Source organism: Typha latifolia, chromosome 5, assembly GCF_019914945.1.
Source record: "Typha latifolia isolate L0001 chromosome 5, TyphaL0001v2, whole genome shotgun sequence".
NCBI lineage: Eukaryota > Viridiplantae > Streptophyta > Magnoliopsida > Poales > Typhaceae > Typha > Typha latifolia.
The window spans coordinates 4443881-4511389 of record NC_133090.1 but is presented as its reverse complement, the minus strand read 5'-3'; the positions used below and the strand labels follow the sequence as shown (position 1 = coordinate 4511389).

Below are 67509 nucleotides of genomic sequence, written 5' to 3'. Positions count from 1 at the left end.
TTAGAAAAATAATAATAATATATAAAAATAGAAATTATTCATATATAAAGTCTAAAAACTAAAAAATAAATACTATTTTCTCAATTTCTATTTCTCCCCTTTTTACTACTCACACTCTCTCTCCCACACAAATTAAAAAAAATTCTTACCTTCTCTCCATTAATTCTTTTTTTATCAAACTCTCTCTCTCACTAACTCTTTCTTATCAAACTTTCTCCCACCAACTCTCTCTTATCAAACTCTCTCTAATTAACTCTCTTAAAAACTCTCCCTCTCCCTCACCGACTACCACCTCTTTCCCTCTTTAACATAGTTTTTTAATTTTTGTTTTCTCTCCATGTCTCTCTCTATCCTCTTCCCCTCTCTCTCTTCTTCCCTCTCCCTCTTACTGCTACAATCTACAAACTCTATCTCTTTCTCCTTCTCTCTCTCTTTCCCCCTCTCTCTTTTTCCCTCTCTTTCCCTCTCTCGCTCCATCTCTCTCTTTCTCTCTATTTCCCTCTCTCTTGCTCTATATCTCTCTCTCTTTCTCTCTCTTTCCCTCTCTCTCTTCCTCCCTCTCTTTCTCTCTCTTGCTCCCTCTCTTTCTCTCTCCTTTTCCCCTTTCTTTCTCTCTTACCCATGCTCGTCTCGGGCGGGATCGGCCGATATGGTCGATCCCGACCCAAAACGAATCGGGTATCGGCCGTTCCGGTCGGTACCTGACCAAAACCAATCAAGGCCGATCCCGATCTGTTTCGGCCGATCCCACTCGGGATCGGCCGAAACTAGGAACCATGATATTAACCATATTGGCTATGAACACAATTTTGATTTTTCTTTTGTGGAGACTGTGTATAAATTGGATCTAACCTGAATATAACCTGGGACACTATAATGATGCCCTATTGTCCTTAGCGCTATATTTCACATTCTATTCCCATTTTCATCTCTCTTTTTTCTTTTTGTTTCTCTTTGGTTTCTTCACTTGATCATTTTTTTATCTTTCCTTCACCTTTGTTGCAAAGGTGGTTGTTAACCTCCTCTACAGGTGGCTTCCTTCCACCTTTGTTCTAAAGGTGATGACAGCAATGATCACATGTATTTACTTAATCTATCGTTCTTAGTATTTTCAGTCTTACTATTATATTATTGTTATCTTATGTGGGTAATCTAAATTTTCTTGTCCTTGTCATTTTTTATGAACTTTATGATTTGTCTATTTGTATGTGTGATATTATTTTTTAGAATTTAAGAAAATAATCTGAAACTGAAATGGTTGATATCGAAATGGATGATACAGCTGGTGCATATTGTTTTTTCGAATGTCCGACACAAACATTGATACCGACATTCAGAACTTTAATAGATCACCCTCTAGAGGATAGATAATGTTTATATACACTGATTATTGTTTTTGAGCTTTCTTCAGAGTTGAGTTTATGGGATCTACTCTTTCAATTTGTTCTTTTGAGTTAAGTGCTTACAAAATGCAAAATGGTTAACAAAATTGCCAAAATAGGATTGCTGTCTTTATGAAAGGAGAATGAGCAAATTGTTGGTAGAGAACAGGTGTCTCTATTGTTTTTCTCCTAATTACTGAAGTTTTCTAAGAATAATGACTTTGACTTAGACAACTAACATAATATTTTAACAACTAATATGATATTTTATTTTGAATTGTTTGCAATGCCTTCAATATTCAAATTTACTGAAAGTAAATCTGATAGGCTTAGAAGAAAGAACTAAAACTAGATTAAGAGATGTGTCTTGTTACCTTTTCTAAAAATTGGTCGAATGTCATAACAGTAGGATAATAGTTGTTTCACATCAATTTGTGGTAACCGCCAACTTGGCTTGGTCAAGCTTATTTTATCATCCATTCTAGTAGATTTTATCATTTGAAATTACATTAGTTAGATAATTTGATATATCATGTGCATAGAAAATATTTCTTGAAGTTGTTTTTTCTTTAATAATGGCCGTATTTGTTGTCATAGAAAGTAGCAGATTGCAGTTTTTATAACTATCATTAACCTATAATCTATTGGGAATATAGTATAGTAGTGGCCAATCATGATCGGTCAAGTGGAAAGACCCAGTTTTTGCGGGTTACATTCTGCTGTATGATTGTTCTTCTTCCTTCCATCACGTTGAATCTCATATTCAATATTAAGGCATGGGACTCTAGGTTCACATATAGGTAAAAGGAACCAAAATTGGAAAGGTATAAGAACCAAAATTTGTGATTCTTAAATGTCTTTAAAAGGAACTTTCTTGATTATTAATGAAGATCTTATGTCATATCATAATAATAGGCAATATGGCTTGCTTTTGGAATAAATTGGATTGTGGTGATCCTAGATATTATTATGTTACATATATGACAACAAATTATAGTCTACCTTGAATTAGAAATGCTGCTATCCTTTCTTTTCTTCCAAAACATGATATAGGATTGTGAAATTTCAGGGTTAGGGGTTGTTAAGTAAGAAGGCAATCTAGATATGGAAAGCAGTAAGAAACCAAGGTCATTAATTTCTTTTATTGTGAAAAAATTACCCTCATGGTAGAGAGAAAAAAAATGGATCCAAACGGATCAATTTATTGCAATAAAATTACAATTACAAGAAAACTTCCCTAAGGCTAGACACCGTTGCTAATTGATTTAAAGGAACAATTAGTGATATGCTTTGACCATTTATTCATGATCCTAGATTGTACAATTCGATATAAGTGGATTTGCCCACGAATTTTCAATTAACACAAAATTGCATTAACAAATTGGTTGAACCAGACCTGCAGAAGGTTAAGATATCATGTTAACATTCTAGCAGAAACAATATTGGAAACCATTTAGTGCCATCTAAATAGATAGCAAGTTACTCAGTTTTGCAATCTTTTCCTGATATGAAGTTTGGAAAGGTGCCCAATACAATGGTTATCCTTGTACAGTTTAAAGAGGTTTGTCATATTTTCTCATTTCTGGCTTACATGCAGGGACATTTGCAGGATTTTGGATTCCCGAAGGATCAGAATGTTTAAACTTGCTGACTACGTAAATCGAGAAAGATTTCTTGTACATTAGGGGTTGCCAGCAGAACTATCAAGAATTCTCATTTGTCTGGCGTATATCTTATATCTGGTGGCGTCCTGCATGAACTTGCCTATTGCATTTTATAGTACGTATGGCAACTCAATGCATTTTACTTCTCAGTGTTTTGATCTTTCGTTGTGTGGTAAACTAGTCTGCTGGACCAGTTTAATATAATTCTGGAGAATAACAAGACTAGATTGAGCAACCTATTGAACTTGCCTGTAACAACTATAGCAAGTATGCTCAGGTTACTGAGCGGAAGGAATAGTGCGGGTGAATTTAATATGATGACTGATTTTGAGTATTCTGAAATTGCAATTGAATACTTCATAATATTTGATATCTGTAATCGTAAAAATGTGTACGCTTAATATAGGAAACGAAGTAACACGCGCAGAATTCTGATTAGTTGTCCAAAAATGGCTTCTTTCAGCTTAAGGGTCAACTTATGGAAGAATTCCAGACTATTCCTGCATCTGTTCCATTAATACTCGCCTCCGAGTGCAGTTGGGTGTATAGAAAGTAATAACTCAACTTGTTGCTATAATTGTTGAATGATGGTACATTTATAATCAAGCATTGGTTTGTTGCCAAGGCTTCTCGAGTCACCAGAATTTGTTATTCTAACAACTGAGCTATTAGTGGTTTGTTATCCTACCAAACAATTGTTAAGGAAACAACCTACAGTTGTTGTACAAGACACATGGTGAGGTAAACAGCTGTTAAGCTACGTGGATTGGTGTACCATCTGCTGCACCAATTTTGGAGCACAGAAGTGTAAACCAGTTGCAAGAGAGTGATTTGGTAAGGATGTCAGCCAATTGGTCCTGCGTGCTAACATGAGAGACGTGACGAATTCCTTTGCGCACTAGATCTCTAACAAAGTGGAGATCAATAGCAATGTGTTTTATGCGACAGTGAAACACAGGATTAAAACTGAGTTGAGTGGCACCAATGTTGTCACAGAGAATTTTTTAGCCGAAATTGAGAGCCCGAGTTCTTGCAAAACAGAGAATCTAAACTATCTCAGAAGAGGTTGTAGCTAGAGCTCTATATTCAGCTTCCGTAGAGGAGTGAGCAACACCACGTTGCTTTCAAGTACTCCACGAGATATGGCTATCACCGAAGAAGATGATGTAGGCAGAGGTGGAAGTCCGATCATCTGGGTTGAGCATCAGTGAAGCCTCGTAGAGAAAGGGATTTGGACTTGGCAAGTAAGACCCCATGGTTGATCGTGCTCTTAAGGCATCGGAGAACACATTTGGTAGCTGTCCAATGAAGTTGAGATGGTTGATGCATGAACTATGCTAGTTTGTTGACTACGAAGGCAACATCTGGTCGTGTTAGTGCAAGGTATTGGAGAGCCCCAATAACTCGACAGTACTCAGTAGTGTCAATTGATGGTGAGCCATCATGAAGTGTGAGAGAGTTCTTAGAGCCCAGTGGAGTGGAGACAGTCTTCACACCACTCATTTGAGTGCGATGAAGAAGATCCCGGATGTATTTGTGTTGGGAAAGGAATAGACCACGCGAAGTAGGTATCACCTCAACACCAAGAGAATAGTGAAGTTGGCCAAGATCTTTTAAAGAGAACCGGTCTCCAAGCTTCTTGACGATGGTGTTAATGGCTGCACTGTCATTGGTAGTGAGGATGCAATCATCCACATACACTAGAAAATAGATGATAGTGTCTTCATGCCGAAGAATGAAGAGAGAGGAATCGGATTTTGAGTTGATGAAACTAAGATGACTGAGATATAAACTTAGTTCGTGATACAATGCAATGCACGTCGCGCTTGCTTTAATCCATAGATGAATTTGCAAAGCCTGCATACATAATAGGGATTAGCAGTATCACGAAAGCCTGGAGGTTGCATTAGAAAGACATCCTCGGTTAGATTGCCATGGAGAAATGCATAGTCAACGTCAAGTTGCCGGAGAGGCCAGCCATTACTCACAACAATGACAAGGATAGTTCAAACTATGATAGGCCTGATGACTGGACTGAATGTCTCTGTATAGTCAAGCCATTGATGAAAGCCGTTGGCTACGAGACGAGCCTTGTACCAGTGAATACTACCATCGGGGCTGTGTTTGATACGAAAAACCCATTTGTAGTTTACCAAATTTTGCTTGGGAGTCTGAGGAACTAGTTCCAAAGTACCATGCTGTTACGAACCGGACTAATGAGAGAGTTAAATTGGGTATTTAGATTTGAAGGGAGTTCTTGATGTGATAGAAGGGATGGAAGAGGGATGATATAAAGATAGGGATACTTGCGATTAGATAAGAGAATAGGACGAAGGGAAAAGAATGGGTCACTCCTAGAAGAAGTAGGGCCATGATAGATGAGGAGAATGATCTAACCAATGTAGGCTAGGAGATGATATGAAGTTAGGGAAAGAAGAAGAAGAAGAAGAAGAAAGAGAAAGAGAGGGAGATAAGGAGAAAGAAGATGGATTCATAACATAACCCAACTAGGGTGCACTCCACAATACTTAGAGGCTACCCTTTGGACCCAAACAACAAAAATAAAGCCCTAAAAACTAAGTGTTCTCACCGCGGCGCGTTCGAATGCGCCAGAGGCAGTTCAAACGTGTAAATCTTGTTCTCTGTCTTTGCAAATGCATGCAGGTGTTCGAATGGACTCGAGGTTGTTTGAATGCACAAATCATGTTCTCTGTTTTTGTGAATGCGTGTAGGCGTTCGCATAGTGCATTCGAACGCAGTCCTAGGTGTTCGAACACCCCCCGGCAAAAAGCCTTATTGTCGAAAGCAAATTTATTTCTTCCGTGATACGATCTCCCCTTAGGCCAAGGCTCGATCTATCCCGATTTTTAGATCTAAACAGGATTTGGTATGGAACTTTGAAAATAGATCCTGAAAGATGCAGCCATCAGATAGACGCGAAATTTTGATGAAGCCTTAAAAACGAGCTTTCCAGCAAATCTAGTTTTAGGCGAATCGGACGGTGGGATCTCTAGATATCGTCCGATTAGTAGACGGACATTAGGAATTCCTTCTTTGGATCCATGGATGGAGGCATGAGATCCTAGGTGATGATAGATGGAGGTTGACCGGCGGTAATGGGGTGGCACCGGTGAATACGTGGAGGTGGAAGAGTTATGGGTGATGGTAGGGGTTAGGGCAAGGTGATAGATAGATTGGAAGAATGGAGAAGGGTAGGCCGCCCCTAAGGGACTAGGGTGATTGGCCGGTCGAGGGAGGCTAAAAGGGGCGATGCCGAGGAACGAGAGAACGAGAGAGAAGAAGATGAAGGAGGCTAGGGCAAAACTTAATTCATTTAATAATCATTTCATGGTTGCCATCCATACCTTTAGAGGCTAATCAAACAATTCAAAATTGGCAATTATTAATCCTAAAATAGTAGAGTTTTGTTGATCGCGTTCAAACGCGCCTTATCGCGTTCAAATACACATTTTGCATTCTCTGTATGTGCGAACACGATCGTGTTCGAACGCACATTTCACACTCTCTGTATGTGCGAACCTAATGCGGGCGTTTACAAGCGCGTTCGAATGCACTCCACCCGTGTTCGAACGTGACATACCGAAAACTTATTTTTCTATGAATTAAACACTAAAGCAAGAATAAAAGACACCTCTAAAGTGTATCTATGCTCGAGACGACATCGGTGAAGTCCGAATCATATCAATCCACCACGCTTCTGCAACCTTGTCCTCAAGGTGTGGAATTAGGGAAGCGATCATTGAACTCTGACCCAAGCTCCTCCATGATTTGATCCTCTGCACGGGTTCCCCACATATCTAAAAATAGAGGAAGGGTTGGTGTTGAAAAGGATGCGAACTCACTTGTATCCGGCTAGCGAGAAAGGGCATCGGCTGCTCGGGTTCTCGATTCCCTTTTTATAGACTAGCTTGTAGTCATACCCAAGGAGTTTCGTGACCCATCGTTGTTGTGCTGGGGTGTGCACACGTTGCTCCATGAAGTAGGGTCACCATTTGGTGACGGCGTGTAGAATTGCTAGCATTTCACGCTCGTAGGTGGATAGCTGTCGCGACTAGTTCGACAATGCCTTGCTCATATAAGCTACGGGCTTGCCATCTTGCATCAATACAGCTCCAATGCCTTCACCCGAAGCATGGCATTCCACCACGAAGGGCTTGTTGAAATCTGCCAGAGCCAAAACCGGTGCGGTAGACATAGCTATCTTTAATGCTTCAAAAGCCTTCATCACCTTGCTCGTCCATTAAAACCCTCCTTTTATGAGTAAGGAGGTCAGCAGGGCAGCAATCTTGCTGTAGTTGGTAACGAATCACTAATAGTACCCCGTCAACCCAAGGAATCCTCTCAATTCCCGCTGATTAGTGGGAGTTGGCCAATCCACCATATTTTTGATCTTGCTTGGATTGGCTTCCACTCCTCTCGCTGAGATTATATGACCCAAGTACTCCACTCGTAGCTCACTCGATAGGCACTTACTCATCTTGACTTTTAACTAGTTTTGTCGCAAGATATTTAACACCTCATGCACATGCCTCAAGTGCTCGCTCCAATTCCTGCTATACACTAGAATATCGTCAAAGAAGATGAGCATGTACAAACACAAGAGTGGGCAAAAAAGGTCATTCATCAACACTTGGAAGGTAGCCGGTGCATTGGTGAGCCCAAACGGCATGACTCGACGCGGATTTGATGGTATCCTGCTCTTAAGTCAAGTTTGCTGAAGTAGGCCGACCCTGTAAGTTCATCCAGCAACTCCTCGATTATCAGTATTGGGTACCGGTCTTTGACGGTGATCGCATTTAAGGCTCGGTAGTCGACGCAAAACTGCCAACTCCCGTCTTTCTTCCGAACCAGTAGCACCGGCGATGAGTAGGCACTTATACTCGGTTGAATAATTCCTTGCTCTAGCATTTCCATCACCAATTTGTTGATCTCCTCCTTCTGGACATGTGGGTACTGATATGGCCGAACATTTGCCGATTCAGCCCCTGGAATGATTTGAATGAGATGGTCATGCCAACGGGTCAATAGTAGTCCTTGGGGCTCCTAAAAGAGATCCTTGAATTCCTACAGCAGCTCTTGCATCTCAGTGGGTATTTTCCTTGATGGTGGATGTTCTGGTTCAATAACAATCATTTGCAAGCTTTGAAGTCATTGGGTCCCCAAGACAATGTCGGCACCTTGCTAGGCCAACGGATAAAGATCCAATATAAAAGTTTGGCCTTACACCTTCAATTCCACACCTCCATAAATGAAATTTGCTCGCAAGGTGGTGCCATCTCCAATCGTCACATCAAACCCGTCCGTGGGTTTCGACTCGAGCCCAATCTTCCTAAAAAGCCTCTTGTCCATGAAGTTGTGGGTGGACTCGGTGTCGATCAAGATCCTCACTATGGTTGTCTTGATTACACTATTCACCTGCAAAGTCTTTGGCGCGACTGTCCCTAAATAGGCATGGAGGGAGATTTTGGCTATTATGTCCTCCACGGGTTGCTCCTCAGCTACTCCTCCTTGATGTCTAGCCACACCTTCATCTTCAGTTACAATCTCATCCTCTACCTCCTCTAATCCATCTATTAGCATCACCGATCCCATTGGTTTAGCGCAGCGATGTTCGGGTACAAATTTAACAACGAAAACATAGGCCTTTGGCTCTTCGTTCCTCCACTTGAGCAGGTGTGAGTGCTCGTACCGGACCTCTAGGGGCGTACTTCACATCTTAGGATGGCTTCATGGGTGCTCGAGGAGGCACCATTGCAGTAGTGTTTCTTGGTACGCCGATAATATTTCCTACAGCTGTGGTTGGTTGAACTAGATTGCAGCAGTGTTTCTTGGTATTATCGGCGTACTTCACATCTTAGGATGGCTTCATGGGTGCTCGAGGAGGCACCATTGCAGCAGTGTTTCTTGGTACGCCGATAATATTTCCTACAGCTATGGTTGGTTGAACTGGATTGCAACTTCCTTGGCTTGTCCAGTTCTGTTTGAGGTGTAACTTCATGGCTCGATGTTTGTCTTCCATGAGTACTGCATCTTCGAATGCCTCCTTTAAGGTTCTAGGCCTTAAACTCCTCACGTCGGCTTGTATGTCTCCCCACAGCTCGGAGATGAAGGTGTGCGCGAAGTTGCTGATCCATCCATAGGGGTTGGCATCAGCTACTTATCCTCTCAAATTCTTCTTGGTATGCCCCAACTGTGGTCCTTTGCATCGTCTTTGAGAGGAGAGCATCGAACTCTTCATACCCTGATGCTCCAAATCGCTGCGTGATATCGGCACAAAAGTCAGCCTAAGTTTCAATCGTCTCATGGGCATTGGCTGCTCGAAACCAATGAAGCACTACATCTTCAAGGTGGAAGCTCACAAGCGTCACCTTATATTCTTCCGCTATATCTTGGTACATGAAGAATTGTTCCACCCTATACAACCAATCGATCGAATCACCATCTTTGAACTTTGGAAATTCGAGATGCACGATTTGCCCATGGATACCGTTGTCTCAATCTAGATCACATCCCATTCCTTGTCTAACCGGAGGAGGATGCACCATGAATGGCTGATGATCCCTCCTTCGATTTTGGTTAACTCGACGCGGTTCCAGTTCGTATTGTCCCGCCCACGGATCTATATCTCCAAGACGATCTCCATAGTGGTTCACTCGTCGGATGGGCGCACCGGCAACTAGGCTTGGTGGAATCATCCTTGCTTGTCTCTGCCCATATGGTGGTGGCAGCAGAGGCTCTTGTGGTTGCAAATTTTGAACCGATGGCGGCGGGTTCATGGCGGTGGACTTGCGTCGTGGGGTCAATGGTGCATTTCCGTTCACCATGTCTTCCCTTGTCGCCCGTAATTCCCACATTATCTCCATCATCATCTAGTTGTTGATGGCCATTTTTTTGAAAAGAGACCCCAATATGGCTTGAACGCTAGGCTCTTGTGTATTCAGATTTGGTCGGGCAGTTGCGGGTGGAAATTCCCGCAACCGTTTCCCCCTCCTCTATTAGGGAAATCTCATCTTCCTCATCTCGCCGTGCAGCCATAGCCTTAGTTGTTGTCATAGGAAGCATGTGTCCAAGGAACGGTGGCTCTGATACCAACTTGATATGATCTCCCCGTAGGATAAGGCTCGATCTATCCCGATTTTCAGATCTGGATAGGATTTGGCACAAAACTTTGAAAATAGATCTCGAAAGATATAGCCATCGGATTGATATGAAATTTTGATATGTGGAAGTTCTTGAAATAAGCTTTCTAAAAAATCTAGTTTCAGGCGAATCGGACGGTGGGATATCTAGATATTGTCTCATTAGTAGACGGACGTTAGGAAGTCCTTCTTTGGATCCGTGGATGGAGGCACGAGATCCTAGGTGATGATGGATGGAGGTGGATCGGTGGTAATGGGGTGGCACCGGTGAATACGTGGAGGTGGAAGGGTTATGGGTGATGGTAGGAGTTAGGGCAAGGTGATAGATAGATTAGAAGAAGGGAGAGGGGTGGGCCGCCTTATGGGACTAGGGTGATTGGCTGGTTGAAGGAGGCTAGAAGCGGCGACGCTGGAGAACGAGAGAATGAGAGAGCAGAAGATGAAGGAGGCTAGGGCAAAACTCAATTCATTCAATAATTATTCCATGGTTGCCATCCATACCTTTATAGGCTAACCAAACAATTCAAATTTGACAATTATTAACCCTAAAATAGTAGATTTTCATCGACCACGTTCGAACAAGCCCGATCGCGTTGGAATGCATATTTTTTGTTCTCTGTATGTGCGAACGCAATGCAGGCATTCGCAGGCGCATTCAAACGCAATATTCAGACGCACATTTTGCACTCTCTGTATGTGCGAACCTAATGCAGGCGTTCATAAGCGCGTTCGAACGTACTCCACCTGTGTTCACAAGCGCGTTCGAACGCACTCCACCTGCGTTTGAACGCGACATACCGAAAACTTATTTTTCTATAAATTAAACACTAAAATAAGAATAAAAGATTCCCCTAAAGTGTATTTATGTTCGAGACAACATCGGTGAAGTCTGAATCGTATCATTCCGATTCAACTTGATCCAGCTCTAGTTGTATCAATCCACCACGCTTCTGTCACCTTGACCTCAAGCTGAGAAATTTGGAAAGCTATGTCCCCGCTAGGGGTGAAAACGAGTCAGATTAACTCCGACCCGACCTGCTATCTGACCCGATTCGGATCGGATTCGGATAAAAAATTTCTATCCAATTAGGATACGGATTCAGATACGGGTTGGATATATTTTTCGGATTCGGATACGGATATCGGATATCCGTTTATCCGCATATTTTTTTAAATAATTTACAGTTTTTAGTTTGCTTATTTAAATAGTAAATATTAATATTATTACTAATAATACATTATATATTATTTATAGAGATTAATTTCTCTAATTTTATAAATTTGACATACAAAAAAATTATTTATCGTAAAACTCTTAATAAGTTTGTGTTAATTATATATAAATAAAATATTATAATTATTTTAAATTCAATCAATATCCGTTTAAGATCCGAAAATATTCTGTATCCGTTTAGTTAGGATATGGTTTTAAATTTTGCTATCCGTCTAATATCTGTATCCGAATTCGTATCCGGACTAAAAATATGGATTCAGATATGGGTTAAGCACTATCCGATCCGTATCCGATCCGTTTTCACCCCTAGTCCCCGCCCATATGGCAAGCATGATATACATGGCGAGATAAGTCAGAGCATTAAATACGTACTCAAAATAATTTATCCCAGATATAAACTATATTTATAATTTAAATAATCTGATAAGATCTACAAAGGTTACCATAAATCATCAATATTATAACTAATATGCGGATAAAAATATAATCTCACATGTACATTATATCTTAATATATAAATTTGAGGCTAATATAGTGAGATATAAATATGGCAAATACTTCAATGCACCTTTAAAAATTATAACCTTAATCCAACGGCTATAATAGGTAGTTTTCATACCCGGTACCGGTTTCCCGGTACCGGTTCCAAAACTACATTACGTAAAAAAAAGTATATTAGTTAAGAAGATTAATTATGTGTGCCTAACTTCCCAATTTTCTTGTTATACCCGAAACCAGTACCGGTTCCAAAACTACATTAAGTAAAAAAAAGTATATTAGTTAAGAAGATTAATTATGTGTGCCTAACTTCCCAATTTTCTTGTTATACCCTTGAAAATCTTAACTATTAGATCTTCATCAAAGTGATTGATAAGTACAGAAGAAGTGCTCTACAAGTTTTTTTTTCTTCCGTTAAAATTTCTCTCTTAAATATAATTATACCTTAATTATAGGAGATATTATTTAATATTAAATAATTTAAATTTGATTATTTGATAATAAACTTTAATTTAAATATAATTCTCTATCTCTATCTATTAAAATTTAATTTAAATCAATCTTAAACTAATGAGAGATATATGTAAATAATAAAAAATAATTAAAAAGATAAAATATAATTAAATTTTTATCAACTTAATTATAAAAGTCATCAATACCCTTATTTTGATATATATACATTACTCTAAGTAAATGATATATATGTCTTTTACTTAATAAAATATTAAGATAATATAATTATTAAAAAATAATGTGCAAGATTATATATCTAAAAAAAATTACCTGCTGAACCGGTAATATCTTTCATTCCTATTATACCCTTAAAGATCTTAACCGTTAGATCTTCATCAAATTGATTGATAAAGAATTAATTCGATTGCACATAAGAAACCCTCTATAAATATACATCCGTAGGCATTTACTTTGGTCCTTCCAAGGTTTCGTTTTAGCAAACCTAATTTTTTAAGCTAAATTTGACTCTATCTTACTAAACAGTCAAAGAAGAAATATGGAGTTTTACTTCATATTACTACTGAAACTAACACCTAAGAATGTGGTGACTATTACCATTATCTTCTGACATGAATCAGCCAATAAAAGAGAATTGGTGAGAGTCTATTAAGTTTAGGCATTTGTTTTTTTAATAAATTTTTAAATTTTGTTGTTAATAGTTTAGCTACTTTCGTCTTACTAGCAAGAGTGGACACCCCGTCTTACTTATATTGAGCCACTCAGAAACACAATTTTGACAGGTCCTCAACTTGTTTGCCTTTCCATACTACGATTTGGACACACAAAAATGCACCACTACAATATTGCATATTTACTAATGTAACTTTTAAACAAGTTCATTAGAACTATCATTGGTCTAACCATAAAAGCACTACAATAACTATTTGTCACCTATACATAAAACTCTAATTCGTAGATTATAAACTATGAACCTAAATGTTTTTGTTTTTCATTTCTCAACAAAATAGAAAAGTTAAACTCAATACTAGTATAGTAGAGCTTATACTAGTATAAATTATTTTAGTATTTAGTTATATACTTATATATTATGTAATAATTATATTTGATGTGATATATGGTAAAAATAATAATACAAACTACTAAAATACTTTCATGGATGGATGTGGAGAAAGAAAATTGAATAAAAAAGAGTGACTAGAATAATAATTCATTAAAGATAAGTGATATTTTTTCAAGGAGAAAATGAAACTCCACCCTATTTTTCTAAAAGGGATACATCTTTCGAAGAAAGGAGATTCCTCCTGAAAGAAAGTGCTGGAACCTTGGCTTCGTCAGTAGTAGTGTGCCCCTTCTGCCCCCATAGGGGAAGCTTCGGCTTCTCCTACCCCTTTTGCTCCAGTGGGAGATGCTTTGGTTTCGCCTACCCCTTCTACCCCCTTGGGGATAAACTCGCTTGCTCCTATCCTGGGTCACTGAGACCTCTTGAGTCTACTTCTAGGTTGCCTAGTTCTCCTGGCCCAACCCCTAGAAATTTCAATGGAAGCTTTGACAATGGTGGAGGCAAGGTGGCTGATGCCCAGAGGATAGCCCCATAACCCGTGCTTGTTCTAGGTTTTTGGGCGCAGGCGGCGAAAGGCAATAGCCCAGCAAATCTGTGCCAGAAACTACATCCTCGAACAATGCCGAGCCATATCCTTGACCTCATCACAGCGGACTCTGTCGATTGTGTCGAAATTGACCCTGAGTTGCTTGAGAGTAGCATCGAGGAATGGAGATACGGGCTTTATGGTAAGTTTTTAGGTAAGTCGGTCCCTATTGGCATTCTTAGGAATATTCTAGCAAAGATTTGGCTAGTCTCAGCTCCTTTTCTTACTTCGGATATGTAGGCGGGATTCTACCTCTTTCGCCTTGCATTTGAGGATGATATGATAAGGGTTCCTATTGAAGGACCATGGACTATAATAGGCTAGATCCTGAACTTAATTTCGTGGAAGCTGAATTTCCAAGTTGAGGATGAGGTCATCAAATCGGCCCCAATTTGGGTTCAGTTTGTTAACTTGCCACTAAAATACTGGAAGCTAGAGATCCTAAGCAACATTGCCGCCAAGCTTGGTAAGCCTCTGCGAGTGGACGATGCCACGGTGTCTAGAGTCCGCAGTCGTTATGCTAGAATGTGCATCGATTTGGACCTGTCCAAGCCGCTAAGACAAGCCATGTTGGTTGGTATATGGCATAGGAAGGTAAATGTTAAATTCACCTATGAGGATTTGCCGGTGTTTTGTTTTGCTTATGGCAAGATAGGTCATGACCTTGTGAACTGTCCTAACTAGCCCAAATGGAAAGCATTAGAGGAGAAGTCTAAAAGGGGTAGCTTGGGAGGGATGGTGCTTAGGGATGCATGTTCGGCTTGATCTAATTCGTAGCGGTTTTGTACGGGATTTGAGATCCATGGGTGGAGGCACGGATTCTTAGGTATAAGATGGAGGTGATGATGGAGTGGAGGCCGAGTAGCTGATGGAGGTGGCTCGGCAATAGATAATAGAGGTGGTGGTTTGCGGATACGGATGCAGATGCGGTAAATGGTTGAAGGCTATGATTGGCCTATAACTGTGGTAGAGACAGTTAAGATAGAGAGACGAAGGGGGAGAAGTAGGCCCTGCGAGACTAGGGGGATCGACGGCAGAAAGAGATTAGAAGCTAGATGACACTGTGCTGACAGAAAAGGTGGCACTAGTTGGTGAAGAGGGAGGAGGGAGATGTAGAGGCCAATGGCCTAGTTAAGAGAGATGCTAGCGCAAACGCCAATTAATTTATCATTCTAAGCATGCCTAAGATACAAGCCATAATGTCCTATTTATAGATATTAAATTAAAAATTCTAAAATAAATTTAACTAAACCAGTCTTCCTTATCTTCTTGGATTAAACCTTCATTTTGTCACAGATATATTCCTCTAGATGGTGATCTTATCCAATTAGTTTGATATTATTTAGATATCTTTAGATTATTCTGTGAATATTTTTCTGAAATTGCGCAGAGATGGATTTAGCTAATTAAATAAAACTATATAAGAATAATAAATAAGATAAAACTATATCAAGCCCAATATCTTTTGAGGTGATCCGATCTAGTCTGAATCACGTTATTCCGCCATGCTTCCGTTCACTTTGTTCTCAAGGTGAGAAGTAGTCCCTGTCTATGAAAAGATGTCTCTTTAATATTCTCAAAATTGCCTACATGATGTTTTGGTGTTGTCTTGCTTGTGGTCAGCATCTGGTCTGAGGAAGACATGCTCTGATACCAATTATTACGAATCGGCTTGATTTGATTCGTAGCGGTTCTGCCTGGGATTTGGAATCCGTGGGTGGAGGCACGAATCCCTAGGTATAGGATAGATGTGATGATGGAGTGAAAGTCAAGTAGTTGATGGAGGTGGCTCGACAATAGATGATGGTGGTGATGGTTTGTAGATGCGATAGATGGTTGAAGGCTATGATTGATCTACAACTATGATAAAAACTATACGGGGGATAGAGACGGTTAAGATAGAGAGATGAGGGGGGAGAAGCAGGCCTGTCCTACTGGACTAGGGGGATCGACAGCAGAGGAAGATTAGAAGCTAGACAAGACCATGCCAACGGAAGAGATGGCACTAGTTAGTGAAGAGGGAGGAGGGAGATGTAGAGGCCAATTGCCTAGTTAAGAGAGATGCTAGGGCAAAAGCCAATTAATCTTTCATTCCAAGCATGCCTAAGATACAAGCTATAAGGCCCTATTTATAGAGATTAAATTAAAAAGTCTAAAATAAATTTAACTAAACTAGTCTTTCTTATCTTCTTGGATTAAACATTTATTTTATTACAGATATATTCCAAATTTGAAGAAGTCGTGAATACCAAAGTTGTATATCTGAAGGTTGATGATTTTATCCAATTGGTTTGATATTATTCGGATATATGTAGAATATTTTTGTAAATATTTTTTCAAAACTGTGCAGGGCTAGATTTAGCTAATTAAATAAAATTCTAATATACTAAGACTTTAACTAAACCACATAAAAATAATAAATAAGATAACTATACTTGATCTATCAAGCCCAATGTCTTTCAAGGTGATCCGATCTAGTCTGAATCACATCATCCCGCAAGAGTTCTGAGACGATATTGGACACCGATGAGTGCTTGTATGGGCCCTGGCTGTGGGTTTCTCATGATAATCATCAGGGTGGCCGGGGAAAGGCCAGCTTGGGTCGAGATGGTGGTGCCGCTAGTTGGGGTCGCGGTGACCGCCCCATGACCGCGGTTCATCGTAGGGCTGAATCACGTGAGAAACCTGTGAGCTAAAATCACGTGCCTACATGCTCTCAGGATGATATGGCTTCCTCCCTCACAAGGGTGTCATGAGGCCCAAGGCGGCTTTACCTGGTGTAACAATAGGGTGGGGCGGGATAGGGTTTGGCCATACTCGATTGAGGATTGGCCTCCGAGTCTTGGATACATGCCTTCCCTTATAGTTCCATTACTCATCTTGAGCACACTGGGTCCAACCATGCCCTCTTCTTCTGAAGCTTGCGCCCCTATCTCCTCGGGTGCAAAGACCTTTCTGCTTTGAGGTGTTTTGGTATGATTATGAGGTTGTTCATAATATAATTAACTAAAATTGGGATGCTAATTTTAATACTAGAAACCCAATGGATAATATGATTGATGATTGTTAACTTGAATAATATTATGGGTAAAATTTTATTCTAGAATAAGCATAGCCTTGGTAGATTGGAAAATTGGGCCATTGCAGCCCAAGCCCACGTGGCTGCCCTTGAGGCAGCTAATAGTTCCATGGGGTCGCAATCTAGTGAGGCTATTGCATTGCAGATGGCCTATAGGAAGCATTCTACTATCTTCGCTAGATTGACCACAGGTGGAGATCTAAAGCCCGTATGAACTGGATTAATAATGTTGATAGAAACACTACCTATTTTCAAATTGCTACTTTAATTAGGAGAAGGAAGAATGCTATCTATTATTTGATTGATGATAATGGTGCTCAGCTTGAAAATAGATAGGATATTGTTAATTGCTTTATTAAGTTCTATGCTAATATTTGGACTGCTGAGAAGTTTGGTAGTAGTAGTATTAATCTGCCTTGCTTGCCTGCACTTGAACCAACTTGCTATGATGATCTCACTAAGCATATTTTCCTTGGGGAAATCAGAGCCACCCTGTGGTCTATGCCTTCTGGTAAGACCTAGGCTTGACGGCTTTTGCAAGGAGTTTTAATGGTTCTACTAGTAGTAGTATTAATCAAATTTCGATGCTTTTAATCAGTTTCAAGATTGTGGTTATTTGCCTCCTAAGTGGGGTCGTACGCATATCACTCTTATTCCAAAAGTTCTTAATTCGTCTGTGGTTGGTGATTTTAGACCGGTTTCGCTTTGTAATGTGATTTGTCGTCTTTTAGCAAAAGTTTTTGTTAACCGAATGAAGGCTTTGTTGCCTAAGTTAGTGAGTGCTGAGTAGTCGGTCTTCGTGGCTAGTAGATTGATAATGGATAATTCAATTTTGGCTCAAGAGATCGTTCATTCAATTTATTAGGGTGATCGGAACAACCCTCATATGATCATCAAAATCGATATGGAAAAAGCCTATGATAGGCTTAGTTAGGAGGCTATCATTAAAGTTTTGGAAGCTATGATTTCCCGAGTAAATGGGTGGGTGGATGTGGGCTTGCTTTGAGTCCCCGTCTTTTGCTTTCCTGATTAATAGGTCTGCCTCCCATTTAGTTCGTAGTTCTTGTGGCCTAAGGCAAGGAGGTCCGTTATCCCCCTTTTTATTTATCTTTTGCTTGCAAATTCTAACTTCTTTATTAAATGTATAAATGCACTGTGGCATGATTGATGGTTTTAGTCTGAATAGGAACACTAAGATTCGTCATCTTATGTATACTGATGACATTTTGATTGTCACTAAGATTGATTCTTTTAATTGTGATTCTTTTAATTTAGTTTTATCAAAATATCAATTACTTACAAATCAAAGGGTTAATCGAAGCAAATTGGCAATTTATTTCCCAACCTGGGTTCATCCGACCCTAGGTGTTGCCCTAGGCAAGTGTCTTAATATTAGGCAAGGGGCCTAGCCCTTTACTTACTTAGGTGTGTCCATTCAGCCTACCAAATCCCTATTGGGCTGGTCGGGCGTGTCAAGTTGAAGCTTGATGGGTGGCAACGCGCGACCCTTTCCTAAGTTGAGCGAGCTACACTCATTAAGTCCACCATCCATGCTCTTTTTACTTATAGTCTAGGGTGCTCGACTGTTCCCTTATCGGAATTGGATAAGATGGATAAAATTGTGCATGTCTTTCTCTAGGGCAAAGGTGAGAAGCTTATCAGGCTGCACCTGATCAACTAAGAGAGTTGTTGCCTGCCTAGTGCTTGTGGTGGTTTAGGTTTATGCAACCTGCATGAGGCTCGTGTGAGCATGATTGGCGAAAAAGCCATAGAGCTCCTTGACAATTCTAACAAGTTGTCGATCTAATTTATGTAGGCTAAGTATAGTAGAGTCGATCGCTGGCAACCGATTACGTGTAGGTCAAAAAAGTCCATCACTTTTAAACACATGGTTGACTCCCTAGCCATCTTGCGCTCGGGATTGCTTAGTCGATAGGTAATGGTTGCTCGATGATCATTTTGTTTGACTTTTGGCTCTCCTCTACCCACTTTGCTAGGGTCACTACCTTTATTAGGGTTTTTGCTCAAATGGCGTGCCAAAAGCTGGGGTGGTTTATTTCTAACCAGTCATTGAACTCTCATCGTATTAAGTCTTAGTTCTGCCCAGTTTTGGGGGACATTATTTGTGGTCGCTCCTTACCCCAATTCCCCTATGACAATGTTTGGGTGTGGTCCCCCAGTCCGATCGGGAAGTCAATCGCAACCTCCATTTCTCGCTACCTTGCGAGAGTCGGACTGAGAGGGCCAATTCCTAGGTTGGATGGCCTTTATTGTGGAAGTTGCCTAGTGCTTTGAAAATAAAAAAATTTCTATGGAAGGTGGTTTGGAATCGGCTCCCTACTAATGACTAGTTGCTTAGCCTTCCTTGGCAACCTCAGCCTTATGCCCCATGTGTAGGATGGAGACTGAATCAGTCAGTCACCTCCTATTCACGCACGCTTGGGCAAAAGAGCTTTGGAAGGTCATAGAACATTATCTTGGTTTTAGATTTCAGTATCAGACAGAGTGGCCAACTGGAGGCTGGATGAAAGAAGGACCTGACAATAACAAAGAAGCGGCTACTCTCACTAGGCGTATTATTGGTGTATTATTGGCTAAGGACTCTGGCAAATTTAGAAGACACGAGATGAACTAATATTCTTGCAAAAAATAAACAAGGTGAACCAAGTCCTTCATAGGATTATGGCTCTAGCATTAGAGACGTTCCAACACTTTCAAAGAACTCTGGCACTAGAGACGTTCCAATGTTCCAACACGTTCCAACATGTTCCAACAAGGTGAACTGCTGTTATCTTTTCATAATTTTACAATTCTTTATTGTCTTAGAGAGGCTAACTAGGTTGCGGACTAGTTAGCTAATCTGGGCAGATAATAGGGTTTTTTTTATCTTACTGGGCTAATATTGTCCCTAGTTCTCTTCATAGTCTTCTGTATAGGGATGTAGAGGATATCTCATTGGATACCTAATGTACTTTTGCGCCCACTTTTGAGGTAATACAATTGCCTTTATTAACAACAAAAAAAGGATAAAATAATGACCGGTATATATAAAAGTATAAAAGAAGTTATTATTTTAGTATTGAAAAGCTTAACTACACCACAACTTCTTGATAAAAAAGAAATCCTTTACAACTCTGTATTAATGAGTGCTTTTAAATTTGAAAAATAAAATTATAAGCGGTAAAGTAATTTAGTACATACCACACGATTGGTATACTTTTCTCATGATAAATATATTCCGCTCAACCAATGATGATTTGTTATACCCAAAAGAGAGACATTTGCTAGACACAATTAAACCGCAGATCAACCTTTTGCTGTTCAATATTAAAGAGAGCGAGCGAGCGAGGTGAGAGCGATTGTTGCTACCAAATGGGTAAAGATCTGACGGACGAGCAGGTAGCGTCGATGCGGGAGGCCTTCTCCCTCTTCGACACCGACGGCGACGGACGCATCGCCCCCTCAGAGCTCGGCATCCTGATGCGCTCCTTGGGCGGTAACCCGACCCAGGCACAGCTGAAGGAGATCACCGCCGCGGAGAACCTCACCGCACCCTTCGACTTCCCCCGCTTCCTCGATCTCATGCGCTCCCACCTCCGCCCGGAGCCCTTCGACCGCCCCCTCCGCGACGCCTTCCGCGTCCTCGACAAGGACGGCACCGGCGTCGTCGCCGTCGCCGACCTCCGCCACGTCCTCACCTCCATCGGCGAGAAGCTCGACCCCGCCGAGTTCGACGAGTGGATCCGCGAGGTCGACGTTTCCCCCGATGGGACCATAAGATACGAGGAGTTCATCCAGCGAATGGTCGCTAAGTGATGGTACGGTCTTTAGGGTTTCTTTTATCTACTGGATCTGATGTTTTCTGGTGGAATTATCTGGATGTAGGGTTAATTATTGATGTTTGCGTTAGTTGTTCAACTGAATCTCTTTCCTCATGACTGTTAGTGATAATTACCTATCTTATTTCTTAAGGTTCTAGCAGTTGCATTAGGAAAAGCATGACTAAAGTATCTGAAATCTTTGTTTGTGAAGGATCTGAATGGTTAACTCCAACCATAACTGATTCTTGGTTCTTTGTGTTTCCTGCACGATTTTCCTTGAGTTTTGTCCGAAGATAGCCTGATAGGTTTTTGACCAAGAGTTTTGCATATTGAATTACTGAAATTTGCAATATCTATGGAAAAGGAAGCGGTGATGCTTTTCCTTTCTGGGAAGAGGATGTAAGGCGACTTGGTTTGGGGAAAATGGTTCACAGTTCAATTCTTCTAATGCCTGGGTAGAATTTGAGAAGTTTTCCTTAATTCCTTAACACTTTGGTTATACTAGTGGTGTGCAGAACCTTGCTTGCTTGAATTGTAAATTACCACATCAGTGTTATGAGAATTGAAACTCTTCAACAATATGAATTCTTTTTGAGTATCATTCTAGTTATGCCTAATCTGTGCATATGTTTCAGAATGTTTTTGCTCAGACTGCACATATATTTGGAATATGTGCAAAATCCTTAGATGTTGCTTGTATTGTTTTGACTTCAGGTCTTGTATCCTTTTCCTAGATCCTCCAATATTTATTACAGTACCTCTTCTTATTGTCCCTTGCTTTATTCCTTGTTCGCATGTCCATAGTCTTCTAGGATTCAACTGAGTTTGCATCATGGAAAGATTAGGTTGTATACATACACCTAGCTTTGTAAAGCTCACACTGGTGACCAACTAAGACATCCTTTTGATATAAACCTTAGTACTATGATGTACTATGCATAATGAATATTACTTTGAATAACCAAAGCTCAGAACCTCAGAAACACCTATTTCTCCAATATCATTTCATGAACCTTTTAGTATATGCATTTTTCTTCCATGCAATCTTTTGCCTTTGCTGATGCAAGCACCTTAACTATTGGGGCTTGTGATCAAGTGACCTGATCTAACTGCATTTATGCTGCATATACCCTATATGGAGTGGCCCATGTACTTACTAAAGCATATTTGCCAATATATGATGATATATAAATATTATTTAGAACAGTGTGGTTGAGATAGACCATTCTCTTAGGAAAGGGAAGACATCACGGACCACATGTGTGTATTTGGAGGAAGCTAAGTCAAGATTATGCTCACTGAGGTGATTATTTGACTTAATCAAGTTAGGTTAGAAGAGCTCACTGAATTTCCTATAGAATTTCGAAGTACCAGTTTTGGAACAAAATGCCCCTGTAGTTTTTGTTTTTGAATAAAGGTCCTTGGACTCAAAGTGCCATTCTATAAAGTTCTGCACAAGCAAAGGTGGATGACTCACTCATTAGGGGTTTTGGCCTGCAAGGTAAAATGAGCAAAGTATGTGCCATATGGTTGTTTGTTCTACTAGTGTACACGACTCCTAGATTAGCATGGTCCTCAATTCACCTCGTACAGTCTTCGACAATTGAGATGGCTTGCCAATGTTGCCCATCCAGCCGTCACCACCCTTTGGCAGTCACTTTTAAACACCCAGCCCAATCTAGTATCCATAAGCTTGCTAGCTAGTTTTAAGCCCTCCATTACTGCTTTTGTCTCACCCTCCTAAGCATTGAAACAATGGTTTAAGAAAATAAACTTCCATAGCAGGTCCCCTAAGTAAAATATCAAATCTAGGATGGAAGTAATAACATATCTAGATACAAATTGAGGAACTAGGCTAGATTGTCCTCAGCCAGAAGTAGTAATCCACTAAGGCACTATCTTATCCTCTCGCGATAATTTTCTAGGGTTTTTCTTTCCTAATGATGTTGAGAAGCAAAAATGGGGAGATAGTGATCCTAGGCTACAAATTTAAAGAATACCAAAGATCCTTGTAAGGACTGATTCAAAGTAGTAACAACATTTGTCTCGAGGGCTTCAAAGGTCATTGAGGCTGGAAATCAAACTCCGGAGCTAGTGAATCGTTAGGGTGTTGAGCAAAGAGATTACACATCAATTTGTGGGGGTAACAATTGGTGGCCTGTAAATTTATCTTGTAACTGCTACCAATTAATCTAGTGTCTGATTTGGGTATGGAAGAGTATACGTAGCTTTTTACCTTTGGTTCATAGAGGTTTTTCTACGTAAAAAAGTTTACCTACGTAGAGTGTGATTGTTTTTATTATTGACTGATTATCTAGAGCTAATAGCTGAATATCTTTAGATGAACTTTGGAAAATCCATATCCTATACTTCATAATTTTCATCTTCTTTTCTCTCGTTTTCCCTTCCCTTCTCTCCTTACTAATTAAATCAAGTACAAACCAGAGAAAATCATATTGTTTCCTAACTTTCTCTTCTAGTTCTTTCTTATTCTCTCTATCCAAACAAGGTGTTAAAGAGGTTCTTCCAGGAGGATTTTCTTATGAGTTGCACACTAAGACAAATTCCACAGATTAGTAACATTGGTAACCTCTGAGAAGTACAGTATTGTCAAAGACAGAGCTCTTGTAGGTCAAGTACAAGAAGGTGTTTTACATGAATTAGTTTATAAACAGAACTATGTCTAATGTTATCTATCATTATTTTTATCCAACTTTATGTTTGGTTGAGTAGTCCTCATTTTTATATATTAAAAATATTTCTTACAATTGAGGGAAATTGCATATGCATCTACATATGTTATCTTAACATGGCCTGCAAATAGAGCTACCTTTTGAGATACTGGTTAAACTTGCTGAAATAGAATTAATTCACTATCTTCCATAAGACTATTTTATGAGCTTCAGACCAGTCATTTCCATTTCCTTTGGAATGTGGAAAAACATAGAGCAAATTTTGCACATGAGAATTAGGAACAATCTTAGGTTTCAGGGTGTTGGAGTCCATAGAAATCCTCACTTTGTAGGAGTATTTACTGAAAGGCAGCAAGCATATTATGCAAGTAATGCAAAATTAATATTATTTACTGAAACATCATTCTCTTTGTAGTCAAATAGGAAACATTTTCTCAAGAAAAAGAAGTCAAGTAGAAAGCATCAGAGAGGGAGAGGTTTAAAGGTGTGTCAAATAGTTTTTAAATTTGCTATTTAGGTTCATTGTTTGAACAATTAATTCTGGATTGTATGGAACCTAGAGACAACTAATTTCTAGCAGTGTTTTGGTTTAGTGAACTATTTAGTTTGCCAATCTGTTTAGACAAAAAAAAGCGTGTGAAATTTATGTCAAAGGAATTCCCTTCTTGAAATTGTACATAACATATTGTCCTTTTGTTTTTATTAAGGTTGAGCAAAGCCTTGTGAGATACTTAAGTGGCCTCTTCTTCTATTTTTAAAGAAGTAATTTGTACTCTTGTTTAACTTGAACCACATTGGCTTCTTGGACAGTTAACCTTTCTTTTGTTAAGTAAATAGCCCTAACTTATATTTCAGCAGCAAACAAGCAGATAGTTAGCCTATAATTTTATGAGGAGTTATAGATGCCCTTAAAGAAAAATATACAACAGGAAAAATAATATAGAGAAAACAAAATATTCGCCATCGAATGAATCAGTTCCAGCTAATAGCAGTATGAGATCAATGTTGAAACACATCAATCTTGCTGATTCGAACTTGAATAATAAATTTCAGAAATTTTTTGTCAGAACTTTTTTTTTTGGTGAAATTTCAACCATTATTCTTATGAGGCATAAACACTTCAAATAGCAATGTCATATATATATAATCTACCGATACATATAATGAAATATAACCACAAAAACATCACAAGAAGTCACAAGTGATAATGTGTTTAATACATGACACACAACTCTTTTTATTTTTGTGCGTGTGTGTGTTGTATTTGGGTACATTACTACGTAGATCCTTATTCACCGGCAATTCTGTCTTGTGCTCTCAGTACATTCTATGTCCATATACAAAGGTCAAGTTTATGATGTGCTTGTTAACTCTAAATTTACCTATAGTTTAGAATTTTGGTAAGGTTCCATCTTTCTCAGACTCCTGTTATCATATGCTTTGTATCCTAATTTACTCTTTAAAAAAAAGCTCTTAATGATAATGGTTGCAGCATCTAACTCTAGAACAAGTGAGCTGGTTTTCTTCAATCTTCCTACTGTATTTTTCTTTTGCACGTGAACAGCCTACAAAGATAAGAAGGGAGGTGATGCAAAGAAGCTTGTTGAGGCAGTCATGGTTCCTAAACAATAGGCTAGGTGGCTGTTTCTGAGTGAACAAATAGTATCTAAAATGAATCTGTTTGCTTACAAGTATTTGTGTTGTTCGCTTTGTGGATTCTTTGACAAGTGGCTGTAACTAGTTTATCTTTAATTTGGTGCAATTGTTTTCTTATTTTCTAACTAAACACTTATAGCTTTTATCTTTTAGGTTGTTGTATTACTCATTGTAGCTGGTAATATTTGCACACTGAGCAGTCCAGACAATCTAACTTCTCCAGGACTGGCCAAACTAAAATCCAGACCAACCTAGTTAGTGCTTTAACCTCAGACGCCACGGGAAAACATAGCCAAATATGATAATATTTCAACTGCCGTAAATATTTTGAGTAAATAAATATTAGTAATAATATTTACTTTACTGACAAATCGCATTGGCCAATCTTACAAAAACATATTATCTTGGATCTCGATCCAATATGTACTAGAATATGTACTAGAGTCCGATATAGATCTTTAACTTTTGAGATATTGGTTTTTAATCAAATTAAAAAAAAAATTGAGATGGTGGAGTGAGTGTATCTTCGGAGTCTAATACGATGATCTCCATTTTTATTCCACTTCCAACTGTGAGTTGAGTTGAATTGAAATGAATTCGCCAATCTTATATAGGAATAATTTCACAAAATTAAGGTTACATGGCCAAAACTTAGTTTTGCCACGGTACCTTAGCTTCATCATTGCATTCACTTTATGAGTAGTGCATTATTATTTTTTAAGAGAAATTTATAAATCACACCTTATATTTTTTCTACTTTTTTATTAGGATTAAATATATTTTACTTTTTGTACTTATATCTAAAATTATTTTATCCCTCTTGTATTTCAAAAAGTCTCAAACTTGTTTCTATACTTATGACTAAAGTAAAATTAATAATTTTTCTGTTAAATTTAATTGAATAACACTAAAATACCCAAACTGCTCCTATCGTATTTATTAGAAAAGACATGTAGATTTTGAGATAATGCAGCTAAATGATCAAAATAGTCATAGTACTCGATTAAATTTAACAGAAAAATTAACAATCTTACTTTAGTCATAAGTATAAGGATTGTTTTGAGACTTTTTAAAGTACAGAGACTGGTTTAAGGCTTTTTAAAATATATGGGGTAAAATGATTTTAGGCATAAGTACAGAACATAAAATTTATTCAACCCCTTTTATTAATATTCAGCATTTAAGGATTTTATAATTTGACCTCTTTTTTTTTCCTATACTCATACAACACTCTTATCATTACTTTAACTAACTAGCGTTAATCCTATTATATGATTTATGTAACTTTACTGATCAAATTACCAAAATACTCTTAAAAAGTTCTGATCTAACTTGTATTAGCCAAATCGAAGCCATCTTTCTCAAAACTAAACCCTACCCTATCTAAATCTAATAATTTTCTCCAAAACTAAACCTTCCACACAAAATTAAAATCCCCTTCCTCAAACTAAATTCTCTCCCCGAACATCTGATAGCAACCTCCTATTGTTAGGGAAGCTCCTGCAACCTCTGATGGCAAGTTCTTTCAACCTCCGACATTTGGGAAGCTCTCAGGGCTTGGGTCATGGTCTCCATGGCTTCGGAATAGGCAAATGACCAAGATTTTGGTTACCATACTATTTCTTTGTTGATACCCTTCTGTTTGATTATAATTAGGTTACATTAACTCAGGGTGTTATATAAAATTATAAAAAAGTAGTAGTTGGGTTACAAAAACCTGAAAGATGGGGTGTGTTACAATCCAACCATGATGGTCAAATCGAGTCGAGTTTGGTTAGTTGATTTTGCTTATTCTTTTTAATTTTGAATTAAATCAGATAATCCGCTATGTAAGTCCAATAGAGCGAATTTGATCCGATCCACTATGACTCTATTCTTGTAACTATGAGAGGGTCATAGGTTAATTGTTATGTGTGGAATGAAGATTAAGTTAAGTTATTTCTATTATCTCTAATTAATCGTTTTATCTTAGCCGTTAGATTGTCTTTACTTTTCTAGGAATAAATTGTAATCCTAGAATCTGATAGGTCTACGATACCAAAAGATAGGCTCTAATACCAATGATAGGCTACGGAACAATTCTTTTAAAATTTGAATTTATTGTAGGAAACAGTTCGCGCAATTGAGGAAAAATATTCTCCAAATATTCTCCCGTATTCAGAAAATTAGGAAACTAAGTGGAATCAATTCGTAACTCCCTGATCTACGTTTTTTATATTTATGCCCTTCACAGATTTGAACTGCAACTTGGACAAAATTATGATTTAGTGCGGATAATGGTGGTGGTGACATGTGGAGTGGATGTTAGGATTATGGATGGCAATGGGGATGAGAGTGGATAGTAGATGTTGTTTAAGTGATGAAGACAAAGGAGAAGAAGTGGTCGAGATTCCAAGAAAGAGGGAGGACTCAACTGTTGTCTCATCGGATGGCTTGCCAAACCACTCGACTAGAATCTCCATCTCTAATTTAGTACCATGACGTCGTCGGCACCTAGTAAGTACACGAACTGGCTCCACGATCTCTGTCTCCTCCAATGGCTTTAGTAGAACTGATCTAACAACCTCATGATCTTTAATCCGCTCCCTCAATAATAAAACATTGAAGACAGGATGCACTCTCGACCCCTCTGACAGCTCCAAATGATACACAACTGGATCGATACGCTCTAACACTCAAAATGGACTGAAGTAGTGATGTGCTAACTTCTGGCTTCGCATCGGACGCAAGGTCACTTGTCGATACGGTTGCACCCTCACAAACACCTAACTGTCGATGTCAAACTCCTACTCCCTTTGGCTGCGATCATAAACTTGCTTCATGCGATTTTGAGCAAGTTTAAGATGAGCACGCAACTTACTCAATGTGGCGTCTCTATCCATCAAAGCTAAGTCCACCTCCATCCGATTTGCAGATGCCACTGGATCATAAGCGCGTAATGTCGGAGCCGTGCGCCCATACACCACCTCGAACGAAGTCATGTCAATGCTATTGTGGTAGACGGTGTTGTAAGACCACTCCGCCCATGGTAAAAACTTCAACCATCATCTCGACATCTCTCCAACAAAGCACCTCAAGTACTGCTCAATGCCTCAATTGACCACATTAGTTTGGCCGTCCGTCTGTGGATGGTAGGCCGAACTGAAGTTCAATTGAGTCCTCTATAATCTGAAAAATTCCATCAAATGTGTTGTTCACCATCATTCTCTTCTTTCTCTTCATCTTTCTTATATTGTTCACCATCATTCTCTTTCTCTTCTTCTTCATCTTTTGCCAACATAAAATGATCATTAAGTAGTTTAAAAATAGTAGATATGTTGCAAAGCATGTAAAAACTTCCTCAAATGTAAACATCTCTTTTAGGTCAAACACAAATATCTCAAATTTGACTTGGAATGATGTGGGCAAAAATTTTAGTTGCCCTTGTGGTAGGGGTGTTTGTACAGTTTGAATTTCCAATACGAAGAACAAAAATAAAAGATTTTACTCTTGCCCTGGACATAAGGTATGATTTACAATTTAATTGATATCCTACTGGTGTTTGATTGAAGTATTAACAGTCTCAATGTAGGATGATCATTGCGATTATTTCGCATAGTGCAACGATGTCAATTTTCATCTGATATATTTGAAATACCGGCTAACTAAAATTGAGTTGAAGATGGATATGTTAGAGAAGAAGATGGGATAGTTCTTTATGTGCATTTGCCTTGGGGTAATAGTATGAAATGTATACATGGCAATCTTAGTTTAAATAATTGATGAGTGATATATCAATGACAATCTTAGTGAAATCAACTGATGGTTGTGTTATGTATCAATCTAAAAAATTTTTATGTTCTGAATAAAATATGTAGATTGATAGTAGTTGTTGCTGTTGTAAAACTAACTATTGATAGTAGTTGCCTACAAAATCTAAACTTTACAATAACTAAACATACAAAACTAAACTGAACTTTATAACAACTAAACTTGAACTTTACAACAACCGTACAAAGCTAAGTTTATAACAACTAAATATACAACAACTAAACATACAACAATTTGGATTTACAAATTATCCATATTTACAATAACTAAACATACAAAACTAAACTAAACTTTACAACAATTAAACCTGAACTTTACAACAAATAAACTAAACAAATTCTGCCCGTTATGCTAGTGGGTGTTAACGGGCTATAGTATTCTAACTCGACCCGAACCTGGCCAACCCGAGTGATTGGTGGGTTGGGCCATAAACAAACATTTAAGCCCGGTTGGCCCGAAAAGTCCGGCCCGCTTGATGATCACCTCTAACTACCACCCTTTTCATAATGACCTTTTGAACTATTTTTTAGTACCTAGTGACTCTCTGAACTATCAAAAATATCTCATTCCACCAATTTCGTTAGGTTTCTATTAACTATTTTCATCTATAAGCTATCATATAATAGTCATATAATAAAAATATAACATATTTACCCCTCATATACATGTGCAAGTCACGTGCAACTTAAGAGAGTATTTTATGTTGACCCAAAATAGAGAGGCAATTTAGTCATTTTCTAATTCCGTTTATGATGTTAAGGGGGTGAGATATTTTTAATAGTTTTTAGGGTCATTGTGTACTAAAAAATAGTTCATGGGTCGTTGCAAAAAATAGTAACGGTTTAAAAAAAGTTGTCACGGGGTTGACACAATGGATAAAGATTTATAATATTTGAATGTCATTCATATATGAGATAAAATTAAAAATACGAATTAATGTCAACCTTGTCAATCATAATTTTCCACGTATTGACCTATATATTGACGATTTAATCAAATTGGATAATTAGATCTGATTATATATTGATACCCATCTAAATCCATTCAAATAAAGTGAAAGTCATCACTCAACGATTTCAAAGAACAGTAGAAGAATTTCAACAATTGAGTTATTTCTCTCACCTATTTTTGTAGAAAAGAGAAAAAAGAGAGAGAAGAAAAAAAAACGTTGTCACTTCTCAAGGGTACTGTCGTAATCTCCGCTACTTACCCCTAGCGTATATATAGCCAAAACCCTAAGTCACCCCAGTTCTTCGCTTCTCCTCTCCAAAACTTCTCGCCGCCGTTGCGTCACCGTTACCCCCGCCGCCGCCATGGGTCGCATGCACAGTCGCGGGTATCTCCTTCTCCCCTCCCGCCATTACTTGCTCTCTCTCTCTCTTTCTCTTTCCATTGATGTCTGTAATGTTCTCAATTCTTCCACAGAAAGGGTATCTCCTCTTCCGCTTTGCCGTACAAGAGGACTCCTCCGAGCTGGCTTAAGATCTCCGCTCCCGAGGTAAGCCTTTCTCTCCTTCCAACTCATTCCCTGGATTAGAATCCCATTTGGGTTCTCTTTTTTCTTTGTTTTTAATTTTATTTTACTTGGACGTTTTCGATCTCTCCCAGGTGGAGGATAACATCTGCAAGAACGCCAAGAAGGGGCTGACGCCGTCGCAGATTGGTGTCATCCTTCGAGACTCTCATGGCATTGCCCAAGTTAAGAGTGTTACTGGGAGCAAGATCCTTAGGATCCTCAAGGCTCATGGTATGTTGAAATTTAGATTTAAATGAGTGTTTTTGGTATAATCTTTGCGTTGGGCTTTTGATTTTGGAGCTTCTTTTCTTTAATTTGCAGGGCTTGCGCCGGAGATTCCAGAGGATTTGTACCACTTGATAAAGACGGCCGTTGCGATTAGGAAGCACTTGGAGAGGAACAGGAAGGATAAGGACTCCAAGTTTAGGCTCATCCTCGTGGAGAGCAGGATTCACCGCTTGGCCCGCTACTACAAGAGGACTAAGAAGCTGCCCCCTGTCTGGAAATAGTTGAGTTTCTCGTCAGATTTAATTTTCCGTTATTTTTCTTGAGATAGATAATCTATTATAGTTGTATCATCGATTGGGACACATGGGGAGTTGGAAAATTCTTAGGGTACCTATGCATTACAAATTATCCATAGTTTCAAGTACTTTAAGCATGGAACGATATGATAGTGTTCTACTGCTTTAATGGATTCAATGTGAATAATGAAGTAGAGGGCTGTTCAATGCAAATAAACTATTGATGCTGTGAATAATGAAGTTGAGGAATAATAAGATGGCGCTTCTAAGGATCTTCACCAGGTTATCTATAGTGCAAATAACAACAGGTGAAAGGTGAGCATGCATGATGAAAGTTGCTTTACATGCCAATTATGGTTGCTCAAGTAAGTAGTGTTAGTGCAAAAACTGCAACTTTCTTATCAAAGGTCACTTGATGTAGATCTCTAATGGATGATTACTATTAAGTTGTGACTTGCAATTCTTTTTAAATCATGGAACATTGGCGTTTGGTATCTTGCAATGCCTCATGTTTCATTTAGCAGTCCATTTTCATTTTTCATGCTGTATGTGCATTATCTTTATAGCATTAGGGCTAATTTTCGCTCCTGTTGCACTCATGAATATCATGGTTTTGAATATGAAACAAAATGTATTTGTTTTGGCCTTATCTTATAAAGAGTTCTGTTAAAGTTTCATTTACTTTTTCTGTCATGTTGTACTGTGGCTCTGATTCATTGATATGTTATGGTATATGATATACTTATTTAATGGAGAGGTCTCTTATAATTTTAACCTTAAATTATGACAATGAATTTTAGTAACTTGATCAAATTTATTGGTGATTTGGTCTATGATTTTTTTTTATTTTTTACTTTTCTCCTATTAATATTGATTTTGGGAACTGTCCTGATGATGCCTATGGCTTGTATGCATCTAATGGGTCGATCAATGACTTGTTATGTGATGTTACTGAATTGCGCAAATTTTATAAATTACAGATTGGATGAGTGGATGACTTTGTTATAGGATGTGCTCCAACTTGTATCCTGCTAAATACTTGCTCATTTATTTGTGTATAAATTAAACAATCTTATTCTATAGTTGGATATTATTTGTTTAGGTAATTGAGGTGAAAAGTTGTTCAAAAATCAAGTAACCTTTTCAAAGTAGCCATTGTGACATTAGGATATTCAACTCAGTCTTTAAGCTGTAGTATAAAACTTGGTAAATTTGTGTATATAATATATACACCTAAATGTATCTTATTGGATATTTGTCCATACAACAAATATTATCTTTAGCTAGGATTTTGCGGAAAGTATTTTCTTGTTGTTTGTTGCAATTAGGTTTGGTAAACTTGGAATTTTTCTTTCTTTTAGAAGTTTAGGCATGTCCAATAGATAGGTAAATCAGCTGCATTATAAACATTATTTTATTGTCAAACTAAGTGAAAGATATATCCCATCCCATCATATACTGCTGCTATAATTGTTCAAAATTTGCTTCTATATTGCCCTTATATATATATATATATATATATATATATGTGAAGCAACACTTCCTATCTACATATAAATGTATGTATGTATGTACCTAGCTGGCCCCTACTCTCAATGTGGCTTACTACTTGCCAAGCTTCATTTGCTGTATAAGTTTGATCCTCTAACCTTTATATAACATGTCAAACTGATGGCCGTTGTACAAACCTAAATTCTTGGATTACCATGTACAAAAAGGCATGCATTACTCTCTGGTCTTCCACAGGCAAAAATTTCTTAAGGCATTAGATGCTTCTCTTGTACTTGGTTAACTATGTCTTTTATCCATATTAAAGTTAGATCTGATATGTAGATTTTCTTACTATGATTGTAGTGGATTTGTCGCACTAAGGCCTGCTTCTTTGCTTTGTGCAGTGAATCCACCACAGCTAGCACTCTTGTGGCTTAGGTTTCTATCTATTATGCCAGTTCTTTCTCTGCAACGATGACAGCTGAATTTTGCTATATTCTAAGTTATGTATCCCAAGAGAGTTCTCTTGAACAAGAATTTTTCGTTGTTTTGGTTTTACCCTACAGAGAGGGCCTATGTATGTTCTGAACCACATTCATTGACCTTATGCTTGCTGTAGTTTTAGTTATATGTTCTGTTTCTATTTTGCTGAAGAGTCTTGAGTGTTATAGTATTTTGTGATTCATGTAGGTAGGGCTGTCAAAATAATCAAGCCTGTTTGAGCTCCGGCTTGATGAGCTTGATGGGGTCATTTGTAACGAGCCCAAGCTTGATTCGAGCTGAGCTTAAAGCACAAGTCAGCTGATATATAAGTATACATAAATAATAATAATATTAATAATATTAATATATATATATAATTCAATTTGATTTTGTAAATTATAGACCACCCGAGATTTAATTTAAGTTGGATTTATGCTTGGTTCGAGCTTAATTTAGGATTGGTATGAAGAGTCGAATTAGGTTTGAGGTCGAAATGGGCTTCAAATTAATTCCAAACCAAACTTGAATTAATTTTGGCCAAATCAATTATGTTATCTTACAACACATGAAAATCCTGATCACGCTATCGATGTATTCATGGCTGCTAGCTGGATGCTAAATTTCTTCCTTTGCTAGAGATTTGGTCAGTGCTTTGTAAATCTTTGAAGCACATCGAAACTTACCACCCTTCAAGGGAGCCTTGCAAGGCACCAATCTAAGTTGGAAGTATATACTAAGCGGAATGCGATCTATTGGCATTGAAAAGGAGTTCACTGTGTGTCTAGTGGGTAAGCGATGGACTTCAATTTATTGTTGTGATACCTAGACAATCATCACACCCAACCCACTAGAATCCCTTGATTTTAACTGAGTAAGCCCCCTTGATTTTAACTGAGTAAGCCTCCTGATAGAGCCTAGTTTGGACCCAACCTAGCCTGAGCTTGAAATAGATATGGGTGGCACAAGTTAGGCCTTTGCCCACCCGGCCCGACCCAAAGCTCAACTTGCTACGCACACCCACAACTATCCGAGCCAGAAATAGAAATAGGCGACCAAGTTAGGCCTTTATCCGTCCAGCTCGACCCGAAAGCTCAACTTGCTACGCCCACCCACAACCCTATCCTACTCCCACTCATTCCTATGGTTTTTAAGTTATCCTATGGTTTTTAAGTTATACATCAAAAGTTTGGTTCATTAGAGACCACTATATATTATAATATTATAAGTGTCCCCTTTTATGAAAGTTAAGTAAAATATGTTTATGGGCGGCCCATTATATTATAATATTCTTGATAACCCATCCCATTATACTAGGCCTGTTATGCCTAGCTTATTAAACTTGGCTGAGCTCAATTTCTCACAGCATAGTGGATAGTAACAAGTTATAATATTCTAACCCGATCCAATCTAAGTGATTGATGGGTTGGCTTGTAGTCAAAAGGCTTAAGTTCTGTCTGCCTGAAAAATCCCTTCCTAAACTCAACGCATCCTGCATGTGTGTATGGTGAGAGTTGTAAGTGAAATTTTGCAATATATTGATATGGTTGATCAAATCTGTAAAAAAATTTCTCTTACTCCCTTACGAGAATAATTGTCCATAGAAAAATCATATGTTCTCATGATGGTGAATGTGAGCAAGCCAGATTTTCCACCAAGTAATATTATTATTTAGGGTATCTCAACTGTTTACTTTGCATTATTACAGTAGGAAGCTGTTAACTGGAAAGATTGGCTCACTGGATGAGGATCTGTTATACTTATTGGTCTTTTGCTACATCTTAGCCTTGGTGGATTCTGAGGGAGCTCTAATGAGAAAATTTCAGCATTTCCATCAAAATAGCTCCCAATCTAATCCACGGCACCAGCGCAGAAAGAAACTAGATCAACATAAAACTACAATTTCAACAATACATGAACCGATTTCCACACCTTAACAACAGAATAAAATATCAATCAAGTTCTAACTTCTAAACAACAAGCCGCATCACCTTTCGGATTAACAGACACTACTCCATAAGGGCTTTATTGATGATGGAATAACGCAGTGTTCAAAACAATGGTCTGTGTTGGCAAAATCAATTGTCTTACCGTACAACATAAGAAGATGCTGACTCATGCTATCCATGTTGTATTCATGGCTGCTTGCTAACTGGATGCCGAATTCCTTCCTCTGCTAGAGATTTGGTCAGTGCTTTGTAAACCTTTGGAGCACATCAAAGTAATCTGGAAAGGTCTTCCTTGTGCAACCCGGATCATTGATGGTGATGGGGATATCGGCACAGGCAGCAAGGGAGAATGCCATTGCCATTCTGTGGTCATCATATGTGTCGATTGACGTCACGTTTAACTTCTCTGGTGGGGTGATGATACAGTAATCAGGTCCTTCTTCAACGGTAGCTCCCAACTAGTTCAACATAAACATACCAAATTAAATTGAGAGAGAGAGAGAGAGAGAGAGAGAGAGAGAGAGCAAATATAAAAGCTACATTTTTCCTACCTTTCTAAGCTCTGTACAAATGGCTATCATCCTCTCAGTTTCCTTGACTCTCCACGAGGCCACTAGATAAAAGAAGCAGAGAAAGAATCTGTCAGACATACAGGATTATCTGCATAAGCTATGAAACAAACTCTGTAAATTATGTTTTACCATCTCTAATGGCAGTTGGACCATCAGCAAACAGTGCAACCACAGCAAGAGTCATGGCGACATCAGGCATCTTGTTCATGTTGACATCAATAGCTTTCAAGTGTTTCTTGCTGAAAGAATCTCGTGACGGGCCAGTAACAGTAACACTGTTCTCAGTCCATGTAACTTTTGCTCCCATCTTCTCAAGAACTTCAGCAAATTTCACGTCACCCTGTATTATTTTCATAAGCAGTAGAGAGAAGAATAAGCAATGTCAATAAATATCATCAAACTTCAAGAACCGCAGATAGAGGAAAACATTATTACCTGCAAGCTTGTTGTACCACAACCTTCCACAGTAACAGTGCCCCCAGTTACTGCAGCACCAGCTAAGAAATAACTAGCACTTGATGCATCACCTTCAACATAAGCATGTCCTGGGGACCTGTTACAGGTGAAACAACAGAAAAGAATTGATATATGTTGCCAATAATCTAACCGAATGATTGTATTCTAATTCACAAACTCACTTGTACTTCTGGCCGCCCTTTACCAAGAATCTGTCCCAACTATCAGAATGCTCCACAGAGACACCGAACCGCTCCATCAACTTCAAAGTCATTTCAACATATGGAATAGAGATTAATTTATCAACGATCTCAATCTCCACATCTCCTAGAGCCAAGGGAGCGGCCATTAGCAAAGCAGTCAAGTATTGACTGCTTATGGATCCGGAGAGTTTAACCTGAGGAAGTGGTGCAAGAATCCAAATCAGATAGCAATCTAATAATGAACTAAACATCCAACAGCTAAATCTAGAAAGTAATATAAATGCCCTCCAAAAGATTCTGTAAAATATGCTATATAGGTATTTGTAGGTTTCTGGCAAGATTAACAGCTTGAGCAGTCATAGAAAGCTTATAGTTATTTGTTCTATGCAGAGTCCCTCTCCTGCTTAGCTTTATGCTTGACATAGATCTTCTGGCCCCATTTTAGCTAGCAATTGCTCAGAGAAATTAGCCCAATCTTTCAACACATGTATTCTCAACTTTGAGTTTTACCATTCCCAAGTGAACAGAACATCTGACACCTTTCAGGTGCTAGCAGTACCAGATTACAGACTAGTGTTGTATGATTAATAGTATGTATAATTCACAAACATATGATATCATATGGTCATGGTACTAAGAAATGGAAACTTAGCATTAATCCTGAGCCAGGATTGAACTCTTTTTGATTCCGTCGAAAATCAATTTTATGGTGTAGATGCTTATGACCTCCCCCTCTATGCCCACCAAGAAGAATGTAAAGAACAAGAATTGTTGAACCTAGCTCCAAAAATCGAAAGTCCGAAACAATTGAGACTTTTTAAGAGATTGGATAGGGATAACTTTTTTCGGCATCTTTTTTCTCCTCTTACTCCTCAAATCCTCAGTCAGGAAGAAGCTGGATGGAAGACTCAATTATGGAAAGGAAAGGATCAAGCGAGAGAGTGACTCATTATTTCAATGAATCATTTTTTCGGACTACAAGTAGCTTGCACTGGTTAAAATGTGTGATAACTAAGCCAAGGTGAGCTCATCAGGAAGAAAAAAACTTACTACCTCATGGGCTAATATAGTCCCAGGAAAAACAGTATGTTTGATCACCACCTCTTCTAGTACAAAATTGAAGTTAGGAGGTTGCAAAACAATACTCTCCTTTGGGGAGCAGAGGACAATGCAAAAGGCAACTTAAAGTAAAATCTCAGTGTTCCCTCTGAAACAACAGTGCAACATCTCTGGTAAATTCTATTTCCTAAAGTAGGATTTGACATTCTAATTCCTCAGATTTAGCTCTTATCTAGTTCTCTTCGACTTGACTTTCATCATAAAAGTTTTATACATCTAAATTTGTCTTCTAATATCAGAATCATCTATACATTCAGGACTTCAAAGCAGAAATCCTCAACATGATTATGCTACAAGTATACCCCATTTTGCTTCAAATTATGATGCCTTTTGAAAGGCAGCATTTTCCAAGAGACTGCATTTTAACCAGGAGAAGTGAGCGAAATGTATCTAAGTTGAAACCAAGGTGTATTTCTAAAGAAAGAAAAGAAATAGCAATCAAACCAAGGAAAAAAATGATAGCAATAAATTCACATCAAGACCACAGGTCTGTGTTAGGAATTCTTTATCGAGCTTTGTACGAAACAAAAATGAGCTTTAAAAGACAACCAACACCAAATATCCACAATGATGAATATTTTTCAGATGGTCCAATTATTATGTATCTTCAAATAAGCTATTAAAAATAATAATTTAACAATGCCCAGTCTTACGGTAAGTTTGTTTAGTTATCCACTTATCCGACAGTTCTTCATCAAGCAACACATACAAAATAAATCCATTCTTGAATGATTCATTATATCGAGCTTTGTACAAAACAAAAATGAGCTTTAAAAGACAATGAACACCCAATATCCACAATGATGAATATTTTTCAGATGGTCCAATTATTACGTATCTTCAAATAAGCTATTAAAAGTATAATTTAACGATGCCCAGTCTTATGGTAAGTTTGTTTAGTTATCCACTTATCCAACAGTTCTTCGTCAAGCAACACATACAAAATAAATCCATTCTTGAATGATTCACTATGGTTAACATCGTTGTAAGAGGGATTCAATCCTTCAACCTTGGCTGCTGCATATGGTATCTCTTTATATAATTGCCATATATTCACTATCACAAGTTACAAACTATGTAAAGGGTATGAACATGAAAGATTTACCAAATAAGATAGTGATGATATAAGCATGATAACATATAGATATTCCAGCATATAATGCACTACGTACTTAAGGGTGAAAATAAACAACAGCACTTAACAGGATAAACCCAGTGTATGAAAGAACTCAAAAATGTAATGGTATAGAAAGCAAGCACATCCAAATTAAAATTTGCAACAGTGGCAAAATACTTGATGGATTAGTACTTATCATCAGTTCCAAAGAAGTCTTTCATTAAAGAACAAATGATAAAATAATTGTATTAACAAACATCGAGTTATGCTTTATGGTTATATATTACAGGGAAAATAAATTCAGTTCATAGTAAATTTTGTACAAGTATTAAATTGCTTTCTTGAGAGTGAGGACGTAATGGAGAAAAAACTTAGCAATCATTTCAAGAAAGAAGCCATGACTCAATGCAAGGTCAGCGTAGACAAACCTTTCCACCTGGAAGTCCTCCGAATCCTTTGACACGAACAGGGGGACAGTTAGTGCCTAGAAAACAATCTACATCTGCACCAAGCTGCTTTAATCCTGCAACCAAGTCCCCAATAGGCCTTTCCCTCATCCGGGGCACCCCATCAAGTACATAACTGAAATACAATTGCAATCATTTTTAGTTACGAAGCACCAGAATTTGTACAAAGGAACATGTTCAAATGATCAAATCCAAAAGAAAACATAGAAAGACCTCGCATTTCCACCAGCAGCAGTTACAGCCGCCGCCAGTGGACGCATTGCAGTGCCTGCATTTCCTAAGAAGAGCTGCACTTCTTCTTGTGACTCTTTCCCCACAGGAAACTGCCCACCACAACCTACTACAGTAGCTCTTTTTGCAGCACTATCATCTACTACCGAGAGGCCAAGGGTTTTCAAAGCAGCAAGCATGTAACGCACATCATCACTGTTCAACAAATTATCTACTACAGTTGTTCCCTGGTCAAAATATAGAAAAGACAATTCCATCAGTTAATTTCAAATAGAAAAGCAGGCCAAATATACAATATCATAGTGTAGATAATACCAACCAATTAATATCCAAAAAACATATATAAATCTTGAAATCATCGAACTATAAACACGAATAAGATACATTATTTACATATCATTCGTAATATTTACGGAAAAAAAACAGAGACCAATCTCAGGAAAATCCAAAAAGATTCAAATTTTCCACAACAAAAAACCCAAATTCGCACACAAGGAAGAGATCAACCAGCTCACCTCCGAGAGGGCAGCGAGTAGAAGGATCCGATTAGAGAGGGACTTGGACCCAGGGAGCACAACGGTCCCGGAGATCTCCTTGATCGGCTGCAGCACGATCTCTGGTACGGTGGACGGCTTCTCGGGGGGCGCTGCCAAAGAGGCCGAAATCCTAATCGTTTTCCTCCGCGAGATCCTTAGGGTTCCAAAATTCCCGAGCTTGGCTCCGGATCGAAGGCGGAGATTAGAAGGGAGAGGAAGGGCCCCACGATTTCCGGAGAAATGGGACGCCGAGAGGGTAGATTTCACCTCCAAGCTCTTTGCCATGGTTGCTTGCGCCATCTCTCTCTCTCTCTCTCTCTCGGTCTTAGTATCTCTCTCCTCTCTCGCTGTAATGTTTGGAGTTTGGTCGAAAGAAATAGTCGAGTTCTCCCACCAACCCCCGCCCAGTTCCTCCCCCCCCACCAACGGGGACTTTGGTTAGCGGGGTATGTTGTCCCTTCGGATCTGCCGAAGAGACAGATAGTAGATAACGTGGCAATTGGTTGTAGGGGAAGGTTTATGAAGTAGTTGCTGGGGGTAGTGGGAGTGGGTGAGATAGTGGGCTCCAGTGATGGCGTTTGGACTTTGGAGTTCTTGGTTGGTGGTTCGTTGAACACGAGTTTTTCCTACCGAGTCCAACTAACTAAACTCTTGGGTAAGCGAGTCCACGGTCTCCTTTCAACGCCTAACAATTGGGCCGTTGCTGGTGGATTAATTTATTAACGAGAGTGAAGGCAATTCACATAGGTTGCTACCAACGTAATATAGTCATACCGTTGTTGTTGGTAGCAACGTAATTTTTTTTAAAAGGTTATAATGTTTAAATAAATTTTAAGTTTCAATTTGAAGAATCTATTAGTGCTTTTCAAACGCATATAAAATAATATATATTAGAGATCTTATTAGAAAGATATGACAAAACTAGTTAACAAAAGATAGTTTTATTATTCAAGTTAATAGATTTAAATTTTAAACATCCAAAATAATTGAACTTGAGTATACTCGTAAAATATAAAATTATAAATAATTGAATAAATTTTCTAACGCACGTACAATAATGTCTATCAAAATTCATAAAGAAAAGATATGAGAAAGAAACAATGCAATATATTCATACGTTGGTCTAACGTAATTTTAATTTTGTCTAAATTGTAATATTTAAATAAATTTTAAGTCTCTCAACTAATTAAATTTAAAAATACTCATTAAGGATGAACTTGTAAATGATTGAATAATTTTTCCAACGAATATAAAATAATATTGATCAGAGTTTTTACGAGAAAGATATAAATAAAAGCATGAAATAAAATTAATTTTATTATTTAAATAGTTAAAATTAATGATATTAATTAGAGATGAAGTTTTAGATAATTAAACAAAATTTCTATGTAAAATAAAGTCAATCAGAGTTTACAATGGAAAGAAGTGAACAAAAAATAATATTATTATTCAAATTGATAAATTTTAAATTTTGAAATAATCAAATTTAAACATACTTATGAGATATAAAGTAGAAGACTGAATAAGCTTTCCAACACATATAAAATGATATTAATCGAAGTTTATCTAAAGAAAAAAAATAAAATAGTGAAGATTATTCATTTAGCCCCCATTCACTTATAAAATAAGAGTGGAATAAACATCAGTATTCTAATTTTTAATACTAGAAGAAGAGGGCCAATACTAGTATAAGCTATTGCAATGTTTAGTTCAATATTAGTATGAGTAATAATTACATTTCATACGACATAAAATTAATATTAAAGTATTAAAGAATAATGAATTTGTATTAAGAAGCGGTGATGTTTTATACTAATTGATGAAAATACTATTAAGTATATATTAAAATAGTAATAGTAAATAGTATTTTTCCAAAATAATATTTTTTGTAAACTGTGAACTTAAAATATTCTATATACCCAATAACTATACACAGCGGGGTAACTTAGGGTTATAAGTTCGCACTACGAAAAAATAACTTCTCACTCTTTATATAAAATAATCATGCACTAGATAAAGAGGCATTATGAATTAATATAATGTTATAAACTCACACTATAGTGTAACACAAGATTATAAGCCCATACTATTGTATAATGCGAGGTTATAAGTCCAAACTCAATGTAAAATAATTATACACTATAAGAAATAAATAAACACTACGGGTTAATGCAGGGTTAGAAACCCACACTACGGTGTAATGAGGGATTATAAACTCGCACTGCGGTATATTGCAAGTTATAAGCCCGCATTGTAGGAAATGTGCGGGATTAATATTTTCTAGTTTTATTTTTGTAGAATTTACTAGTTCAAAAAAAATTCTCAACTATAGGTGAGACAGCTAATATTCAAAAGAAGAGATAGATGAGAGAGAAAAATCTAAACTGTAGCTAAGTTGACCAATATTTAATAGAAGAGATAGTGGAGAGAGAGAACTCAACTGTAGTTGAGATGATGTGTAATTAAATGTTGTCTAATATAGGGGCTAAATAATAATTGTGAATTTTATTAAATTATTTTTTAAAAGTTGTATGGAATAAGATGAAAGAGAATGGTGAAAAATTATACTAGAATAAGGTAAGAAGTTGTTTTGTTACAACACCAGAATAAGGTTTATTCTTATATTTCTACTAAATAATTTGTTGGTGGCAATATAATTTTATTTTATTTTCTAAAAGTTTTAATATTTAAATAAATTTTAAGCTTTTGAAGAAATTCATTACAGATAAAATTGTAGAGAACTGAATAAACTTTCTAATGCATATAAATAATATCGTTTAGAGCTTTTATGCAAAAGATATAGAAAAAGGAGTTAATGAAAGATAATTTTATTATCAAATTGATAAATTTAAATTTTAAACCTCATAAATGATTGAATTTGAAGATACTGATTAAAGATGAAGTTGTAGAGAATTAAAAAATATTTTTGACAAATGTAAAGTAATGTTGATAAGAGTTTATATTGAAAAGATTCTGACACTATCGAAATAAAGAGATAAATGAAGGCTTCAAAAATTGCACTATAAAAAAAAATTTAAATGAAAGGGAGGATGGGGAACATGTTTTATCATTTATCTAATAAAAAGTAGAGTTATTAAAAACTTTTAAAAAATAAGACAGAAGGCAAATCTGTCAAGAACAATGAAATAGAAAGAATTTGCAATGAAAACATAAAATGGGGGAGAAAGTATAAGGTGAAACAAGTCTTGAGTTTTAAAGGCAAAAATCTCTCTTCCCAATCCAAAATATTTTAAACTAAACTATTTAACTCCTGTAGTCCACACTAAATTCTAGCCGTTTAATATTTCGTTCAAAAATAATTAGTCAAGTATTAGAATCGACGTGGTTCATTGGCATCAATATTCTCTGCTATAAATAACTGCTGTTAAATAACTAAATTATTCACATTATCCTCAAATCAAACTATATTTCTATATGGTAATTTAAGTATTATCACATTCCATTAATAATTATAACTTGAATGGATCACCGAGAAATTAAGTGCTTAAATTTAAAGCACATAGTGTAAGTTAAAATTTAACCAAACTAAAATAGGGGTGAAAATTATTTACCCTTTCTAATATAATCATATTATCTAACTTTGTTTAGATTGGCTATAAATTATTTTTGAGTTTGACGAGAATGATCATAATTGACTCATTTACTCACACCGAGATTAAGTAAGTTAGTGCTAATATATTTATTCTTTGATGAGGACTCATAGAGACTTGAAACATTTTCAATCTACCATGTGCCTCCCACATAAGGTTGCCCTCACACGAAGTTTTCATAGAAGACGGAAGAACTAGCAAATAAGACCAAATGAAAACAGCAAAATAAAGTGTAGGACGCAACAAGTCCATCAATAGCACAAAAGTAGATGTAGTGTCGAATATAAAAGTACATACCGGAATTAGCTATAACAAGAGAAAAACATACTCCAAAATAAAAACTATAAAAAAAGAGAGCTAGTGCCCGCTTAGCAAATTGCTACGAAAGCTTCCACCGCGACTATTGTCAATCTACATCAAAAGTAAAATATGAATCCTAGCAAGTAATACAATATCTAACATAATCATGTATAAAAAAGTTCACAGCATTGAAAAGTTTATGCATTTACACTCAATATAACAAGTACATAATTAATTAGAGGATAATATATGGTAAAGCAATCTCATACTAGAGGTCATGCAACACATAATGTATGAATGATGTATTTTTCCTTAATCATCTCTAAGTATGATATAAGATGAGCATCAAATTGTATTAGTTAGCATGGTCTGACTCCCACCAATACTAACTTTTACTATGCTCACCAGCCTACGTGACTCATCTGTCATTAGGCCCACCGATCAGCATCTGCACAACACCTAACATTAGGCCCACTTGGCCAACATTTGTACTTGCCCTAAATAACCCAAGAGAAAGGATAAACCCCATGGTAGAATTGCCTGCTCATTACTTAGTAAACAGTCATAAGCTCATCACCATGAGTCAGCATCACATTGCACCTCAATGCTACTCACATGAGCCCTCAGCTCAACATCATTACATCACCTCTATGAGAATTATGAGTCGTCGCTCAAGGGTGCTCTAACCTTGCACTATCGAATACTGTTAGGTCATCAACACCTCACCCTCATATCACCACCTTAATATCCTGAGGGATTTTACTCTCATCCGACGAATGATAGATTGATTGTTTGAGATCTATAGACTAAGATCTTAAGCATAAGCCCTACTATATAATATACTATAGTATAATTTCGTCGACCCTTATTCTAGTTGAGGAGGTGTCAGATACTATTGAGATGAATGAGTCACACTCCTCAAAGGTAGTGTGCATGTGCTAATGGCATACTATTATGCAAGTCAAATATCAACACGACATCATTAACATAGATTTATTAAGTATTGTATTGTAATATACTATATAAGCAAAGTATTGGTATGACAATGAACACCCACATTAGAGGACATCATTATCATATAAGGTAGACTTTTGCATTTTGAATTTTTATCTTTTTCGTATTTTTAAATATTTGAAAAGTCAAATAAGAGGTGTTAAGCTTTTTATTATTCTAGTAACAAGCTATTTTTTTGCTGGACCTCTCTATCATCATCGCAATAGAGTTTAACCACCAATTAAGTATTGTATTATAAACATGCTATATAAGCAAAATATTAATATGGCAATTAACACCCACCCACGTAAGGGGTGGACATCATCATTATAGAATAACTACGTGGTATAGTAATCATGCTACCAAAGCTATGAAGTCATTTAGACAATCAAATGTAAAAATAAGTGTCATGTTATGTCAACCATGTGCTATCATATAATAATTCAACCACACTATACATAAGGTCATTTTTTACATAAATATATCACCATTTAATATCATTATTTATTAGCATGGGAACATCCACTTGTTTGAAATTGCTAATAGATTTCCTAATGTTGAAGAGGCTCCATTCTAAACCCAATCAAATTTAGGGTTTACACTAATTTTAGAGAGATCTTTGTACTAGCTATGATATCGGTAAACTCATAACTTATAATGAAAGTAAACAATCCAACTAGAAATCTTTTCTACCAGATGAAGCAGTAGGCAAAAAAAGAGGCTAGCCCAAAGCCAAAACCATTTAGGTCCAAGCCCAAGTCAAGAGACCAACCTACAAGGCAACTAGACCAACCTACAAAGGGCTAGTTCAGCTTGCAAGGCACTACGACCAAGTCAACCTGCTCGACTCGGGCCCATGGCTAGCAAGCCAAGCTTTGGCTTGAGTCAATTCAACCCAAAAGGGAAATCACCCCCTTCATCCCCTCTCAAACATGCCACAACAACCCATAGGGGGAATGAACTCTAGTGATCACTTAGCATTGGCCAACCAAGAGGTAAGGAAAAGGAGAAGGGTCACCAAGAAAGGGGATTTTGGCCGACCTCATGCCAAGCGAGGTAGTGGCGCTGGGGATGTCACACACCCCCAATGGCCGGCTCGGCCAATTGCACCGGCCAGCTATGCGTGGCAGGCCCCGCAGTCGCCATAGACTCCCAACCGACCTCTCTCTCTCTCTACTTACTCTCTCTCTCTCTCTTAAATATTCTCTCTCTCTCTCAAACTCTCTCTCCCTCTTGTTGGTGCGGGCCTATCGTCGTCATCACTGCCATCACCGCTAAGGTGAGCCTCCTTCTCTATTTTCTCTCTTCTATCTCTTTCTCTCAGGTTCATCGAAACTGAGCCCCCGGCTGGCCAGCAGCGTCCAAGTCCCCTCCCTCCCTGCCAACTAGGTTACTCAACTCCATTCCCTTCTTCATCTTCTTCTCTTATCTTCTTCTTCTTTCTTTCTTTCTTCTCTTCTCTTATCCTTCCTTCCTTTCTTCTTCTTCTTCTTCCTCGATTCCTCCTCTTCTTTCTGCAATAGTGCTGGGATCAGCCCAGCATCGTAGTAGATAGTGTTGTGTCGAGCTCAACACTATAGCAAAGGGTTGCTCCCTCCTTTTAATTTCTATTAATTATATAATTTATTTTCTAAAGTTAAAGTAAATTAGTTATTTTAGATAGTTAATTATTTTGCTAATTTACACTCACTAGTATAAGTATTAGCTAAGTATTTTTTACTATAATAATTTATTATATATAATGATAGATATTTGCATATAAATATATCTATGGTTTAGCCATTATTTATTAGATTAATACATATAGTTTAATTGATAATAATCTTATATTTACATTTATTATTTTTTATAATTATTTTTCGCATCTTATTATTGCCTACTACTTTATATAAAATGAAATACTAAGCTTGCATATTATTGTTGTATAATAGGATAGTTTACTATTTTACATATAATTAATGATTAATTAAACAAGAGTAAGTATCACAAAATAATTATTAATAAGATTATACTTATAATTATATTTTTATAAATCATATATATGGCCTTGGTTGCATACAAATAGAGATAAATTATTATATGCTTACTCCTAATTAGCAAACTAGGATTCTTATTAAATAAATATAAATTATGGTAATAGCAATATACTATTATCATAATTAAATTTATCCTATAAATCTAATTAATTTTAAACCTAATAAACTATTAGATTTTACATAAACAAATTATGATAGGATAAACGACTAACTTCGTACTAAAATATTTTTAGATTCTAAACCCTTTTTGTGAATCCTATGGACACTGCTAGTGATGAGTTGACACTTGTTTGATGGGCATGATCAATACGTCATTTGTATCTTCTAATAATATTGTGAGTAGTCTTACCTTCTAGAGAGCTTTCACATATATTATATATATTATGTATACACATTCTGCTTTGACTTCCAAAATAATTATATAATATTATATAGAGATGATTACAGTCAAGCATATCTTACTAATCATTTGATTTGACTGATCTTAGATATTAATATGTTGTTGATATTTAGATATGACTATATTAGTATGATTTTATATCAAGATGATCTCTAGCATGAGTATGCATGTGGCCTAGAGTTGATTGATCGATATATTTGCAATTCGGTGGCCTTATGTCCGAGTTCAGTAGTTTGTATGTGCAGTAGAAATTCGAATAAATATCATTCGTCATATCATATGTGTCGAGTTATCTTCATGTGATTTTTATCAACTAGTTGGGTACCCAGGTATGGATGATAATGATACCTTTCATAGTTGGTAGGGTATAATCATATGATTGAGATACTCTTAACGGTTGGCAGGGTATAATTATATAATTAAAATACTCTTAATGGTTGGCGGATATGCATGCTCTGAACTTTCGAGCTGGATTATGAGACCAAGTACTAATTGTTGACTATGCATAGTTGTTTAGTATGATAATGTTATATCGAGATGATATTGATAATTGAGATATTGAAAAATGTATATGATTCCATTATTATCTGATATACATGTATATATAATGTATATGATTATTGAGTATCATGCATCATATGTAGTTGCATTTGACATTATAGCATGGTCATAATAGGTATGCGTCATATATGTTATATTTGAGAGAGTTATGATAATGATATAATTGGAGATTTATTTATATATGTCGATTACATACTTGATTAGTCATAACATGATATCCACCATATATTTATAGAATATTGATAATACATTTATATATTTATTTATGATATGATTCTCTTTTCGAATTCATATTATCCAGTACATGATGTACTCTCTGTTTAACATTACTAATTCGAGGTAATATCTATTCACTAATCCTTTAGCTTATGACTATTTTTTTTTCTTTTCTAAACTGCCTCAAGATAATAACTTCGATATCTTCAAAAATATTTTAGAGCAAAAATGAGGTGAGCTATAGACATGAGATGATATAGAAGACAACTTGTATAAAAATTGAATCGTATTAATATTGTATATATTTATATTCCACTATATTAGATTATGAGTTATATAATTAGAAATATTGTACATAATAGACGATTTTGTATTAGTTGTATCTTAATAGTTTGTTGTGACCTGTGTGAATCCGACCAATTTATATAGTGATTTAGAGTATATTATTGTGAACTTTGATATTCATGTTCTTGGAGAGTCTCTTTTGCCCAAATTATTCAATGATAGAGGATGGAATTGGATTTAGAAGCTAGAACAAGATAGTCTCTAATTTTCACGGGATGGAATTGTCGATCTCACCACTAACTTTCTGTTGCAGATTGCATCTACCATGGATATCAAAGCCACAGTACCTATATGTACCTAAATGTATTCCAATATTTGAGACAGTTCACTGGAAAATACAGTGATATTGATGGTGCATCAAGCTATGATCCTTCACGGAGATCTAAAAGCTTACTATCGGATGCTGAGCTTGATCATATTCTACAATGTTTGGCCAAGGACGAAGACGAGTACACTAGACCATAAGAAGACGTATTTCTAGCACGCCATTGAGGCCGGATTGCGGATTGACATGGCACTACAAATGTACTTCTATTTGGCTTCTGTAGTCTCGATCGAATCTTCCATAGAGTGTCTGCCATTAGAGCCTTCATCTATTGAGTTTGCATCATGCTTAGAGTTGTGGTTGATCGGTTGGAGACAATAGTTGTATGTTTGAGACTGATAGACTCCACTTCTATGAGGAAAAACTCAACTCAGCTTCAAAGGAGGACAAGACAGAGAGTCAACGATGAGGAAAAAGTTGATGATGGGTCTATTGCTGAAGTTTCTACGTCTAGTTCATGTGATCGATCGTACTCAACATTTTGCTGAGATCCGAGCTTCGATTTAGCTTAGAGGCATGACTAGATAGGCAGGACGATCTCAAAGATGTTTACTTACAGTAGCAGCACTTTCCACCTCTATCCTAAATTATGGCTTTCATTCATGACATTTATAATTTAGGTTTGGGGGCAGTTTTTTGTCATGCTTGTTTATTTTGCTTATCTTGAACTTTTATATATTCATGACTGTTGCATGTTCATGCTTATATTTATCCTTATCAATTTATGACAAAAAAAAGGGAAAAGAAATTGATGTTAATCTTAAAGGAAAATTGGTTTGCATTGAATTGATGGGAGAACATGATTTTTTGAAACTTAATTCAATTCTTTGCTTGAGAGAGAACATTGAAATTACTTACACTCAGCTCTATATGTGCTTAAATGGCATAAAATGACATGAGAAAATTGATTTTTATCATTTGTCAAATTAATTTTGCTCCACATCCTTGCATTTACGAGTATGTTTTGTGTTTAATCTTCGTAGAATTTTTACAAATATGAAACAAGATAAAAGTATGTCTTGATTATAGGAAAATTGTATAGAGTAGTAAGAATATTTAGGAAATGTTTTATCATGAAATTGACAAGAAAAAAATTATAGGTACAAAATTATGTAATGACAAGTTTGGCGACGCGAAACACTTTAAAAAATGATATATAATTTAGTTTTAATATTAGATCAAAATATATGATTTGCTGAAGAATGCACTTGTAAAGAAAATAAAAAAATAAAAATAAAATCAAGTCAAAACAGCAGGTGTTCAGTTTCTACAAGTTGGGTGCGCACCACTAATAGTGTGATGCGCAATTCAGCACGAAAATAAGATAGGAGTCCCAATATAAGTAGACTGCACACCCTACTAATAAATTAGAAATAGAAAGTCTAAATTTAGAGCTCCTTTTGGGATTCTCCTAGAAATAAGAATATTTTAATAAACTTATAAAAGGATGTCAAAGGTCAGAACTCATGAGAGATCAAAGTTTAAGTAATTTAGAGTTTTATTTTCCTAAAGGAGCCTACTTTTTACCTAAGTTGAGGAGAGCTTTTATATGTCCATTACCTAGAGTTTGACTATAATATTTTGAAGCATAAGAGGAGATTAAAGTATCTACCATCAATTAAGATTGATCCACTTAGTACCATCAATGAGCAATCTATTTTACTAAGTAGTTCATGGACATCTAAAGTTCGAGCAAAAGAAGAATCTCAATTGAGACTGTTTGGAGCACGGTGAAAATAATTGTAAGAAAATCTTATATCTATATTTGATTGTGAAATAGATTGATCTTAGAGATTGATTAGATTCATAATTTTTTCTCTTTACTAATGAGATTTTTAAATGTTTATTGTTTTTGTCATGACTTTTCATTCCCTACTCCTAGTTTTCATGTTCCAACTCGAGTTCAATGTTTAGAGTTGGAATAGTATTTGGACATTCATCTCCTACTTACTTTCAATTTTTTAGAGTTTGATTTTATTTGAGTTTTCTAAACCTAATAAGATTTGGTTTTCTAAACCAATTCAAATTTAGTTTGAATTGGCTTTAATTTTCTCCGAGGTCTAGGTTTCTATATTTCCTCTAAAACTTTAGGGTCAATTTTATGATCTTCGAGCAAATCCAAAAACAAAGTGTTAAGGAAGAAGTGGGAGAAGATGAACATTGCGCACGCACTATGCACATGCTCCAAAATTTATTTATTAATTATTAGTATTTGCTTTTTTATGTTTTAATTGTGTCCTACGCTAAGAAGTCAGGTTATATCCTTCCTAACGGGTGCGTTTAGTTGTAGGATTAAATAAGAGGGGATAAATCATCCCTAGGCTTATTTTAAGGAATAACATGTCTTTTAGGATTACTAATCTCATATAACAATTTTAACATACTATTTATTTTATACAAGACTATATATAGAATAACTAAATTAAATTAAATTATTATCCTCAATAAAAAATAGTAAAGTAAATTACTATTTTAAACTATTTTTGGTCATCTTAAACTTAAATTATATTATTAAATATTATTCATTAAATATTATTCGAGTGCATCTGCCTCCCATCAGTTGATACGGAGTTTATCACGTTAAATTCAAAATAATTAGAATTAAAATCAAAAGTAATACAAAATAATAGAATAAGTTATATAAAAATATTTAATAATAATTTAATATATCAATATTTTAAATAAATATAAAAATACAAAATACTAATAATAAAAAAATAAAAATAATAAAAAAATTTGAGTAATGAAGATTGTTAATTTTGTTATTTATATCTTAAATTTATTATTTCTTATGTAAGAGTAATATTGTAATAATGTCCCTTATTCCTCCACTTTAAATATATCATTCTAACCACTAGGTGGGTGCTATATCATTTTAGGGATTTAATTTTATTTATTAATTTTATATTAAATATGAGATTATACGGGCCTACGGAATAACTAATCCAATCTCATCTTTGTATTCTTAAACAAACGCATAAGAAGTAGCTAGATAGATTTTTTTAAGCCAAGATCAACCGGTCTGGCCCCTTGATCTAGAATTCTCTAGTTCCTTTCCCGGGCTAATGGGCTAAATGTAAGGTTCTTTTGAACTTTTTGGGTGAAGGATATGAATAAATCCATCATCATCCTCACACCCAAAAAGGATGTGCCTATCTATCCTCATTGGCAATTTAAGGGCCATTAGCCTTTCCAACACTACTTACACAACTATCGCAAAACTCTTTGCTGCTAGAATCAAGCTCTTCCTTAACCAAATAATCTCTATAAAGAGCAAAATGCATTTGTTTCATTCGCTGGACTATGGACAACAACATCCTTTGCCTAAGAAGTTGTGCACTATACTAAGAATGCTGAAGGCAAGAATGGTGCATTCTTGCTCAAAACATCCAAAGCTTTGGATTCCATGGAGTGGAGCTTCGACTGACTACCTAACAATCAGTGGTTTCTCTCATGATCTTATCAAGCTTGGATTTCCATACCCTATCAACAATTGACTGATCTGTTGAGATTAATTGTGGGTCATATGGCTTCTTCTCACCCTCGAGAGAAAGAAGACGTGTCTCTTGGCAACTGCTCCTTCTAAGACCCAAAGCTTCTCCCTTCAGATTTCTGGTTGATAAATTTCATCGGAAGCTTGGGGGATAAAAAATAACCCACTTATTCCACGCTGGATGCCTCACCTTAATCAACCTAGTGCTCAGCTCTATATTCAGCTATTTCATATCTACTGGGTTTTTTTTTTCCTAAGAACCTCCTTGTGAACTTTAGTATACAGATGTGGGACTTGTGAGGCTTTAACAAAAACACACCATTTCCAGCTACCTCAAAAATTGGAACCACATTTGCAAACTGACCACTTGAGGTGGACAAGGAGTTAGGGATATCTCTCTTGTCAATCAAGCATTTAGTCTTGAAGCTAGGATGGTGCATGTTTAAATTTCATGATCCTCCTTTCATTCAAGTCATCAAGGTGAAATATTTTCCTCACAACATCCTTTAGCAAAGTCGGTCTCTCTTCTAAATCCTCTAGGGTTTGGAGATCCATCTTGTAGGCGAGGCGAGGGATATGTTAAGGGATACCAAATGCTACCATTTTTATTTAAATAATATTATGAATCAGATTTGGACCAATCAAGATATAATAAAATTATGAGATTTTTATGAGTAGTAGCCTCACAAATTACGAATCTAATGGCTTTAGTTTCACATGAATTCGAGGTCGGACTTAAAAGTTTAAATAAAATAGTGAGAGAACATTGAAACTGGCCATATTGGTAAATACTCAACATTGTAGCCATCATCTGAGGGTAGTGGACAACTAAGGATAGTAGTGGACGGCCGTAAGATAGAGTGGCTCGTTGGGGAAGAAAGTGGCTAACGTTTGGGTTATTTGAATGGATCTAGGGTTATAATCTACTCCTATGAAGATAAGGATGATGTAATGACTATCATAAAAGGTAAAGACAAATAATAAAATAGGCTAAACTCAATAATCATCCCACCATGATAATTAACCAATGACAACTCATATTTATAGGAGTAGAGTCCTAGCAGATCAGATCCACATGTGGATTATCCACTTTAACTCAAAATTAAAGATAGTAAGCAAAATAAGCTAACTAAACTAGACTCGACTCAACCCTCCTAGTCGGATCATAACAATCCACTATAATTTCGACACCTTATACTCAAGGTGATTAGTTTGACGTCCTTGTACTCATATAGCTTGTCGTGTCAGTCGAAGGACTTAGGTTCTTCTTCTTTAAGACAACCTAAGAGTATGACACGAGTCGGTTGACGTTTGTACTTGTGTTTAGGGCTAAAACGATCATCATAGTAGAAGCACAAGCCCTTCTTCCTACAGTCTTCTAAGTCATTTGGCACAAATAGACATATGTCTACTATTTGTTCTACTGGACCATTTGTGCGGGTTGGGCCAGTGTCGGTGCATGATGCTAACTAGGTCAGATTAGATCGCATCATGAGGATATTGGACTCAATAGATTGAGTCTATTTACTTTTAATTGATTCATATTTATTTCTTATGTAAGCTCTTAAGGCAAGTCTAGTTATGTCATGTAAGTCACTAAGGTAAGTTTAATTAAGTCAAGCAAGCCTCTAAGGTAAGTTCAATTAAGTCATGTAAGCCTCTAAGGCAAGTCTTAGTTCGATTCGTATAAGCATTTAAGACTAAGTCCAAGTATAACTCATTATATCCGACCTCTATATATAGAGGGGCTAGGCTTTTTAATTTATTCATCCAAGCATCCAAGCATTGAGAATTATTTGAGTTTAATTATTTTTATTATCGTATTTATCATTTTATCATAGTTATTAGATCGTCTTTACATTTCTATGAGTAGATTGTAGCCGTAGAATCTTTAAAGGTTCCAAACCCTCTCTACCACTTTTCTCTAGTAGCCATCCTACTATATTGTCATCCATCACCACCCTTGGCTATTCGCCACCCTCGGACGACCACTACAACATTGGATATTTATCAATCTATCCTATTCTAACATTCCTCTACTATTTTTCATCCTGAATTCTAATTTGCGTGAAACAAAAACTACTAGAACCCTAACTTTCGAGGATACCACTACCTAAATTTTTATAATTTTCTTATATCCGAATTGGTCGAGATCTGGTTCGTAACAATGCGGCCTCTAGTTGACCATGAGCTTGGGTCGTCCTTCTTCTCTCCTTGCGGATCTAGTTCAGCTGATCCAATTTAGACTCTATCAAATTGTCAATGAGAAAGCCTCCTCAGAAGTAGTGGGCTTTAGAGCCTTGACCTCTGCTTGAATGTGAGGCCTAAGCTTACTAATGAAGGTACTCTTTAGGGCCGAATTCAACTAGTTGGTGACTCGATTGCAGATCCGTTCGAACTCCTTCTCATAAGCTCAAACAATTATTGACTGGATTAGCTTAGTCAACATGGCCTTGAAGTCCTTGTATTGGGTCAAACCGAACTGAGCACAAATCACATTATCGAAGTCTTGACAATACTCGAATGGTCGAGTCCACTCTGTCGATTGGTAGCACTTGATGGCCACACCCTCTAAATAAAATAATGCAAGCTGACCTTCTGGTGGTCTGGGGTGTCACGATACTTGAAAAATTGCTTCCCTAGGTAAGCCCAATCTAATAAGTCCCCTAAAATTTTCCAAAAATCAAGTTTGATAGTCTGAGCTCGGATTCTAAAATGTAACCTATCATTGCATGCCAAGTGACCTTGTGGTCTATAAAAAAATTGGTCACATAGGTCATAAGCCCATGAGTCTAGCTCATGTTGTGCCTCGGTTGCATGTAGTTTCAGCTCATTCAATTATCGTGGGCTCACCAGGTCATTCCGCTATTCATCCTCAGGCTCGTACTTGAGCTCGAGGTCATGCCCAAAAGTTTTAACTTGGTTTGCATGAGTTGGTCAAATTGATTCACAAAAATTTGGCCTACCTTTCATGCACTTCATCATCTCCATGCAAATAACTTAATCCTAACCTTAGGGCTAAATTTGGACATCGGCCTAGGGGCACCACCATAATTTGCATTAGGGGCCGCAACGGCTGGGTTCGATCGTGGGTCATCGATAGTCAACTTTCAACTAGTCCTCGCGATGGTTGAATATCGGCATGCAGCAATGGATGGAGATTATTCTCCATGGGCTAGACTGGCTGCATGGGCCACTACGGCGCCCCTGCAACAGTCCTTGTGAGCCTTGGTGGTTGGGGCCCCTACAAATGTGGTGGTTAGGGCCAAGGTGGCTTGGATCGACTCCGGTGGAAAACTAAGATTTTGTACCCTAGCTTCCACTAAGGCTAGGGAAGACGACATTGGCCCCAACATCGCAACGGTGGCAGTCTGGGTTTGTAGTAGTAGGGAGTCTCCACGACGGCTAGATGAGTTTTGGCCGTAGGTTGGATCTCTTCTCTACCTCCCTCCCGAATTGAAGGTAGTGAACTCATAGATGGCGGATTCATCGTGGCCGACAGTGTTGCTGGCGTAGGTTGGTTGTGCTGGGTTAGGAGAGCTACTATCAAGGCTTGAATTGCCTTTTCGATCCTCTCAAACTCTCCACGGAGAATCTAGTGTCCTCCCTTGATGATTCTCTTAATGAGTTCACGGACTCTACCTATGCCTTTGCTAGTGTGGGTGGCGTAGGTTGGTTATGCTGGGTTAGGAGAGCTGTCGTCAAGGCTTGGATTGCATTTTCGATCCTCTCAGACTCTCCACGGAGAATCTAGCATCCTCCCTCAATGATTCTCTTAACAAATCCACGGACTCTACCTATGCCTTTGCTAGTGTGGGTGGTTCGTCAACAACGGTGGCTAGTGGCACTGAGGAAACCACAATAGGGATGCAAACTAGTCCTTGATCCTCCATAAGTGTTCCTTTCTCGTTCATCTTGTTCAATCTCATGCTAACCATCCATCAAGGAATGATGGCTCTAATACTACTATTACGAACTAGATTTGGATTAATCTAGATGTAAAAAAAAACTTATGAGATTTTTATGAGTGGTAGTTTGATAAGTTGTGGATCTAATGTCTTTGGTTTTCCATGAATTTAAAGTCTAGGTGAAAAGTTAAAAATAAAGGAACATCAAATCTGGACATATTGGGAAATATCTAACATTGCAGCGATTATCGGCGGGTGGCGGTGGACATCCAAGGGTGGTGATAGTCGACTATAAGGTAGGGTGGCTAGGAAGATGGTGATTAGGGTTTGACTGCTTTGAATTGATCTAGGGTTACGATCTACTTCCTACGAAAATAAAGACTATCTAATAGCTATAATAAAATATAAAGACAAATAATAAAATTGGCTAAACTCAATAATTATTTCACCGTGATAATTAACTAATGACTGCTTCTATTTATAGAAGTAGCGTCATAGCATATCAGATCCTCGTGTGGATTATCCGGTTTAACTCAAAACTAAAGATAATAAGCAAAATCAATTAACTAAACTAGATTTGACTTGACTTAATTAACTCAACCCTCGTGGTCAGATTTCGGTATTCGAACCTCTCGGATCTTAGGATTCTTGGTAGTGTCATCCAAATTAGGCACTTTATGAATATTGCCTCCACGGAATGGAATGAAAGCCACATTGACACCATCTTCCTTATGAGGATGCAATTCACAAGGTCTTCACCAGCTTAGCATCTCTAAACCAATTGAATTGCCTTGTCTAGACATTCATACCCTCCTACGAGTTCTCTCTAACTATCTAAAGATATATGGCTTCTCTCATGATTTTGTCAAGCTTGGATTTCCATACCTTATCAGCAATTGCCTTATCTATTGAGATTAATTATGGGTCATATGGTTTCTTCTCACCTTCAAGAGAAAGAAGACATGTATTTTGGCAACTGCTCCTTCTAAGATCCAAAGCTTTTGCCTTCATATTTATGATCGATAAATTTCATCGGAAACTTGTGAGGTAGAGAAGTACCCACTTATTCCATGCTGGGTGTGATGCCTCACCTAAATCAAGCTAGTCCTCAGCTCTATATTCAGCTATTTCATGTCTACTGTGCTTTTTCCTAAGAACCTCCTTGCTAACCTAGATAGACTGATGCGCAATTTATGGTGAGGCCTTATCAGCGATAAGCACCAATACTACCTCAAAAGTTGGAACCTGGAGTGGACTAAGAGTTAGGAATATCTCTCTTGCCAACAAGCATTTAGTCTTGAAGCTAGGATGTCGCATCTTTAAACTCCATGGTTGCCCTTTTGCTCAAGTCATCAAGGTAAAATATTTTCCTCACGGCACCTTCTAACAAAGCCAATCTCTCTTCTAGATCCCCCAGGTTTTGGAGATCCATCCTGTAGGCAAGGGATATGCTAAGGGGCACTAGGTCAATGGTTGGAGATGGTGCTACCATTTCCATTTAAATGACCCTTAGCTTTCAATGTTCAAACCTGGATTCTTGGTAGTGTCACTCAAATTAGGCACTTTATGAAGGTTGCCTCACTGACACCATCTTCCCTTATGAGGTTGTTGTTGCAATTCACAAGGTCTTCACTTAGCATCTCTAGACCAATTGGATCACGTTGTCTAGACTCTGATACTCTCTTGCGAGTTCTCATCTAAGTTAGCATATTGTTACGAACTTAATTATTTCAATTGGTTTGCTAGTCCACATGGCACAACCTTTTCGCAAAATGAAGTAAGCTTCGAAGTAAATAAAATGTAGAAGTACAAAAAGTGAAAGAGATTTTAATAAGTTCGAGAATGCAAGCTTTCTTTGTGAAGTTCTTATTTATATTTTAATTCACTAATTTTAGATCTTTTTTACAACTAAGTTTTCAAGTCTTTATATATGCCAAAGAAAACTTAGCTACAAAGATTCTTAGATATCTTTAATAAATATTTAGAAAGCTAAGGATAAAAATAGTAGTCCTAAATATCTCATTTAACTAGATAAAGTCATAAGTAAAGCTTTGATTTTCTCCAAAGTCAACAAAAGCGGCTACCACTTATCAATTTAACAATATAGCAACGGATAAATTTAATCGTAGTGTCATTCGAGTCTAGATTTGCTACGACATCTCTTAGGGTTTTGGACATTCTTAGCACTTCGGTTTCGATCAAAAGTTCAATAAAGCGTCATAATATATTGGACTTATTAATTGTGAATGGGGTATCTCCTCCTCTAACTTGACCTTGCACAAAGCTTTGAAAGTAGGTTTCGATCAGTTGCCTCAGCTTGATTCCTAGAGTTTATACTTTCATCTAGTGCTTCTTAGTTGGAGCCCTCCTAGTTCAAGTTGCCATGAATTGTCACCCCATTGCGAATTTTCATAGCAAGCTTGGGCACAAGCAGGACCCAAATCCTCCTACCTCGATGTGTTGAGGTTAATTTGAACTCGCATTTGCCTTCACATAAGACGTCTCATGGCATGGGGATTGCACAGGTGGAATTGGACTACCAAAGCGATTACACTTCAAAGCCCACAGTTTTGTTACTCTATATCTTTGAACTACTGTGACAGCGTTGTCTAAGGGGAGACACTCTCCCAATCGCATGGTATGAAGTATGAACAAGGTATCAAAACACTGTTGCTAGATTTTCAATGACGGTCTCACTGTTGTCAAAGTTGTCAATGACCCTAATTTGTATGCCATTGGATGATGGATTGCTTTGTTTTCTTCATGAGTAGGATAAGCAACACCCTCCCCCGTGATCTAACTAGTCTTATCTATCAAGAATGACTACATAGTGAATGGATTGATCCACTATCCGATTAGCAATATACCTGCTTTATTGAATGAAGAGTCTATGGACTTCTGGTCAAAATAAATAAATTAAAAAAAAAACTTTACTGAGAGCCGACAAAGGTGTTATATTATCTATGACAAAATTGAGATTTAAGATGCAAAGTAATTAAGTATCATTTGCATCACGAAAACCTTTACTATATCTTTTATTAGTACAGGACCACTTAAGCTCTGAGACGAGAGACAGAACTTCTTTTGAGAAGATTCCTTTTGGGGCATCCCACCTCGTCAAATTGTGATTCCTGTCCTTTACTCACACTGCTTTTCTCGTTTCCTTCAATTAATATAGAGAAAGTAACAAGGGTCGAAAAAATAATATTGTAAATTGAAAAGGGCCAAATTAAAAAAAAAAATCCCTTATTATTTAAGACTCAGGAGACCTTGTGATCATTTCTAATCGTTTTGTTTAGAACAATAAAGCGGTGCCTAAAAACCTAATCTATCGTATATTTAATGTAGTTGAAAGAGACTACCAGAACCGCGCAGAGGATTCCCCACCTGCTTTTATTTATGCTTTCTTTGTTGACTATTGCCCCCCCCCTTTATCCCCTTTGGCCCCATTGGTAGAGGAATTAAAAAAAGAAAAAAGAAAAACTAAACAGAAGAAATTAAATATCATCTTATTATAAATCTTTTTTTTATATGGAAATAAGTCGGAGTTTTGTCCCAATCTCTAAATTAATTTTTCTTGTGATGGTTGGATACAAATATGATTGGAGGAGACATGCGTGACATCATACATCATGCATGCTCACATGGGAAATAGAATGATGCTCTGCCACGGTTAGGCATGTGTCGTGCTCAATCTCTTTCCTATTTGACATCATGTAGACACTCGAGGGACATACAACCTTTTTAGGGCTTATTTGGTTATAGGAAGTGAAACCAAAAGCAGCAGTATATTTTAGCGTTTTCCGACTAAACTAGCTCTGTTTCTCAAAAAATATTTACTAAAATAGATCGCAAGTAGGATGGTTTTACTGTAGCAGTCAAATAAACGATCTCAATTTTTTTTTAACCAAAACGTATCACACCTTAAATTTGATACCGCAAATAGGATGGTTTCAGTGTAGCAGTCAAATAAAACGACAGGATTAGTGACGTATATATCAAAAGGCACTTTCTCATTTTAGATAAAATATTGATACATTCAACAGCTATAGCTATAGTAAAATAGATGTATTTTGATATTATGGTGAGGTCAATTTGGATAGATGATAGCTTGGTCAAAATGCTGAATTTTGACTAATTTTCTCTTCCAGGCATTAAATTAGTTTATTATCTCTAAAAAATAATAATTTTAAAAGGCATAGTGAAATAAAATAAAATGTAGAAGGGTAAAGTGGTATCGTCCAAAAACTTCATGACGTAAAATGTATTGTCTTTTACTAAAAAGTTGAATGAAAGAAATCATTGTCAGAATGGATCATCATAAGCTATATGCCAAATCCACACTCATCTAAATTCTTGCAACTTTTTTTTTTTCTTTTTAGTTTTTTTGGAAGGAAAATTCTGCAACTTTAGTATATAGCTTTTATAATCAACAACCTCATACTGTGATACTCTACCACTACTACTGATCAAGGGCGTTAGGTCCGGAGCAATAGTTAAGCACCGGATTCCAGATCCACTGCACCAAGAACTTACTCCCGCCGATCCCATTAACATTGTATGCGGCCCCGCTCTCTCCGTCCACCAGCAGCTGCCCCGTGTACGCCCCTCCGCCGCCGGTCCCGTAGATCCCCTCGCATAGATCGGCGATCTCCGTCGGGAAGCACGGGTCGCCGCCGGCGTACCACGCGTTGACCAACGGGTTCGAGGACACCTCCGCCAGCTCGTGGGCGATGACGCTGATCATCCCGTCGACGCCGACGTCGCCGTTCGGCGGCCGCTCGGCCCGGTGCGCCGCGCCGGGGATGTAGTCGGGTATTTTGAATGGGTAGGCGCACACCTCGGTGCACCGCCCGTCCGAGTTGCCCGCCCAGGCGTACGGTAGCGTGTAGCCTACGATGGATGGGAAGGTGAAGTAGTGGAACCCACATACCTGGGATGTCATAGTCATGGATGATATATTTACAGTTTTAAAAATGTACGTGTAATGATGTAAAGTTGGGAAAATAACACTTTCACACCTAATATTTTCACGAATTTAAGATTCGTTGATATTTCCATTATCCATTAAAAGGAGTATTAAAATCGAAGTATCCATTCCTAAACCTAAAAACCCTCAGTATTTTTAGTGGGTTTTATAATAACTTTGAAATACAGGGATTCAAATATGAATACTGAAAAGATAAGGAGGTAATCGTAAATTGTTTAAAATGGAGAGTGTGGAATATTAATTTTCCTACAAAATCAGACTTAAATTGGGAGGAGTAGGATTTTTGGGAATCGGACCTGGCCGCAGAAGTCCTCCACAGTGATCTCGGGTGAGGTGAGGACGAGGTAGAGGGCGCCGTTGGGGTTGATCGGGAGGGGCTTCTTCGACGCGGTGACGGCGTCGCGGATGACGGACTGGATGGTGAGGCGGGTGAGGGAGGAGCCATGGGAGAGGCGGCGGTCGGACTTCTCGGCGCCGAGGAGAACGGTGCCGGAGACGTTGGCTCCGGTTTGGTCGGTGTAGAGGCGAACGGTGCGCCACCATGAGGAGACGGAGGGTTTAGGGATTTGGCCGGAGAGGTGCGGAGGAGGGGAGATGGAGCGGAGGAAGGAGCGGATAATGTGCTTCTGGGAAGGGGACCAGCGGCCGTACCAGATCGGGTGGACAGTGATGCTGGCGGTGAGGACGGGGCCCATGTGGTACCGGAGGTGCACGAACTCCGAGGAACCCTCGTACTTCTCGGAGATGTTGAGCGCCGTGCTGGGCCAGGGGCGCCATGATTGGACCACCGGGGTTAGTAGGAGGAGGAGGAGGAGAGGCGGAGAAGAGAACCAAAGAAGCGATGGCTGCATTCTTGCTTGCAGTGGGGAGTGCAGAAAGCAGCAGCAGAGTGGAGATAGAAAGAAGAGTTGGGGAATGGGTTTATGGGGTTTTAAAGTTTTATTTTAAATTTGGAGAGAGAGAGAGAGAGAGAGAGAGAGAGAGAGAGAGGGGAGAGAGAGAAGAGATGAGAGAGGGAGAGAGAGAAGTAGTGGAAGAAGCGCGCCATGGAAACTGCGAAGGAGGGGGGGGGAGAGAATGGTGGATGACAGGCAGGATCGTTATTGTCTACTTGTCAGAGTGGGCCCGACTTGCCCCCGAGGAGTAGGCTTTCTTGTCGCTCTATAAGACTATAAACCTTCGTTTGCATATTGCCTCCTACGTTTCGCTGCTATTACCAACTTCAGCTGCAAGATTCTTCTGAGCATATTTGTAAATATTTTTCCGGAAGAGAGAGAGAACGTATCGTATGGATATTATAGTCAAAAATTAAAATAAGAAAATAAAGATATTCTTATTTTATTTTTACGTTGGCTAGAATTTAAACTACTTTTTGAACTTCCGTACGGATGGTTTTCCATTAAAAATACACTTTTCTTTTTGTTTTCTAAATCGATACTTTTTACTTTTCTTCGAGTTAGATTTTCTTTTTTTTTCCCTTACTTTGTCTTTATTAAACGGTAAATATTGAAAAAATTAATTGATAATGACTTAATTGTGAATTTGTGTACCTTTTTCACGACTACGGAGGTATAAGATCAACTTTAACTTCAAATAATTATTGTGGAGAAAATTGTTTGGTGGTTGGTTGTAGCTTGGCTCAATGAGTTTGCTCGGTTGATGGCTCAGCAGTGCAGTTGGCTTAGTGTAGCAACTCGGCAGTGTGATGGCTTAAAGTATTGTCTTAGTAGTATTTAGTTCGAAGTAATAGTTCGATGACGCACACTGCTTGAAATCTAAACTAGACGGCTTAGTATATTAGCTAAAAAGCTTGATGAGATCTTAGTGCTTTTATATCTACGGAGCATTGACTCTTTATTCGACCCATACTTAGCATTCGGGCTCTTGAACAATCAAAATAAAAAAAAACTAGACGGCTTAGTATATTAGCTAAAAAGCTTCATGAGATCTTAGTGCCTTTATATCTACGGAGCATTGGCTCTTTATCCGGCCCATATTTAGCATTTAGGCTCTTGAACAATAAATTAAAAAAATATATATATATATGTCTCTTTGTCTATGAGATAAGAGATATTATTATTGACTATTGAGAGAAGAGGAGATAAATATCTGCATTTATTACCACTAAACAATTTTAATTAATATTATACCTCTAAAAATGGTAGATAGTAAGAAATATTTTCTCCTACACGTATTTACGTAATATATAAAATTTCACAGAAATAAAAATATACATTGCGTTTATTATATGTGAATTACGTTCTGAATTAATATAACTTTTATATATTCTTTTTTGCTTTGAGAAGATGCAAACAGTAATAATATCCGATATCTCACACAAATATATTTATATAATGCATAGTAATTGTGAATTAAGTTTAGCAATGACTAATTATGTTCAATAACTATCAATTACAAGAGTAATAATTATAAACCACAAGATTAATAATTGAATTATGAATAATAAAAGTAATAAAGGTAAACTACAAAATAATAGTTATGAATTATAAAAATAATAACTTTGAATACATATTGCGTAGTTATCCTATTTATTTTCCTCCTAGATAGAGAAGCAAGAAAAAACTTTTAAATTAATAAAGATTACTTGCATTTGTAATTATTATTTTTAGCTGAAAAAAAATAAAAAAAGATAATTTTATATTATTTTTATAGAATATCAACCTGTTACAACATACATTAATCGGAGGAAAATGGTAAACAAAAAAAAGGTCTATCAAGCAAAGAATATATCTCGTACTAAATCAAAATTAAACTATAATTTTTTTTCCCATCAAAATAAAATTAAAGTGATTTCTTGCAAATATAACTGGAAAACGTGAAGCTAATTTGAAAATATGTTTATGTTCAAGTAGGTTCTTTGGCAATATGTCCAAAATGTAGGTGGTGATTTGCGAAAATCCACAAAAGCGGAATTAATTGTATAAGATATTGGCTATGCTAAGTGGGCCCGGCTGAAATTGAAAGGGCAGCACAAGTGGACGCGATATTTTGGTGGGGCCCGCGTGAAGCACGCGTGGAGCAGATCCCAATCGCAGAAGGATCGAGATGAACGGCTGCGATTGACCATGTTTATTAGCGTTACCCTCGGTTGTTCGTTGACGAAATTGCCCTTGTGTCCACGTAGGACAGAAAGTGACAAAAACCGTCAGGACGACCTGTCCTGTGTCCTGGGTGGTAATTTTAGGAGGCTCCTCCTGTCTCTGTGCATTGACGAAGGGGCTCGGGATGGCATCGTCACCTTCGGGGTTCGAACAGGAGGTTGAGCGTTGCGTGTCACCGCGAGTGGTTGGATCGCAGCGGTTAGTATCTAGAGATGCGTTTCCCATCATTGTGTTGATGTGGGTGCCTTCAATCACGGAGCAAATTGCTCGACGGTAGATCGGAATGAATGATTTGAGACGAGAGGACCGATCAACTTGAGTAGATTGGGCTAGTAATTTCTTTTATAGATTTGACACTAATATTTTAATAATTTATTCGACGGTATAATTGACTTGAAATAGTAGTTTTACGGTGCGATGACTTAGAATAAATTTTGACAGTATTTTTTTTAAAATAATTATTCAACAATGCAGATGGAGCTTTCGAGCTGATAAATAATTAAAAGGAAAACAAATCACGTGGAAATTAAGGAGGCAAGATAGACAAAAAAAAATTATGGTTCCTTCCTTAGCTATGAGAGCAAGCAATCTTAATTCACAATCTAATAGATTTGGAAACTTATATTTTCCAGCCTCTAAGTGAATGTTCACATAACCTGGCATTACAATTTTTCTTTTATTTTTTTTAATCTACCGTCACCACTCTCCATCAAATTTATGGGTAAAGATAGCAAAGCCAACTTGGAACTAATGTCAACAACTTGTAAAAATATTTTCTCCTTATTCAGCACTATAACGGTAGACTGTGGATACTTTTATCTTGAATATTTTTTCGGAATAAAATAACAATACAACTCAATGTGCTTCGTCCTCTTGTGAAAACTAAGTTAAATAGCAATGTGTATAGCTGCTTAGTTATCAGTTAGGAAATACAATAGAAAACCTAAATTATGAATAAGTCTATAAAGCCAAATTAATTCATTTAAATATCGAGATCATTGTTCTATACTCAGCTTCCGCACTTCAATGTCACTGTAGTTTGTGGTCGGCCTTCTATCAATTAGACTTCCGGCCTAATTTGCATCTGAAAAAAATCTTTAATTCTAGTGTCGGTATTCATTCCCAGACCATATCTTGAGAAGATTTCAAATACAAAAATTTATATTAACAACTTTCATATGTAAAGTCTTAGGAGCTAGCATGAAAAAGTTGGCTAACTAAAATAAATGCATATGTGATTTTAGCTCTTCTACAGTCTCATAGGTATATTATTGCAGCAGCTACGGTTGAGGTGGACCCAGAGAAAATTGCAAACATGGTGAGGTGGGCACTACTAACTTCCCAAAAGAGATGCGAGATTTTCTTGGTCTTACAAGCTACCAACACATGTTAGCCAAAGCATATAGAAAAATTATAATAATAAAAAAGAATAAGAATGATAATGCACTTATTCTTAACTCATATCAAACTCCTATTAGTAAATAGAAAAGAAAACTAAACACGTATGTCTCTAGGATTTATCTCCTTACATATATACTAGGTAGTGAAAAAAAAAAAGAGAAACCCTAAACATTAGAGAGAGAGTACAAATTTCGACGGAGATGACAAGGAAGTGTGACATTGGAGGAAGAAAAAAAAGGAAGAAGAATAAAGGAGCAAGGAGGTTAAAAAAAAACAAGGTGAAACTAATGCTAGACTACGCTCGGTACCTATAGCATCACGAGCTGCTTAGAGATTAGAGATGATTGTTGTAACACCTATCCCAAATACGTGCCCCTCACGTGGGTAGAACCCACGTGATTACCACGTGACCTGCTGATTAATGTTTCAATACAATATATAAAAGAAAAGCCCACATTTTTATAAATAATATAAACAAAATAAGTCTATAACATCAAAATACATATTCATAAAATATAAATCAATGCCTACGTGGGAACTACAAGCCATCTAGCTAAATTTATACGAATAGAATAAATAAGAAAAAAAAACTATAAATCAATCATTGTCAAATTCTCCAGGGGCGTAGAATTATATAGTAATCTGAAAATAATTTTACGAAACGGTGGTGAGTATAAAGCTCAACAAGTATCTACTTTTATAGTCTACAAATAGTATAAGCAAGGATACAATAATAGATAAATATAAATATGTGCATCATAATCAAATAGAATATATCAGTACCACATACTCATCATGCTCATCCAATGTGCATATACATTAGCAAATAGTAACATGACATGCACCAATATAGACTAATATGTCCTTAAACCCAAGCTCACACTAAGATTCGCACATAGGCCATGTCAATGCTACGCCACATAATATGCATCATCTCAGACTATCAAGTCAGTAACTTAGGCTCATACAGAGCTACACCCGTAGACCATATCATCACTCACATTTGGCCACACACATATCCCCAAGAGAGGGCAGACCCTAGAAGTAGGATTATTAGCCCATCACCTAGCGAACAGGATGACCGATTGTCTACCATCACATACTAAGAACCTTAGTCGTAAGCTCATCACATAGGTCAGTATCGCACATCGATACTACCATTCGAGCTCTCAACTCTAAATCATTACACTACCATGCAAAAATCATGAGCCATCGCTCATGGACACCCTCACCCTACATCATCAGGTAATGTTAGGTCTACGTCATCCTACCCTTCGCTCTTGTCGATCGATAGTAAATCACAACCCCAACAAAATGACTATCTGATTGTCTGTGATCAACAATTGCAATCTCAGGTGTGGGCTCTAATATATAAGTTTAATAATATTCCTCACCCTTAACCCTCGTTGGAGAATTATAGGATATATACGAGGCGCAACAGTCACCCCCTTTATGGTTGTGTACGTGTGCAGGTGGTATGATATTATATAACATAACAAGCATAATGGAACACATATCATTATCATATTTTACGTGCTAACACATATGTTAATGCCCAATAAATATGCGTAGAAATCATAATATATGAAATCTTATCAAATAACAAAATATATTTAATATGCACAATGCGCAATAATAACAATAAGAAAAATATATGCACATAATATGAATTTGCACATACATAATATCTTAAGATATCTTAACGTAATATGAATGTGATGATATCTTAAGGTAAGTTATTTTATTCTCTACACTATTTCTAGATTATAAAAGTTTACTTGTTTGATGATAGTTTTGCTGATAATAGATGCAACTGCATCATAGGATCATCCTCATAGGGTACGAAGCCCACCTTAATAAGAAAAATAATAAAAAGCATAAGCATAATTACCTACCACTAATTTATTAAATAACCATTCTGACGCCACTATAGGTTTAGGTAGGTCCATTTAAGAATTCTTCTATTTAATTAATTAAGTAGGAGTGGCATAGTTGTACCAATACTTGATATGTTATTAAACGTAATTAAA

General features: G+C 37.1%; 4 protein-coding genes across 5 annotated transcripts; 2 read left to right on the top strand and 2 right to left on the bottom strand.

Annotated features, from left to right (window-relative positions):
- Window positions 1–20416: 20416 nt before the first annotated feature.
- Window positions 20417–25437, top strand: LOC140788324 (probable calcium-binding protein CML7). Of its 2 annotated transcripts, none has more exons than XM_073137531.1 (2): window positions 20417–20955; window positions 25216–25437. In XM_073137531.1, the coding sequence occupies exon 1, from the start codon at window positions 20510–20512 to the stop codon at window positions 20951–20953; it is 444 nt and encodes a 147-aa protein (XP_072993632.1). In that variant the 5' UTR covers window positions 20417–20509; the 3' UTR covers window positions 20954–20955; window positions 25216–25437. The 2 variants fall into 2 exon arrangements, with proteins under 2 accessions (XP_072993632.1, XP_072993633.1); XM_073137532.1 differs by having other exon boundaries at window positions 25144–25378.
- Window positions 25438–30320: 4883 nt separating this feature from the next.
- LOC140788323 (small ribosomal subunit protein uS15-like) lies at window positions 30321–33301 on the top strand. Its single transcript, XM_073137530.1, has 5 exons — window positions 30321–30453; window positions 30543–30615; window positions 30726–30864; window positions 30955–31141; window positions 33053–33301. The coding sequence occupies exons 1-5, from the start codon at window positions 30431–30433 to the stop codon at window positions 33084–33086; spliced, it is 456 nt and encodes a 151-aa protein (XP_072993631.1). The 5' UTR covers window positions 30321–30430; the 3' UTR covers window positions 33087–33301.
- A 1819-nt stretch (window positions 33302–35120) lies between these two features.
- On the bottom strand, window positions 35121–40254 carry LOC140788050 (3-phosphoshikimate 1-carboxyvinyltransferase 2). The gene is made up of 8 exons (XM_073137147.1): window positions 39758–40254; window positions 39225–39469; window positions 38973–39126; window positions 36288–36502; window positions 36085–36202; window positions 35779–35989; window positions 35629–35690; window positions 35121–35535 (listed from the first exon to the last, which is right to left on the bottom strand). The coding sequence occupies exons 1-8, from the start codon at window positions 40076–40078 to the stop codon at window positions 35317–35319; spliced, it is 1545 nt and encodes a 514-aa protein (XP_072993248.1). The 5' UTR covers window positions 40079–40254; the 3' UTR covers window positions 35121–35316.
- Window positions 40255–60219: 19965 nt separating this feature from the next.
- Window positions 60220–62223, bottom strand: LOC140788600 (protein EXORDIUM-like 3). The gene is made up of 2 exons (XM_073137913.1): window positions 61253–62223; window positions 60220–60899 (listed from the first exon to the last, which is right to left on the bottom strand). Exons 1-2 carry the CDS (start codon window positions 61805–61807, stop codon window positions 60429–60431), a joined length of 1026 nt encoding a protein of 341 aa, XP_072994014.1. The 5' UTR covers window positions 61808–62223; the 3' UTR covers window positions 60220–60428.
- Between the last annotated feature and the right edge of the window lie 5286 nt (window positions 62224–67509).

What these genes read in the sequence shown, in the direction of transcription:
- LOC140788323 (XM_073137530.1), top strand. Translation starts at nt 30,431, where the DNA reads ATGGGTCGCATGCACAGTCGCGG. An exon ending in TTAAGATCTCCGCTCCCGAG is followed by an intron (nt 30,616 to 30,725) that starts GTAAGCCTTTCT and finishes GATCTCTCCCAG; the next exon opens with GTGGAGGATAACATCTGCAA. An exon ending in CTGCCCCCTGTCTGGAAATA is followed by an intron (nt 31,142 to 33,052) that starts GTTGAGTTTCTC and finishes TGCTTTGTGCAG; the next exon opens with TGAATCCACCACAGCTAGCA.
- LOC140788050 (XM_073137147.1), bottom strand. Translation starts at nt 40,078, where the DNA reads ATGGCGCAAGCAACCATGGCAAAGAGCTTGGAGGTGAAATCTACCCTC. An exon ending in TCCAACTGCCATTAGAGATG is followed by an intron (nt 35,691 to 35,778) that starts GTAAAACATAAT and finishes TCTTTTATCTAG; the next exon opens with TGGCCTCGTGGAGAGTCAAG. An exon ending in TTTGTACAGAGCTTAGAAAG is followed by an intron (nt 35,536 to 35,628) that starts GTAGGAAAAATG and finishes ATGTTGAACTAG; the next exon opens with TTGGGAGCTACCGTTGAAGA.
- LOC140788324 (XM_073137531.1), top strand. Translation starts at nt 20,510, where the DNA reads ATGGGTAAAGATCTGACGGACGAGCAGGTAGCGTCGATGCGGGAGGCC.
- LOC140788600 (XM_073137913.1), bottom strand. Translation starts at nt 61,807, where the DNA reads ATGCAGCCATCGCTTCTTTGGTTCTCTTCTCCGCCTCTCCTCCTCCTC. An exon ending in TGGAGGACTTCTGCGGCCAG is followed by an intron (nt 60,900 to 61,252) that starts GTCCGATTCCCA and finishes ATGACATCCCAG; the next exon opens with GTATGTGGGTTCCACTACTT.